This window comes from Macaca fascicularis, chromosome 9, assembly GCF_037993035.2.
Source record: "Macaca fascicularis isolate 582-1 chromosome 9, T2T-MFA8v1.1".
NCBI classification, from domain to species: domain Eukaryota; kingdom Metazoa; phylum Chordata; class Mammalia; order Primates; family Cercopithecidae; genus Macaca; species Macaca fascicularis.
In genome coordinates, this window is record NC_088383.1 from 354,088 (window position 1) to 415,793 (window position 61,706).

Below are 61,706 nucleotides of genomic sequence, written 5' to 3' on the forward strand. Positions count from 1 at the left end.
AGGCTCTGAAGAGACACAGATTCAGGTAACAGGCCAGACAGGACAAGGATGGGGAGGTGGAGGGCAAATTCCATGGACCACCAACCACCCCGCCATCCCCACTGAGACTCCGTGATTTACGGAGTGACAAAGCCAGGGAGAAAAGATGCCCGCACCACATGAGGGACTGAGATTTCACCTAAAGCACGCAGCATGTGGCTGAGGGCCAAGGTTGGGCAAGCCAGGAGCACAGAATGGGGTTCACAGGCCCAGAGGTGCCCCCCACACCCAGACCCCGTGCAGACCTCCTAAGCACTGCCTGTGTCTCCTGCCTGGTTTATTTCCTTCCCCCCATTCTACTGTGTTTCTCAGCCACCACCCACCACCACACACCCCTCTCTACAAGCTTGGTGGACTTAAAAGAGGGGGGGTAAGATCTGGGCTCTGGGGACAACGTCCTGCCTGAGACATTAGTTCCAACCCACCTAGCTGTGATGTGAGCCCCCGAGATTTCTCAAATGTGAGATGGGAAGGTAACTGAACCCACTCACCAGGACGGCTATGCAGACAGATTACACATAGCCACACTTCGGCGTCCAGCACACGTGGGACCCCAGTCGTGTTGCCCCTGATGGGAATCCCTCTATGCCCCCTCTACTACCAGAGCCAACTCCCAGCAGCAGCTTTGGAGGGTGCATCCTCTATTCCCACTCCACTCACCTCCCATCGCTCCACGCAGTGACCTGCCACGCAGCAGCCACCAGCAAATCCGGCCCCAATGGATAATGGACCACCACCACACCCCCCCCCCACTTTGGGGCGTCTTCCACTTGCAGTTCCGAAGCTGGCCAAGAAACCGCCCTCAAGGGCAGTCACCTGTTCCTTATTGCATGTAATGACCTGCCACGCAGGACCACCAGCAAACCTAGCTCCATCATCCAGGCTCCTGTGGATAACAAAACTCCCACCCCCCGACCGTGGGGCATCTTCCACTTGCGGTTCTGAAGGGGGCCGAGAAACCTCTCTCAAGGGCACTCACCTGTTTCTTATTGCACATAATGGCCTGCCAAGCAGGGCCACCAGCAAACACGGTCCGCCATCCAGGTTCTGGTGGGTAACTGCCTCCCACCCCGCTTCCTCCTGGGGTGTCTGGGAGGCTCAGAAACTGCCCTCCAAGGGCACTCATCTGTTCCTTATTGCACTAATACCTCATTTACAGAAATCCACTTTGACTTCCAGCACTGCAGGTGTGACAATTTAGGAATCCTGCTTGCAAGCTCCAAGAGCTTGAGGTCACGTCCACCTCACCAGCAACCCAGCACTGTCCCACTCTGTTTAAAATTCCAAACTACTCCTTCAAAATGCTACTGGCATTTGGTTTGCGCATAAAATGCTAAAAACCTTCAAGTGAAACAAATATCTTCAACAGTTTGATATAATGACATGAGTTACACATCTGCCAAATTGTAAAGCCTCATGCATTTATAACATTTTATTTATGGTCAAATGGTTCATTAATATAAATTACGAGAATCTCCAAGAAACAGGTTCTTTTCTGGCATTAGATGACCAAAGGAAAACTGGGTTCTGGCTGGCTTGCGGGCCTGTAGAGACAGACATATCTGCTGACACAATCAAGCTCCTTCCCACTGATGTGGCCTCATCCAAGGCCCCTCACCCGGATGCCCGCAGGCCCCTGGAGGAGCAAGCTGACCTGCCTACATTTCTCAAATGCACAGCTGTTGCTCACACTGCAGATAGAGTTCAAGGCACGAGCAGGCCACCACGCTAAAAATACGACGCAGCGTCCACGCCAGGTGATGGTGGTTTTCACTCCATCCCAAAGCCCCATGTATGAGTTTAAAGCCATGACTACTAAATAGATTTTTAGACCCTCAAGACAAACTTTACTTTTATGCAACAAAGTTAAAAGACTATCACTCAGATATAGGCTCTGAAACTGTGGAATAATTATTTGGGAACAGAGCCTCTGCCAGATCAGGATAAGCACTTGGGACAACACCCCGTGACCTCGGTCCACACAAACCCATCCAGACCAGAGGCCTCCCGCACTGTAATTTTTGTGGATTTCTGTAAATGAGGTATTAGTGCAATAAGGAACAGATGAGTGCCCTTGGAGGGCAGTTTCTGAGCCTCCCAACCACATGGCCACATTAAGGCTGAAGCCGCACCACCTCCAGAAACTGTCCCTCACCGAGGTGTGCCTGGCTTCTCCCTTTTTCCAGAACTTAACAAAACCTGAAAGTACAGGTCTGTGTAGAAAAAAACAAGCTACTTGCGATTCCTCTTCCCAGTTCAGGCTGTAGGAAGCTCATTTCAGCCCTCACTGTGTTCTGACTGTGGCTTGGTTCCCATAAGAAATAAAGTCAGAATTCCAGTCCCTGTCTCCTGGGCAGTGTGGCAGGCATACATACCTTCAGTTACATGAGGAAAGGCATGGCGAGCCCCTTCCTTCAGTAAAACTGCACAGTTCCCAGAACCCTGATGCCATCCCCCTCACACCACTGTAAACACCTGGACAGAGCACATTTCAATGCGTGCACCTTTGTGGGCTAGTTTTCTATTTTTCCACTAAATCACCCCAAATTTAGCGCCCTAAACACTGACTTATTTTCTCACATTTCTGGAAGCTGGAGTCCAAAACAGATCCCACCAGCTAACGTCGAGGTGTCGGCAGAGCTGGCTCTGGGGAAGCGACCGTCTCCTTGCCCCCACAGCCTCTAGAGGCTTCTGCATCCCCTGGTCCATATGGCACCTACTGTCTTCAGGACCCACAGCGGCCCTGACGGCCCCCCCAACAGGAAGATGCAGAATGTCAGGAGCCCAGGCTCTAGTGCTAGGGCCAAACCTCCCCACCCTCCCGATTCCTCACACACTCCCGTGCGAGTTAATATAGATTCCACTTTAACTAGTGTCACCTGTGTAAGGGGTAAGTGCCCAGCTGTGAACTGGTTAATCTCACCCACACAGACCCAGGGAATAAACTCACAGCCATGGACCACTCCACAAGCAATGAGTGACCACCTGCTCGAGGACCTCCACGGCCCAGCAGAGCACTCCGGTGCCTCCCCGTGGACTCAGAGTCTGCAGCGCCAGAGGGCCCTGGATAAAAAAGACAGCTCTCATGTCGGGAGGCACCCACCCGTGGTTGGGTTCCCGGTACTTCAAGTAGCCCAGGTGGACAAGCTGCACCCCGTGCAACTCCATCACAAGAATAATGGCTGCACGTGGCGAGTGCACGGGTGGCCACCCCTCAGTTCAGCTGGCCGTGTTAAGCACATCACCACCGTGACGTCAAATCAGACTCATCTGCTGACACAGTCCAGGCATCGACCCCCAAGAACATTCTGGATCGCAATTCACAGTAATATTGCGATCAGGGCCACACGTGGCTAAATGTATTTACAGGAGGACGCCACAGCCAATCTGGCTGGATTGAGAGCATTTCCCACTGTACATTCTGACAACACCATTTTATTTGCGCTTTATTAAACTTTTATGGCTTTCTTCTGCCTATCTACTTGATGGGAGTGTTTCTTGTTCTTATGACTGCAGTGATACTTCAGGCTACAACTATCAATGTGTAAAATTAGTTTGGAAGGCACCTTATCATTAAACATTTCACAAGCAAGCAGTCAGAGGCACCTAACCCAGAGGACTGTTTTCTTCTCTGAGCCAAACCTACCTTGGACTCAAAGAAAACGGCACACGGAGAGGGGCTGGATCTCCAGCACCCCTTCCTAGGGGGCCTCCTGGGGAGCAGATATGGAGGGAGAAGCCCTGGCCTATGGCACCGCCGTACTAAAGAAAAATCTATTTGGGTAAATGTAAGCGCCAGACATAAGAGATTAAGCAAGCCATGAAAAGAAACCAATAACCACAGCTTCTCCAAAACAGAACTAAACTCCCTTTAGTTTGAATTGGAAAAGCAGAAGTGATGATCAGGATACAAAAAAAAATGACAAAGTATCTGAACACAGGAGAATAATCAAGGGCCACTGTCTCTTCCTGTGTCAGTGGGAGCCTCGCATCTAAGCTGGATTTACAAGGTTACTACTTTGGACTGAAAGTTATTCCCAACCCTAGTTTGTAAGCAAGTGGAGCAGAACGCTTCAATTATTTCAAAGTTTAGCGGTAAAGCTCTGCAACTCTCACAACCATTTTAATTGGTGTGAATTTTAAAGTGACTCAATCTGTTGGCTGGAGTATCTAACGGCTTAACCACGGGGTCATGGTGGAAAATTATTCCAATTGCTTTTGTTTTCTCTACTGAAGATGCATTTGAATGTTCTTGTAGTTTGCAGTTGGCTGGTTCTGATGTTTGGTCCTGAGGAGGCCCAAGTACCCGGAGAGGAAGAATCTGAAACCTCAAGACACTCGAGTGCTGTCTGGGGAGATGGAAACCCCAACCCGAGGGCCACTGATGGACTCAGCACAGGCACAGGGCCGCCCAACGCAACAGGCCACGTATTTGCCGCTTACAAAACAACATAAGCACACATCCCCAGGTGTGCACACACGCTCTGTACACACTCATGTCTGTCCGTGCCAACACCAACCCACAACCCCAAGGTGTGCACACACGCTCTGTACACATCTGTCTCTGCCAATGCCAGCACACATTCTGTACACACTCACATCTGTCCCTGCCAATGCCAGCACATATCCCCAAGGTGTGCACACACGCTCTGTACACACTCACATCCCTCCCTGCCAATATGAGCAGACACCTCCAGGGGTGCACACACGCTCTGCACTTACTCACGTCTGTCCCTGCAGCCTGAGTCAAACAGTCACAGAGAGGCAGAGGAGGAGGAGGAAGGACGTGATGGGCACTGAGGTCCTGGGAAGGTTCCCCTCCCTACTTCGGGAGAGACCCCTCATGTGATCCTGCCGTCACTCACCCTTCCGCCTCCATCCTCCATCCTCCCACAGGGATCAGGAGGATGCCCACTGCACAGAGCTGTGATGAGCATGAACAGAGGATGGCAGGAGCTCATGCCAAGGTGCTGAGCACGGGGCCTACGGAGTGCTTCTTTCTGCTGTGGCTGACATCATCAAACAAGAGGCTGACATGGCTTCCGCAGAGAATGTCACTCGCTGAGAAACTGAAACGTGTGACCTAGGAGCCTGTGAAGGTCTAAGAACAAACCAACAAACCAAATGGTTTTGTTTGTTTTTCAAACACCATAGCCTGTTTTTTCTTTTTTTTCATGCTCTACCTTGGGTATCATTTAGTTTAATTTCAAAGTAAGTTCAATAAATACACAAAATCACAGGACTGAGCATGGAGCATTGTTTCACTTCATGTCCTCCAGCCTTTAGGACACATTAAGGAAAGACATGATTCCAGGATTCCCATTAGAAAGGCTGCCCTGAGGCACCTGCTGGGGCAGCCATATTGCAGCAGTTGATGCTGCCCCCAAGCTGCTTGGATGAAGCAGAAGATTCCGGAGGTCTTTTCTCTTCTGCCCCTCACCCAGGAGAGAAGGTGGGGGGAGAAAGGTGAGAGAAGATAGGAAGAAGGAGGGGGGAAGGGGGTAGAGAGGAGGGGAGAGGGAGGGAGAGAGGAGGGGGGAGAGAGGGAGAGAGGAGGGGGGAGGGAAGGAGAGAGGAGGGGGGAGGGAGGGAGAGGGGAGGGGGAGGGAGGGGGGAGGGAGGGAGGAGGGGCATGTTCCATCCACCAAGGCAGCTGCACTGCAGAGAGAATGGAGGGTGTGTTGTCTCTCAGGACAGCAAGTTCAAGCTGTTTATAATTGTTACCGTAAACAGTGACGAGCTGAGGACAGGGCTGCAATTGGAGATGACAACATTTTATTTTCATAGTTGATATTGGGGACCTGCACCTAAAGCACCGTGTCTTGCCCTTTCACCAGATGGGCCAATGCCTCTCTATACTTGACTCTATTTGACTAAATAGCTGATATTGACTAGGAATTATGACGTGTAGGATACCCCTTACCACAGTAACGTCAAACTCACGTTCTCAATGCAATTTGCTCAGGGACTGGCTTCTAACTCTGGGTAGGAATGTTAAGCTCAGTCCAGTTCAATTCAGTAAGCATTTATCAAGAAACTCCTAGACCAAGAGCTCTGTTAGACACTGGGTATGGGGTGATGGGGATACGAAGATGTGGAATTAGAACTCGAGAAGCTCAAATGCTTTCATTTAATTCCCTAATGCAATTACCTAGCTTCAACCTGATGGCTGTAATGTCTAAATTTGCTTTTTCTTTATTCCAGTTCTACATAACAAAGCATAAATAATCACAGAGGAATAATTCTGTGTTGGACTATTCAGTGGACAGAGAAGAGCATTCTGACCGGCGTGAGACACTGTCTCCATTCCCAGGGAGCCCGTGAGGTGGCTGCACGGAGCACATGCGTGAAGATTCAGGAGCACGAGGGTCAGGTGATGGGAGGGGCACGGAGACAGCACCAGAAAGATGCCTGCCGAGGGGCCGCTGCAGCCGGGCTGGCCGGGAAGGTCACGGGAGCGGGCACAGGCATGTCCCTCCAGCCGCACTTGGTTTTCATGAGGACACATGCAGGGAAGGGGATGACACAGAAATGCTGTGGCGCTGAGGGGAGGAGGGGAGGGACACAGGGCCGAGGGCTGGCCCCCACCCCTTCCGTCCCTGCCCCTATGAACGCTGCCAAAATCAGCCCCAACGGGGAGAAGTGAGGTGGGTGAAAGAGGTGGACAGACTTGGCTTCCATGGAATTCACAGATTCCAGTCATTAAAAATCCCTTCTGAGTTTTCATCTGGAAAACTTTGCAAATGTATTTAGCGACAAGAGGCAGAAGATGAAGCCAACACAGTTGGGCTCAAACGGCCGCCCTTCTCCTTCTCTCTGCATCCAGGATCCACCCTGAGCCCCTGAGTGCGAGGACCCGGAGGTGCCCAGCCCAAGGGAGCGGCCCCTGACCAGAGGAGGGAGCCGCACAGGGGGGCCCCCAGCACGTGGATGGCAGGATCTGTGCTCAGTCCCAGGGCCCCAAGCAGAGAAGGCCTGGGGCTCCCAGCTGAAGTTTTGCTGTCTCCTCTGTCTCGACCAAAGTCGAGAAGGACTGCGTGAGACCAACGTCGGACCTGCTGGCTCCTCGGTGGCTGCCGATGTGGCCCTCAGGCTACGGGTGAAACCCTCTAGGGAAGCTGAGACAGTGGCTAGAATCACAGCCACGAGTGTTCCAGGGGCCCTAAAACACAAGCGCAGCCTGAGGAAGGCAGCGCCCACTCAGATCCCTGTCCAGGCTTGTGTGCCACACTCGAGAGGCACACGGCACCAGAACATGGCGCTTTAAGTGACTTTGTGGGGTGTAGGAACACAAAGTGGGGCCTCGAGTGGCTCAGAAGTCACTCCCACCAGCCCACGGGGACCCGGGCGGCCCCTCTGGATGTGGCTGGCGTATCTCCAGGGCGGGCTACAAAGTCCTATGGAGGAGGTGAGTGTCGGTCTTGCTCTGAGGAAGGACCCTGACAAGTATCCTGAACATGTGGGCACACAGCTGGCTGACTCATCTGAAGGGACCTGTTGAGCCACTAGCCAGGGAAGGCTGGAGAGAACTCGACTAACACACGATCCCTGCCCAGGCGCCCACCTGGGCCGCCCACGAGAAAACTAGGGAAGCTGTGAAGACGGAGGTGTGCACGGGGCTGGGAGAATCCTGGGAGAAGCCGCACTGGGGACCGGGTGGGACAGAGGGCTGGGCCCCACAAGCAAACAAGGGAGGCGCTCAGTGCCATGAAGACCCCGCTGCACCCACAGCTGCAGGCCTGGCTGGCAGCACGACCTTGTCTGCAGGGGCCCAGGAGCACGTGTGTTTGGCAGGAGCTGCCTTCCTGGAGCCGGACTACGGGTACCATCATTTTAGAGGCAGGTACCTGATATCAAGGATGACAATCAACCATGCCACCCTGAATTACAGCCATGTCCTCAGCGGGTCACTATTTACGCTGACAATTACAAAGAGTTTGAACTCGCTGTCCCAAGAGGCAACAAGCCCTTCATTATCACGGCCGCAAGCCTCTGTGCGGCCCTCCTCCCCCTCCACTTCCCGCCAGGGCAACCTGAAGTCCCATGACAGTGACTCAGAGCCAGCCCAGTAGCTTCAGTGCAGGAAAAATCACAAAAACTCAAACACATCCTAAACACGGGCAGTTGGTAGGAGCTGATTCCTAAATTAAACCTGTTCGGAGGCTTTCTGGGCTAGCACAGCTCTGATAACAGGCTTGAGCTTTTTGCTCCCCCTGAAGGGCGGCCAGGAGGCCAGGCTCTGCCATTCTGCAGGCTCCGATACGTGGAGCCTGCCCTGTGGCATCGGTGGCCTGTGCCAGACAGTGTGACCGTCGCCCGCAGTGAACACGGCACAGCGCAGCAGGCTTGGGGAAGAACAGAAAGTGACCTCTAAGCCCACAGAAGATGCTAAGCCACGCACGGCCTCACGTGCACTGCGTGTCAATCACGGCCGAAGCAGGAACGAGCTCTTAATAGTTCCAGTAAATGCAAAGGTCGCCCTGGAAAACCGTGTGAACCTTTCTGACTACTCACAGGTAGGTAGCTACTGCCTGAGACACAAAGGTAGAGAATTAACCTGAAACTGCATATTATAAAACTTATTTTTAAATGATGGCGCTTAATTTGAAAGACTCCCAAAGAATACTGCATTAGAAAGTGACAGAGTGAAACCGTGAGGCTGACCACAGGAGTCCCTGGAAATTTCACCAAATGTTGTGTCAAAACTGGGAAACAGAAGAACCGCACCTGATGAAACATTCAATTAATCACTCGAGTCCTCCCCACATACGAAGCTATGTTAAAAAGTGTTCCAAAGGTGGAGAGGATGGTATTTCTTCCGATTTCGCAGGGGATGTACACCACCCCTGCAATATGGTTCCTAACATCCAGGGGGCGAGAGGATGATATTAGTCTCAATATTGCAGGAGGTGTACACTCCCTAGTGACATTGTTCCTAATATCCAGGGAAGTAGAGGAAGATATCACTCCCATTAGAGCAGGGAGTGTACACCCCTTCTGTGACATTGCTCCTAATAGCCAGCGGGGGAGAGGAAGATATTACTCCCAGTATTGCAGGGGATGTACACCCCCTTGTGATATTGTTCCCTATATCCTGGGAGGGAGACAATGATACTCGTGGCAATATCGCAGAGGGTGTACATATCCACTGTGATATTGTTCCGAATATCCAGAGGGAGAGAAAATGATGTGACTCCCAATATCACAGGATGTGTACATCCTCCTGTGATATTGTTTCTTATATTCAGGGAGAGAGGATGATATTACTCCCAATATCGCAGTGGTTATACACACCTCCTGCGATATTGTTCCTAATATCCCGAAAGGGAGAGCAACATATTTCTCTCAATATGGCAGGGTGTGTACACCTCCTTTGTAATATTGTTCTTAATATCCATGATGGGAGAGGATGATATGACTCCCAATATCGCAAGAAGTGTACAGCCGCCTGTGATATAGTTACTAACATCTAGGTGGGGAGAGGATGATATTACTGCTCATATCACATGACTTGTAAAACTCCTTTGATATTTTGCCTACAATCCTGAGGGGAGAGGGTGATATTGCTCCCAATATCGAAGAAGGTGTACACCCCCTGTGACACTACACCCAATATCCACGTTAGAAGACAAAGACATTACGCCCAATATCGCAGGGGATGTACACCCACCCTAGGATATTGTTCCTTATATTGAGAGGGGAAGAAGATGCTATTGCTCCCAATAATGCAGGGGCTGTGGAGGTACACCCCTCCTGTGATATTGTTCTTAATATCCTAGGGAAGCGAGGATGATACTACACCCAATATCGCAGGGGATGTACACCCACCCTGGGATATTGTTCCTTATATTGAGAGGGGGAGAAGATGCTATTGCTCCCAATAATGCAGGGGCTGAGGAGGTACAGCCCTCCTGTGATATTGTTCTTAATATCCTAGAGAAGCGAGGATGATACTACACCCAATATCGCAGGGGGTGTACACCCACCCAGTGATATTGTTCTTAATGTACTCCACCTCCCACCACCAGGGATATCAGTCCTAATATCCAGGGGAAGAGAGGATAACATTATGCCCTATATCACAGGGGAGTGTACACACCCTCTGTGATGTTGTTCCTAGTATCCAAAGGTAGAGACGATGATATTACTGGCCATATCGCAGGGGGTGTACACCCTTCTGTGATACTGTTTTTGACATTCAGTAGGGGAGAGGACAACATTAATCCTAATATCACAGAAGGTATACGGACCCCTGTGAGGTAGACCCTAATATACAGGGGAAAGAGAAGACTATTGCTCTCAATATCTCAGGAGCTGTAACCACCCTGCCCCCTGTATATTGTTCCTAATATGCAGCGGGGTGGAGGCTCATAGTACTCCCAATATCCGAGAAGGTGCACACACACCTGTGATAGAGTTCCTAATATCCAGCGGGAAAGAGGCTGACTTTACTTTCGATGTCGCAGTGGGTGTACACAGCCCCCAACCCTAGGATATCATTCCTAATATCCAGGCGGGAAGAAGATGACATGGCTGACAATATCGAAGTGGGTGGACACTTCTTCAGTGATATGGTTCCTCTTATTCAGGGGGTGAGTGGATGATACTACTCCCAATAAAGTACGAACCATACAGCCACCTTGGGATTTTGTCCTTAATAACCACAGGGGAGATGTGATATTACTACCAGTATTGCAAGGGGTGTACACCCCTCCTGTGATACTGTTTCTTATATCCAGGAAAGGAGAAGATGGTGTTAGTACCAATATTGAAGTGATGGACAGCCCCCATGGGATATTGTTCTAAAGATACAGGTTGAAAGAAAATGAGATTCCATCCAATATAACAAGGGGTGTACACCCCGCCTGTGATATGAATCCTAAAACCTAAAAGAAGAGAGAATGACATTGCTTCCAAAAACACACAGGGTGTACACCCACCCTGTGATATTGTTCCTGTCATCTAAAGGAAGAGATGATGTTTCTACTCCCACTATCGGAGAAGGTAGACACCCCCCTGTGATATTGTTCCTCGTAACTTGTGGGGGAGCATGATGTTACTTCCAATATGACAGTGGCTTGACACCCAATCTGTGATATTGCTCCTAATTTCCAGTAGGTAAAGTATGATGTTCCTGCCAAGAGAGTAGTGGGTGTACAGTCACCCTGTGATATGTCTCCGAATATTCAGGGAAACACAGGACATTACCCTAAATCTCTGAAAAAGTGTACACCCGTTATGTGATATGGTTCCTAATATCCGGAGGTGCAGAGGGTGGTATTCGTTCTCCGATCGCAGGCTGTGTACACACAACCTGTGAAATTGTTCCTAATATCCTGAACAAAAGAGACTGCTAATAATGGACACACATTGCAGGGGGGAGTAATTGGCTCTTAGATCCACATCGCGAGGGGGTGAGGCACCCCCCGCCATATGGGGAGTAATAGCAATCCCCTCTCCCCCCCCCCCCAGCTATTATGATCCACATCGCACGGCAGTTCAGGACACCAGCCCTGCCCCAACCTTAACCCAGACAGTGGGTGTCATGGGACCACTTCAGGGTGGGTGGCAGCTCAGCTCTAAGGCATCCCTGCTGCCTAAGACCAACTGTTCCTGCTAGTTTGAATATGGCCACAGGGTCTCTGTTGGTGAGACAGATGACCATGAGGCAGACACCCTGAAATCTAGCACGACAGAGCTCAAAGCCCCCATGAGAGGCACCATAGCACGCAGACTTTGCAGACATACTAGCGAAGGCCATGGCAGGCCCTGAGTGAGGAACAATCTGACCAAGATCCTGGGATCCTGCTGCACAGCCCTTAAACCAGGGACTGGAAACTGTTTCCCTAAAGAGCCAGGAATCAGTATTTTCAGCTTTGCCAACTGATCTTTGTCTCAAGGATGCAACTCTGCCATGGCTGCATGACAGTAGCCTTCTGCAGGTGGCCTGTGAAGAGATGGGCATAATTGCACCCCCATAAATCTTTACTTATGGACATGGAAACTTCTCAGTGTCATGAAGTGTTATTTGTTTATTTGTTCAACCATTTGGAAATGTAAAATCCATTCTTGATTCACGGGCCACAAGAGCAGGCAGGGACAGGTTGCCCCTTGCCGACCTCTGGAATGATTTTAGAGAAGGAAATGACAGGCTGGGCCAGTGCAGCCTCCTCACAGCAGATTCGCTGCAGGAGGGTCCTTCTTAGCAACCACTTCTCATCCTTCGTCGTGGCTTCAAGTGCAGTTCAGGTGGAGAAAGAGAGAACAGAACTGGCCTCAGCAACAAGAAGGAAGGAGATGCAGGGTCAAGCAGCTGTGTGGATCGATCACGCTCAACAGTCACACCAAGCGGAGCATAGGCAGGACCAGACGGGGGGGCCGAATTGGAGGCTCCCTGGGGTGGGGGACCTCTGGGTGAGCAAGATTCTCTACCTAAAACTCATATAGAGATTCTACACAGCAGTAGTTAGAGGAAACACACACTAAGAAAAAGGCCAAAATAAAAATAGGACACCAAGTTTGGCCAACTGGGTCTCACAAGCCAGTAGGTAAGAAAGCCCAAGTGGGCCCACCAGAGGAGCTGGGGGTGGGTTCCTGCCTGCAGGGGGACTGGGACACCCCATTCCCAAGGAGGAGGACCCAAGCTTTGGGGAGGAAGCTGTCAGAGTCACCCAGTGAGCTGATCAGAGCTGGAGCCACAGAGCAGGTGAGGAGCCCTGGCCACGTCCCCGTGCGGGCTGAGAAGCTGGGGTGGGGGCACACCCCCAGGGGCCGATGCAAACTGTGGACCGCGGGCCCTCCTCCTGCTCAGAGGATGCTCAGCTCCCAAGGGACCACCTAGGCCTGGAACCCAGGGACACACCACCTGACCATCATGCCCAGGCCTCCTGGACCAGGCAATGTCCAGTACAGGCAGGCAGTCTGGGCTTGGGGCCAGGACAGGGGTGGATATCCTGGCCTCCTTCTCCCTACCAGCTGGGCTGGTTGCACTGTAGTTTTGGTTCTGGCAACATATTGCTGCCCACGTTGGCCACACCAGTCCCTGGCTCCCTGGCTAGGCCCATTGCTGTCCAACTCACCTACACAGGCCCCACACACCCAGTGCCCACCAGACTCCTGTCAGCCAGGACGACCCATGCTCATCCCCTGAACTATCCGTGGGAGCCTGCATCCCACAGGGACCCACAGTTCAGGGCAAACCTCCATGGGGGCCTCTAGGTTGTGGTGGTAGGGGCGGGGAGGCGTTGACCTCCAGCCCTCCCATCCTGGCCACTGTGTTTTGTGGGGATCATTCAGTCCTGGGAGCTTCCTGGGGACCCCAGAAGGAAGATAACGGGGTGGTCATGGCATCCTCAGCCCCAGGCTCTTGGCCCAAGTGCAACAGTCTTTCGATTCTGGTTTGATCTGGGTGGCAACAAGAGGTCTTGTCATTCACACAAGGATTGGTTTCAATATAATTCATCAAGGGACTGTGGAGGACACAGATCAGCCTCCAGGCCAGTTACACCTGGTGACTTAGCCAGTGCAGGCTGGGGAGTGGAAAAGCTGACCCCTGACCTCCCCACCTACCCTGCCCACCGGATGCCAGGAGCGGCCAGGGATCCCTGACTTCAGGCAGAGGCAGGCAGCACAGTTGCTGCCTCCTTTGATCCCATCCCAGGGTCCACAGGGCCTGGAGAAACCTGGCAGGGGCTGAGTTGGGAGAATCAGGCAGGGGGATGCCAAGTGAAGAATGTGAGGGACTGAGTATGAGGGGCACTAAGGGCACAGGGTCTGCTTCCCCTGGGGAGATGGCAGTGAGACATGGAGTAGCCAAGCCTCCGCAGGCACCACCCTGCTGCCAGGCACACATGGTGCCCATATCCACCCCAACGGCTGCAGGAAGGTTCTTCATCAACAAAAGGGGAGGACGCACCCACACCCACATAGGCATTGATGCCCACACACATCAGAGAAGAAAATTACTGCTGCACTCAAGGTGTGGGGAAAGGGTCAATGTCCCCTTCCTCCCCGTGGTGGGTCCAAAATTACCTGCTCCTGCCAGCACCCCCACCCCCAACCTCACAAGCTGCTGACCTCCACCACAGTGCCATGCCACGTGCCAAGAACAGCTCAGGGGTATATCCCAAAGGGTGCTATCCTGGAGTGGCTGTGCTGGGCTAGGGACATGTTTCCTAGTCACAGAGGTTTTCTTTCTTTACCGCTCACCGGCCCTGTGCTTCGGTTTCTCCCACTGTGGCACAGTGTAAAAATCCCATCTTGAAAGCTAGGAACCCAGAAAGGTCACCACACCTGGTGAAATGGGGGGTGAAACTCCCTGCCTTGGACCTCTTGCTCCAGGACTGATATCCATTGGGACATAGCCAGGCCAGCATCCTAGGGACAGCTGCATTCCTTGCCTGGGGAACCTTGCTCCCAGTTAGGGATCACTGGAGTTGAGGCCCCTAATGGATTGGGGGAGGCACAGGGGTAGAATGCAGGATGGAGGTAGCCCCATCATACACGCTTGTGTAGACCCCAGAAAACAAGCATTGAGTTCAGACTCTTGTCTGAAGCTGGCCACCTGAAAGTATTTGGGCTTTGGGGTGTGACGAAGGCCTGCAGTCAGGGAACAAAGTATGCTGGTTTGGACACGCAGGAGGTTCTCTGCAGCTCTCTCAGGTACAGGGTATGTTGTTAAGTATATGCTTTTAAAAACCCTAGGAGGAGGGGGCACCCAGAAGGAGCCCTGAAGTCAAGGGCAAGGTCCAGCCTTTCCACCTCCCCAACTGAAGACATGCTGGAGGACAATTCTCCAGAGTTTCACAACAAAGAAGAGAAAAAAGAAATCAAAAAGACTGGAGGATGGGCAAGCTAATGAGGGCTTACTGGGATTACCCTGCCTAATCCTCAAAACAAGCCTTCCCTATCTGTCCTCTAGGCCCGGTGAGGAAACAGGTCACAGTAGGACATTCAGACCCTGGGCAGGCAGTTGGCAGCCTGGAGCCCAGGAGGTGCAAACACATTTTTACTAAGGCACATCCTGCACAGCCCTAAATCCATTCAACCTTGAGTCAATAGAGCACATGCTTCTGGGAGCACAGGGTTGGGGCTAGGGTTACAGATTAACAGCATCTCAAGGCAGAAGAATTTTTCTTAGTACAGATCAAAATGGACTTTCTTATGTCTTCGTCTTTCTACATAGACACAATAACAGTCTGATCTCTCTTTCTTCCCTACACACACAGTGTCACCACTGTGTGTCAGCCACTGGGGGACAGGCTTCTGCTTACATCCACCTTCCAAATTCCACCCTCTCACCTTGGCAGAAGCTGGCCAGGAATTGGGGCTAGTGGATGGGTGGGGTCTGCAGACGACACAGTGTTCAGGTCCCCACGACGGCCTCACACATGGGTGGTGGCCCTGCAGTTCCAGGTGTCACACACACGCCAGCCCCTGCTTGGGCCCTGATCTTTGAGAAGGGGGAGCAGCAGAACCCGGGCACTGGCCCCACAGTGCCACTCACACCCACAGATGATTCTCCACACAGGCATCTGGTCTCTGTCCTGGCCACCTACCTCCGCAGAGCCTCAGCCCTTTCCCGGGACTCACGTGGTCCTTCCTCACATGTAGCTCTGGAAGGATGCATTGTTCTGTACCCAGGGGCTCTGAGGTGACAATGGCCACGGTCATGCAGAGTGCAAGGGCACTGGCTGGGTGCCCATTGTGGAGACCCTGACTGCAGCACTCCCAGACAATCATCGGGCATGCTGGCCCCCAGGCTTAACTAGGGCACCAGCGGTAGGAGTGCACTGCTATGGACTCTGCAGGAGGAGGACAACTGTCACCGCATCTTTATGTTCTCCTACTGGTGTCACTCTGTGCTTCTCATCTCCTGGTTGTAGGATTCAGGGCAGAGTCTCTGAATACCTTGTGAGAAACAGCAGAGTCCAGCAGAGAAGAGGAGAAAAGCGCAGCTGCAACGATGAAAAAATGGAAGGTGTGACATGGGCCTCCATTCAGATTCTGTATTTAATGAGGTCTTCCAGAACACCTGCTCTCATTAGAAAACACTTCAAATATATGTGTGTGTGTGTGTGTGTGTGTGTACATTTTAATATATATACACACATATAGTATTTATTTATTTAGTTAGTTAGTTAGTTAGTTTTTTTGAGACAGAGTCTCGCTCTGTAGCCCACGCTGGAGTGCAGTGGCATGATCTCGGCTCACTGCAACCTTGCACCACCATACCTAGCTAATATGTTTTTTTTTTTTTTTTTCTTGAGACAGAGTCTTGCTCTGTCACCCATGCTGGAGTGCAGTGGCACAATCTCAACTCACTACAATTTCCACCTCCTGGGTGGAATGGTCATCCGGCATTTGAAACCAACTGGAAAGTTGAAAAATCTTGGTAAGTGGGTGCCTCATGAGTTGACCAAATATTTTTAAAAACATCCTTTTGAGGTGTCATCTTCTCTTATTCTATGAAACAACAATCAACCATTTCTTAATCAGACTGTGACATGCCACGAAAAGTGGATTCCATACAACAGCCAGCTCAGTGGTTGGACTGAGAAGAAGCTCCAAACCACTTCCCAACGTCAAACTTGCACCAATAAAAGGTCATGGTCACTGTTTGGTGGTCAGCTGCCTGTCTTCTGATCCACTACAGTTTTTGAATCCTGGTGAAATTATTACATCTGAGATGTATGCCAAGCTAATCGAAGAGATGCACGGAAAACTGCAGCACCTGGAGCCGGCACTGGTCAACAGGAAGGGCCCAGATCTCCGCAACGCCTGACCACATGTCATACAACCAGGGCTTCAAAAGTTGAATAAACTGGGCTATGAAGTTTTGCCTCATCTGCCATATTCATCTGACCTCTCACCAACCAACTACCACTTCTTTAAGCATCTTGACAACTTTTTGCAGGGAAAACAAGTACACAACCAGCAGGATGCAGAAAATACTTTTCAAGAGTTCATCCAACCCTGAAAGCACAGAATAAACACGTTTATTTCTCACTGGCAAAAATGTATTCATTGTAATGGTTTCTTTTCTTTTTCTTTTTCTTTTTCTTTTTTTTTTTTGACAGTCTCACTCTGTCACCCAGGCCAGAGTGCAAAGGTGCAATCTCGGCTCACCGCAACCTCTGCCTCCTGGGTTCAAGAGATTCTCCTGCCTCAGCCTCTTGAGTAGCTGGGATTACAGGCACATGTCACCACTCCCGGCTACTTTTTGTCTTTTTAGTAGAGACGGGATTTCACCATGTTGGTCAGGCTGGTCTCAAACTCCTGACCTCCTGATCCGCCTGCCTCAGCCTCCCAAAGTGCTGGGATTACAGGCGTGAGCCACTGTGCCCAGCCCATTGTAATGGGTTCTATTTTGATTAATAAAGATGTGTTGCAGCCTAGTTATACAAATTTAAAATTCATGGTCCAAAACCACAATTACTTTTGCACCAACCTAACACTTTAAGAATTAAAAGAAGCCTTTATATTAGAGAGCCCGTGGATGATAAAATCATAAAGAATATTACAATCTCCATAACCCACAAACTTGGTAACTTAGACCAACTGGATGAATTAAAAGACACATCTATTAATACTAAAACACAGGAGAAATAGGTAATCTAGGCCGGGCGCGGTGGCTCAAGCCTGTAATCCCAGCACTTTGGGAGGCCGAGACGGGCGGATCACGAGGTCAGGAGATCGAGACCATCCTGGCTAACACGGTGAAACCCCGTCTCTATTTAAAAAATACAAAAAAACTAGCCGGGCGAGGTGGCGGCGCCTGTAGTCCCAGCTACTCGGGAGGCTGAGGCAGGAGAATGGCGGGAACCCGGGAGGCGGAGCTTGCAGTGAGCTGAGATCCGGCCACTGCACTCCAGCACGGGCGGCAGAGCGAGACTCCGTCTCAAAAAAAAAAAAAATAGGTAATCTATATATATTGATATCTATTAATAAAATGGAATCAATACCTAATAACCTTACAGAAAACTTATATATTCCATAAATCTGACATTCTGTCATGTTATTCTAACTGGTAGGATTCAGGGATTTCCATTTTGATAAGAACATAGGTGAGTCTCACACACTTAATTTTAGTGCTCATTGGTCAGAAAAGCCATGTCCACTATAGGATACTGCGGAGCGATGCGTTATGGAGAATTTAGGCAAGATAATATGATTTTCAGAGTTAAAGGAAGACAACCTGATTTATGTACAGTAATTCCTCATAATATCATAGGGGATACCATATTTAAACTTTGGGGTATCCCCAGGTATAATTCTTATTTGAGCCACCTGTGAATTTCAGACACGGAGGCTTCCCAACTCTGGTGGCTTTCAATGAATGTGGAAGTTAACTCACAACCTATTTTGTGGAGGCATAAAATTCAATGAGCACTCATTTAACCTTTTATTTTAAATATTATTTTTGTAAACTTGCATTTCCAATTAGTTGAAATTTTAAACCTGTTTCAGTTCTTATCCACTTTTTTTTTTTCCCCCCTGAGACGGAGTTTTGCCCTGTCACCCAGGCTGGAGTGCAGTGGCATTGTCTCAACTCACTGTAACCTCCGCCTCCCAGGTTCAAGCGATTCTCCTGCCTCAGCCTCCCGAGTAGCTGGGATTACAGGTGCCTGCCACCACGCCCAGCTAATTTTTGTATTTTTAGTAGAGATGGGGCTTCCCCATGTTAGTCAGGCTGGTCTTGAACCCCTGACCTTGTGATCTGCCCACCTCGGCCTCCCAAAGTGCTCGGATTACAGGCCTGAGCCACCGCACCCGGCCTCTCCACTCTTTTTAGGTGGAGGGGAGTAAGGGTTTCTTGGAATTAGGAGGAACTCCCATGTACCCAACCCATTTGGGTAAATTTCTTCCTTCAGAGTTTTTCAAATCAGCCATCACCATTGTTAAAGGCCTCCCACATGGTAATAATTGTGCTACAGGGTTTTACAAACATGAAGTTTATGTTTGGCTGAATGAACCTCCTTGCTGTGGCACAAGGGGGCCATAGGTGTTTTCACCAATTATGAAGCGGGTTCACTGTGCAATGGCTACCAACTTTTCTGAGTACAATGAGGCCAAATACATTCATAGATAAATTCCATGAAGTGAATTTATTACTTACAAATAGCAAACAAAAGACAACAGAAGTCTAGGATTCAATGTGAACCACTACCACAAGATCAGGAAGGCTACCCAGAGCAGATGGATGGAGTTTTGACTATAAATGCTTCACTTGCACTACAACTGAGGGACCCCAGAAAGAAGCCCACATTGAGTTTTCTCCCAGGATGTGGTTTGCTGAACACAAGCGTTAAAGGCCATATTGTTCCGAGCAGGGACTATAACAGAGCCTGGGCTGTTCTGACCAATGTCACTTGATTATCAGGATATTGCCTTCTCAGCATATCATATAGTAATCTTGAGAACTACCAGTAAGAAAGGGAGGAAAATGGCCCTGCACCCTTAAAACTGAAGGATCAGGATATTTGCTGTGACAGAGGCACAGACAGTAGCGACAGAGTATTCTTGTGAGCCATCTACTAGTTCTCTTAACCGGAGCGTGGCACCAGACCACTTTTCTATTTCCTTTCAATGGAAACTATTTCAGAATTTTTGAATTTCTACATCTATAGAGTTGTGGCACATGATCACTGGCAGTGTAGACTCTCTGCATCGTTAAAGGAAAGAGTTCAGAAGCCCATCAACCCACATTGGAGGAGACCACCTAATCCTCCAGAGAGTGTCACTCCATCTTCCTGGGGTTAGCTCCACATGCAGTAAGGCCACTATAACTAAGGCCGTCAAGACTTGCAGTCCGAAGATGAGACTTTTGACATGCTGATAAGCAGCAGTGATAAGAAAAGCCCACACACTGGTCAGGAATTTTTCAATGAAAGCAGCTGAGACGCTTCTTCATATGCTTCAGTAGGGGCTAATATCAAACTATTTCTTCCCATTTTCTTTACTCAGCAGTGCCTGAACCATGAGGCACCATAGATGTACACCTCATCAGGAGGGTGTATGGTACAGCAGCAAGGGGAGCAGCAGCACAAGAAACAAACAAGGCCACTACTTCTGCTTACATAATAACTATTGTCTTGGAGTGTAAAATAATAATGTTCACATGGCTGCCCTAAGCACACAGAGATGGTGACCAGAGCAGATGCAGGGACTGCAGAGATACAGCCTGATTCTTGCTAATTAGGACTTAAGTGTTGGCTTATGTGCTGTGCTTTTGTGCATTCATAAGCCAGGGCCTCAAAACTGCCTGCTGAGCACAGGCCAAAGGTCATGCTGGGGTGCAGTTAAACATTGATGTCTAGGAGATGAGAGCATTTTAGTGTGGAAGAAGATGACAACACCTGAAGACCACAAAACACTGTGCAGACCAAAGGGAACGCCCATCGTCAGCTCACGGTTCTGACCAAGGTGACTGCTGATGTGTTACTGAACTGTCAGCCCACAGCAGGTAGGTCAAGTTGAGCTGGTGTCCTGCATGAGGACTGATCCATTCCATTCGTGTTGCCAATTGTTTCAATAGCGTCTCATGCACCCCACTGGTGAGGAAGGAATTAGCACCCTATGTTTACTGGCACCGTTAAACACATAACATCTATTACTAAACAGATAAGCCAGACATCAGTTATTAATTACATACAGGAGGATGGTGTAAGCTCCCACAGGCCCAAACAGGGATTAACTTGAGCGCAGAGAGTGGTATAACATTAAAAAAGTGAGGATATTCCTTTTTTTTTTTTTGGACACAGAATCTCGCTCTGTCACCCTTGCTGGAGTGCAGTGGTGTGATCTCGGCGCACTGCAAGCTCCGTCTCCTGGGTAAACTGTATGTACTTAGGAATTAATACCAACTCATTATTAGCAAAAAATAAGTATCTTTACATCAAGAGTAGTTTTTCATTTAATGAAAATAGGTGGGATGTGTATAATGGACAAGGGATAATCAAAATTTGCCAAATGAGGCTAGTAAGACAATCCCAAGAATTCACAATCATTATTCACTGGTCCATTAATCACAGGACAATACATACAAATGAAACTTACCTGACCGGGCGCAGTGGCTCATGCCTGTAATCCCAGCACTTTGGGAGGCCGAGGCGGGCAAATCATGAGGTCAGGAGTTCAAGACCAGCCTAGCCAACATGGTGAAACCCTGTCTCTACTAAAAACACAAAGAATTAGCTGGATGTAGTGGCGTTCACCTGTAGTCCCAGCTACTCGGAAGGCTGAGGCAGGAGAATCGCTTAAACCCAGGGGGCGGAGGTTGCAGTGAGCCGAGATCGCACCACTGCACTCCAGCCTGGGCAACAGAGTGAGACTCCATCTCAAAAAGAAATGATAATGAAATAAAAAAATTAAACTTACCTACATATTAGAAAAACATCCAAATTAAACCATGAATCCAGCACATTATCAAATGAATACACAAAAATTCTACCAACAGACTTAAGAAAATATCATTATCTATGAAATTCAAGTACTACTGCTTAAAGAACATTTACAGAACTCTCACCTCAAGGTTTCCCTGCAAAACAAGGTGAAATGCATACTCAAGACTCTTTAAGAATGGGCCACTGATAAAAACAATATACTTGTAACTTGTGTAACATTTCATAGATTTTTTTCAAGCACTGCACGATAATTAATTTGCATCAGGCTTTCCAAATTAGAAAAGCTTCACTTATAGAACTTCTTTCCAGTGGGAGTTTTCACACGGCTTTTCAAGTAAATGTTAAAACTGAAAATATTCTTGCAGTTTCTAAACTGTTAGAGTTTTAATCCTGTGTACGTTCTTGTATTTACAAGGTCCAGCCAGCTACAGCGTGCATTTTCATATGTCCTTGAGTGGGTATGAGAGAAATGAAACACTCAAACATTCTGGACATTCATAGGGTTTTTCTCAGGAATGAGCTGATGTCTTCAAATGGAACTAATACAACCGAAGGCCTTACCATAAATTTAAATTCAAAAGCCTTTTCTCCACTCCGAGCCCTCCCAAATCTTCAGGAAAATCTGAAGGCTTGACCACGTTTCCTACATTCTTAAGGTTTCTCTGCAGTGTGAGCTCTTTCATGTTTATGAGGGAATGGGAAAGAGTAAATGTTTTACCACATTTCTTACATTCAAGGGGATTTATTTATTTATTATTTTTGAGATGGAGTCTCACTCTGTCGCCAGGCTGGACTGCAGTGGCACAATCTCGGCTCCCTGCAACCTCCGCCTCCTGGGTTCAAGTGATTCTCCTGCCTCAGCCTCCTGAGTAGCTGGGATTACAAGCATATGCTACCACACCCAGCTCTTTTTGTATTTTTAGTAGAGACGAGGTTTCACCATGTTGGCCAGGATGGTCTCGATCTCCTGACCTCGTGATCCGCATGCACAGGGCTTCCCCCCAACCCCCCGTGGCCTTTTATGTCCTTGAAAAAGAACTAAGACAACTGAAATGTGCCACCATGCCCAGCTAATTATTTTCTTTGTTTTTGTTTTGAGACAGAGTCTGCCTCTGTCGCCCAAGCTGGAGCGCAGTGGTGCGATCTCAGCTCACTGCAAGCTCCGCCTCCTGGGTTCACGCCATTCTCCTGCCTCAGCCTCCCAAGTAGCTGGCGTGAGCCACCGGGCCTGGCATTATTTTATTTTTTGTAGAGACGGTTTCACCACGATGCCCAGGTTGTTTCACATTGTTTTAATCCAGGCTGGTTATGAACTCCTGGGCTCAAGCAATACACACACCTTGGCCTCCCAAAGTGCTGGGATTATAGGCTGAGTCACTACACCCAACCTCTATATCATGACTTCTTTAGAGGCGCATAAGGTAACTAGAATGAGAGTGTAGGCTTTACCGCATCTCTTACATTCATAGGGTTTTTCTCCAGTATGAATTCTTTCGTGGAGGTGAAGGGAACTGAGGCGACTGAAGGCTTGGTCACATTGTTTACATTCATAGGGTTTCTCTCCAGTATGAGTACTTCTATGGTTACAAAGGGAACTCAAACGACTAAAGGCTTTGCCACATTGTTTACATTCATAGGGTCTCTCTCCAGTATGAATGCTTCCATGGTCATGAAGGGAAGTGGAACAGCTGAAGGCTTTATCGCATTTGGTACATCTCTCTCCAGTGTGAGTCCTTTCATGCATCTTAAAACAAGAAAATCTGAGTGTTTTCCCACATTCCTTACATTCGTAGGGTTTCTCTCCAGTGTGAGTTCGTCCATGTATTAGACAAGAACTGGAAACAGTGAACGCTTTACCACATTGTTTACATTTATAGGGTTTTTCTCCTGTGTGAGTTCTCTGATGTCTTTCAACTGAATTGAGAAAATGAAAAGCTTTCCCACATATCGTACATTTATAAGCTGGATTTCCACTGTGCATTATCATGTGTCTTCTAACACCTGGAACAGAAACAAAGAGTTTCCCACACTGTTCACATTTATAGTGCTTCTCTCCATATGGTTTGTATCCTGAGTGAGCTAGGATGTGCCTATTAAGGAGGGAATGATGTACAAAGACTTTTCCACAAATACTGCATTCACATTGTTTTAATCCAGTAGAAACGTTCGCATTCAGATCAAGATTTGGAATGTGGCTGACAACTTGTCCATACTGACTACCTTCTTTGCTTTCACGCTGTCTCTGTACCATATGATTTCTGTAAAAAAAATGACAAGCACATTATTATTGGTTGGTTTAATAACTTTCTACTCATTCATAGGTTTTCGACTTACACTGCTACCAATACTAGGGAAAATGCATTTTTGTTTTGTTTTGTTTTTGTTTTTGTGCCATGACTGAATTATTTGAAAGTAAATGGGCTACTACTGAAAACACAGCTACCACCTGCATGGCTATGACCAAAATAGTAACATTCATATACACAATTTTGTAGTACTATTTTCAAGTAAACTGTTTTCCAAACACTGACTGCTACACTGATGTACGTTACATTTTGGGTGAAATTTTTCTAAAAGGAAATGAATTTCAAGTGACTCTTATTTGCTTTGATTGCTTGTTTTTAAATTCATGACATGCTAATATTCCTTCAGAGGACTTTATTTCCTCTCCTCAGTGCAAATTATCTTGTATCTTTCCCAAGTTTTTTGAAGTGATCTTCAATATTCTGGTCTTTCCGTTTTTTCCTAAAATGCAGATGCACAAAATTATCATGAATTATTTCAAACTATAGAAACATTACTAGATTTCATGTCCATTGTACACAGTGCCCATGCCTGATTTATTCACCAAATCATTCCCTTGCCCCATTCCAAATCACAAATAGCACTGATGATAGGGAAATACTTCTGTAATTAAGTGAAATGTGTTGTCATTCTTACCTACAGAAGCCAGGTTCCTGCAGGTTTCCTGCATCACTTCTCTGGAGAGATTCTTCTGAGAAGAATCTAGCAAAGCCCATTCCTGCTGGGTAAAGTTCACAGCCACATCCTCAAAAGCCACGGAGTCCTAGAACATTCCACACATGTGGACAGAAGGATGAGTGAGACTGAGAGCACTGGGAATGTATACTCAATTCATAAGCTGTTTACATGATTCTAAAATTTCCAAGCATTTATTCTATGACTTGATTGTCCCAACTCTTACTCTGTTCACACATACTCCCTCCCACACAGCAGTACTAATGCTAGAATTGAACTATTCAAAAAGGCAACAGCAAAGTAGAAACACCCATCTCATTTGAGAATCCAGGGAGTAAGATTACGATATGCTGCTAGGAGTTACCTTTTAACTTCACTTTGTACATTTCTAGTATCTGTCATATTAAAGTCCTACCTGATGTGCATAAGTGAGTTAATATTATCAGTCCTGAGACTACTTTTTCTTAAAAATACCTGTTCGCAAAGTTCAATCTTTGTTTGTATTAGGAACTTACATTTTGAAAGGGATTCCACCAACCCAAGTAATAAGAATGACTCACTGCATCTAAATGGCTTATGCAGTATATTTTCCAAAACTTATTCTGCTGAAAGTCTATTATTTTGTGTCACTGCAGTGGTGCTTAGGGAACCAGACACAGAAACACAGTCTGAACACTAAGTGTTCAATGAATTTCCCTGGTAGACAATATTTTACATGTGCTGTCACTTGTTAACTGTGGAAGTGAACCCATTCCACGTGATTACACCAAGAGAGAATAGGCTTATTAAATTTAATTGAGTAGTAAATAAAACCAATAATTGATATTTAATAATACTAATACAACAATTTTTCAAATTTCTGTTGCACAATATCAAGGCAGAAAGGAATAAGAGGAAATAGGACACATGCTTTTTAAAATGACATTAATGTCACCACTTCCAGATGCTATTCCTACGAAACCACATAAATTCCCAAATCAGGTGGTTTTAGGCAAGAAAAGCTACTCTTTCATATGTAGTAAAAATGACCAATGTCTAATCATTTTTAGTCACCTAAAAAAAGAGTGATGGCTTGTCTAACATACTTTTAAGATTTTCAAACAAAAATATTCAGGACAGCACAGTGTTAGCAGAGAGATGAGCAAGCAGACCAAAGGAAAAAAAAGTCTTAATGACCCAGCATCTATATGGAAAGTTGAGGAATGATAGAGTAGGCACTATAGAATAGAAAAAGAAATTACATGCACTTTAAAATATGAGGCAAACCAGGCTGGCATCTACTTGAGAAAACGTATTGCATTCTTCTCTATCCCATGAACAATAATCATCTTATTATATATTCAAATACAAAAGATAAAACCAGAATACTTTCAGAAGTCACAGGAAGATTTTTTTTTAACGAAGGATTAGGCACAATTTTTTTTATGTAAGAAAGAAGTGATAAAGGAACATACAAACTCAAACATATTAAAATTTAGGGAATAAAAAGAAAATAGAGTGGGCCAGGCGTCGTAGCTCACGCCTATAATCCCAGCACCTTGGGAGGCTGAGGCAGGGGATCACCTGAGGTCAAGAGGTTGAGACCAGCCTGGCCAACACGGCAAAAATCCCGTCTTTTTGTTGTTTGTTTATTTGTTTTTGAGACGGAGTCTCGCATTGTCCCTTGGGCTGGGCTGCAGTGGCAAGATCTTGGCTCACTGCAACCTCCACCTCCCGGGTTCAAGCAATTCTCTTGCCTCAGCCTCCCGAGTAGCTGGGATTACAGGTGCCTGCCACCACGCTCAGCTAATTTTTTCGTATTTTTAGTAGAGACAGGGTTTCACCATGTTGGCCAGGCTGCTCTGGAACTCCTGACCTCGTGATCCGACCACCTTGGCCTCCCAAAGGGCTGGGATTACAGGCATAAGCCACCGTGCCAGGCCTAAAACCCGGTGTTTACTAAAAATATGAAAATTAGCTGGGTGTGGTGGTGGGTGCCTATAATCCCAGTTACTCAGGAGGCTGACACAGGAGAATCACTTGAACTCGGGAGGCGGAGGTTGCAGTAAGCAGAGATGGCGCCACTGCACTCCAGCCGGGCTACAGAGCAAGACAGCATCTCCAAAAAACAAAAAACAACACTCAGACACCCAGATAAGAGGATACACATGTGTCCACTGTCATAAATTCTTCACCAAGCTACAAGAGGGGAACTGACATTTTGGTAAATCTTTATAAATCATCAATTTATCTATCACACTTTTATTTCACCAGTAGCATTTACAAAGCTAAGTCCTACAATTCCATTTGAAATTACCCTTAAAAAGAACAGACCTTTAAAACTTACTACACTCACTCTGGGGAAGAAATAAATACGAATTTTTAGCAAATGAAATACATCATTTTACCTTGCCTCTTTGGAAATAGTATTTTTATCTTTCAAGCTCTACTGACAAAATGTATCTTACAGTCAGTGAAAACCTGAAACTCAAATAAGCGGACAAGCCTTTTCAAGGTAACAAACTCAGGAACAGGCAGTGCTGACTCCAACACAGATCTTTCTAAGTGTCACGGCAGGCCATTCTATCCCTCGGGACACCCATCCTGTTCAGTAAAGTACTCAGTGACCACCTAGGAGGCACTGGCACTGCTCTTTGTCCTCCTGTGGGCCTTAAGTGCATTTTAATATTCAGGTTCTTGCACATCCTCTCTGGGGTGGGTTTTCTTTGTCCTTTGGGACGGTTTTTCTCTCTTCACAAGTCTGAGACAAGCTAGAGAGCAGAAATCATTTCTGCCTTTTCCTCTCAATATCAGCATCCAATTGGCAAACCATCAATGTGTCTTCGAGGAATAATAACTCGGGCTGGAGGAATAATTTTAATGACCTTTCATGACATTACATTGTATTGTCCATTAATTTTAATGTCCTAAAATTTTAATGACCCTAAGGAATCACCATTTTAGATGAAACTATACCAGGAGATTCCTCTAAGGCCAAGAGCATCCAGCTGCTCCCCTGAGAGACTCTACCCCCTACCTCAGGCTGTCCTTGGGGATGAGATGATCCCAGGGCTGATACTCACTAGACCCTCCAATAGACATGGCCACTGTGGATATCCTGGGTCATCCCCAGACAGTTCTAAAATGCCAGGACTAGGAAAAGACAGGAGAGTGGCTGAGGACACAACACCCTGTCAAGTTTTCACGGGGGACCTCAACCTAAAGACATTTTGGTAATATGTACACTTAGGAAAGATGAAAAGAAGAGAGGCACAAAGATTTTTTTTACAGTAGAGTGTCAGATGATTTATTCTCCGCTTTCCTCTCATGTAAAATGTTTGGAAACAGAAAAATATTTTGGCCAAGGTGCCTCACGCCTGTAATCCCGGCGCTTTAGGAGGCCGAGGAGGGTGATCAATTAAGGTCAGGAGTTCGAAACCAGCCTAGCCAACATGGCGAAACCCTGTCTCTACTAAACATACAAAAATTAGCTGGACGTGGTGGTGGCGCCTATAAGCCCAGCTACTTGGGAGGCTGAGGCAGGAGAATCGCTTGAACCCGGGAGTCAGAGGTTGCAGTGAGCTGAGACTGCATCATTGCACTCCAGCCTGGCGACAGGGTGAGACTCCGTCTCAAAAAAAAAAAAAGAAAAAAGAAAAAAAAAATATATATATATATGTGGGTATATGTGTATATATATGTATATATATGTGTGTGTATATATATGTATGGTTTGCTTCCTCATTCACCTTATCAAAGCCTCTCATTTACGCCCCTCCCGTGAACCCCACACCACAAACCATGACTGCCGTACCCGTTTATGAATCGCGTTTGCTCAAACACGCCGTTTAACGTTTTAACAAAGCCTCAGGTTAATTTTAGGGGGAGAAAGGTGGGACCGGAAGCTCCATGAACCACAGCTCCTCCCACGCTGGAACCACGCACACCGAGTCGGGGCTCTCCCGGATCACCCTCCCGTGGTCACCGCACTACCTGGGTGGGGGGGCGCGGGGTTCCCGAGAGGGCTCCGGCCGGCGGAAGTGGCGCCCGCAGGTACAGACAGGACGCAGGGGCCCCGCTGCCCGCCCCGCCCGGCCCTGCACAGAGGGGAACTGAGGCCCGGCTGCCCCCGGCGACTTGGCCCGCAGGGCAGGTTCCGCAGCCCATGGCTGGTTCCAGCAGGTTTCACCCAGCCCTCTTCCCCACTTCCGGAAGCCAGGCGCAGTCCACTCACGGTTCCTCGGCTTCCCGGGTGTCCCGGCGTCAGCTAGGGATGTCCCAACACCCGCAGGTCACAGGGTGGCCGAGGCTGCTGCAGAGCCACCGGGGCTCCCAGAGCCAGGAAGTAGCAGCGGAGACTCACAGAAAGAGCCTACGGTGGCGAAGGCGAGACAAAGCGCCCGCCAGCCGGATCCCGGAAGCCGCCCTCTCCTTTCCGGCGGCGCGCCTGATTGACAGGTCCCCACCCCAGCGCCCCTGATTGTATGGGGCTTCCGGCCCCGCCCCCTCAGGCCCTGAGTGACAGGAGATTGCGATCTCACGTGAGGCTGGATGTGGCCAGAATGACCGGTTTGGCCTAGCGGTTTATAGGGGGTGCGTCCTTCCTGCGCTGGGATCTGACCACTCAAGGAGCACATTCGCATTTAACCTTGTATACAAGATTATAGCTATTTTGCGTAATAAGATATAAAATTGCAAGCAATATAATGGCAATTCTGTAACTGCCCAGTGGGTTCACCTTGCCCGCTACCTAGACAGAGCCGATTTCTCAAGACCGGGGGAATAGCAATAGAGAAGGAGTAACTCACGCAGAGTCGGCTGTGCGGGAGACCGGAGATTTGATTTTTATTTTATTTTATTATTTCTGAAACAGAGTCTTGCTCTGTCGCCCAGGCTGGAGTGCAGCCTCGGAGTTTTATGATTATTCAAATCAGTCTCCCTGAGCATTTGGGGATAAGAGTATTTAGAAAGTTTATTTTGCCAAGGTTGGGGATGCTTGTGCATGACACAGCCTCAGGATGTCCTGTTGACAGTTGCCCAAGGTGGTCAGAGCACAGCTTGGTTTTGTTGGAGATAAATGCTCGGTGACGCAAAGTAAAACCAGAACTTAAGCAAAAGTTTTCTCAGCAACGCAATTTACCTCTGCGGAAGCGTGCTGCTCTCATCAATCACAATCGCAAGAGCACACGGAATAAAGGAAAGCAGGGGTTTTTATTCCTAATGCAATCCCTACCTCTGGCATGGGCTCGGGCCAGACCTCAAGATCTACACTGACCCCGTTGGCTATTTGTGAATATTTTCCCAAATAAGGGAGGGGGAAGGGGGATGTGAGTTACAATGGTGGGACGTGTGGTTTCGAAGGGAGAAATGGGTGCAGAGCAGGTAACCAAGGGAACAGATGTGAGCTATTGATTAGAACTGAGGGGAAGGTTGTTTACAGTAACTAAGGGCAAGGAGGCATGGAGAACAAGAAAGTTGAGTTCGAGAACAAAACACAAGAACGTTAACATGCCAAACCTTGGAAGAGAAACTGACCGTATCTGACAGTTTTACACATTTTAGGGAGACAGGAGACATCAATCAACATATGTAAGACGAACACTGGTTTGATCTGGTTCAATCTGAAGCAAAAGTGGGTCAACTCGAAGCCAGGAGGGGGCTTCCAGGTCACAGGTAGGTGAGAGAGGAACGGTTGCATTCTTCTGAGTTTCTGAGGAGCCTTTCCAAAGGAGGCAATAAGATATGCATTCTTCTCAGCGAGCAGCGGATGACTTTGAATAGAATGGGAGGCAGGTTTGCCCTAAGCAGTTCCCAGATTGATTTTTCCCTTTATCTTAGTGATTTGCGGGGCCCAAAATATTTTCCTTTCCAATTTCCCCCTTTTGTTTTAAAAATATTTTGGAGAAAGCATTTTAGAAGAAAATCAGTCTCTGGTGGCAGGTTTTGTCTGACTTCTCATGGAGTAGCTGAGATTACAGGCGAGCGACACCACACCTAGCTAATTTTTTTTTTTTTTTTGGTAGAAACGGGGGTCTCCCTCGGTTGCCAAGGCTGTCTCTGGTGCCCAACGCAGGGCTCCCCGTAATCTCTACAAATAATCCAGTGAAGGAACACCAGAGCGTGGAAAGCTGAGGACGACCGACAAAGGACTCCCGAGTAGGTTTTCACTTCAAGCTCTAGGGTAAGGAGGGCGCTCGGGGAATTCCAGGGAAACCTCGGGAAAATGTGGGTCGAGCTGACAGTAAGTTCGCTAATTACTTAAGCCTTGTGCAGCAGTTACTGCGCCGCGGAGGGGTAATTGTCAGCACCCAAAATCTCACATCTTTGATCCGTCTGGTAGACAAGTATTCTCCTTGGTTCCCGGAATATGGAATCATGAATGTAGAAGATTGGAACAAGGTCGGATCAGACTTAAAATGAGCACAAGAAGAGGGCCGCGATATTCCCGTCCCTGCTTGGTCTGTGTGGTCTGCAAGTAAAACAGCCCTGGAGCCCTTCCACACTGAGGAGGAGAAGGAGGATTTTCAGGATGACATAGGAAAGTTGAGTAATCAGGAGTCTAATTATCAGCTAAGTGAACCATGACAGTCTCGTTTAAAAAAGGGCGAGAAACGGGAAGGTATGTATGCTAATCTCCAGAGACTTATAAAAGAAACTGAGCCACCTACTGCGCCTTTCGGGGAAGGTCTGGAATGGCCACCCCCAGGCCAGCCTCCTGAATATTTGGAAGGGGAGCCTGAGACCCGCGCCTTGCTGCTCCCATCGTTGCAGGCCCCGCCAGTAACTATGGCGAAGGGAAGCTTCAGGCTTGTCCAACAGCCAATTAGGATGAGGGAATGATCCAGGCTTGCCCACCTGTTAGTTATGGTAGAGGAGTGCTGCGAGCGGGTCCAAATACAAATTATGGCACAGGGACAATCCAGGCATCCATTCGCCAGGCACAAGAAATGGGGGATTTGAATGCTTGGCAGTTTCTGGTAATTATTTCACCAGCTGAGGAGGCCAGAGAACTTACTCAAGCATGCTGGGAGCCATTTCCTTTTAAAATATTAGAAGACTTAAAGCAAGCAATTGGACAATATGGGCCAAATTCCCCTTATGTTCATTCCTTGTTACAATGTGTGGCTTATAACAGAAGCTGAATACCTATGGATTGGGAGGCACTAGCCCTTCCACTTTCCACCATGAGGTGAAAAAGACTGAGACTCCACCAGATGCAACTGCCCAATCTCAGACATTCCAGCCACCAATATTGTGAGCCAAAAGGACCTTTTTTACTTATAAATTACCCAGCCTCAGGTATTCTGTTACAGAAGCACAAAACAGACTAAGACATAAACGTATGAAAAAACTCACTGAAGGTGTAGGGAAAATGGTGTTGACCTAAGTCACTTTGAAAATGAATAGAATCCGTATGCTGAAGGCAAATGAACTATACTTCATCACTGGATTCCATTTTATAAAGTTCTTTCCAACAGAAGCAATTGTGAACAATTGTAAAACCACAGTATCTGTATCTGGAATAAAGCAATGACTTACATAAGTCACAGATGGTAGGAACCAAGTTTCTCACTGTTGAAGTGGGAGGTTACAAATTAGCAAGGGGAGAAGGCTGGAATGATTCATGTGATAGTAGATCAGAGGTGGAGACATGAATGTAAACTTATGTTTAGTTTAATATAGATACACACAGTTCTACATAGAAAACTTTATGATTAGGTGTGTATAGGTAGGTTAGACACACACATATACTTCCTAGCATTGCTAATGAAGAACAAGTGCTATTCAACAATGTGCTCATTCAGCAGCCAGATGTAAGTTTTCCTACCATTCTGAAAGGAATCATGCTCTTTGAAGAAATGTCTGATACTAGAACTGGGACAGTAAATATAGGAGTCAGGATAATCTTGAAGTATCAGAAAGTAAGTAAGTACTAAAAAAAATTAAAATATATCAAAGAAAAATAATAGCCAATAAAAACAGCTACTGATGGCCAACACAGGAATGAATTGTAGTGTTGAATAATAACTAAAGCTGAAAGTAATTATCTAGGTGTCTGTATTTGTATACACAGGTGAATAAGAAAATGGAGTTGCATAGAAATCTCCTTTGCAAAAGAATTCCAAATAATTGATGTAGACACTCAGCCATCAAGAATGTGGAGCCAACACCTCACTCCGTAAGTGTGGGCTCCGCACAGTGTCGTGCTCCAAAAGAACCAAAACACATGCAGTATGGGCAAGGAGGAAAAATAACTTCACACTGGAGAAACCTGACAAAGAGTAGCTCTGCCAAATGATCCAAGTGAACATCAAAGGTGACAGTTCACCTTGAGAACATGCAGTGACAATAGGGGACATTCTACAAAATTCCTGACCAATCCTCCTCAGTAATGTCAAGGTCATCATGACACGGAAAGCCTGACACATTGTCACAGCCAGGAAGAGCCCACAGGGACGTGATGACTACATGTCATGCGGGATCTTGGATGGGATCCTGGGTCAGAGTAAGACAGAACCAAGGGCATCCAAATGAAATATGAACTTTAGTTAATAATAAATAGTCTATCAGTATTGGTTCATAAACTATGACAAATTATGTAAGATATAATAAGCCATGTGAGATACACTGATTGAAGATGTTAATAAGAGATGAAACTAGGTTGCAGCTACATGGGAAATCTCTGCATTTTGGGGGGGGCAATTTCTGAGTAAGTAAAAAAATGATGTAAAATAAAACTTTATTTAAAACAGTTATATTTTTTAACACTTCCTTGTTTAATTATTTATACCATGAATTACTAGTAATTGACAATGTTAACTAGTCCTGTTTTTTAAAATAAGAGCATTTATGACACAAAAAATTAAACAGAGCAGATTGATATATAAATAAAAACAAATGCTCTTTACATGCTTTCCGTTAGAGTAGTCACACATACGAGTAAACTTAATTATCATATTTTTTTCTTGTGTTGTGGTGGTGTCCCAGGTTCATTCTCTAAAATGCTGTTCGCCTTAGACCAGGAAAAAAAAAATAACCTTATAGGCTCTGTTTCAATTCATGGCTAAATATTTTCAAAAGAGTGACTTTGTAAAAATATGTTCCAATGGAAAATTGATTCATTATGATGGGATCACTTATTCCAAAGACTTCTTGTCTTTATTTTGTGCCCATGCCTACCTTTTAGTCATAATACAACAGAATCAAATATTAGCCACTGGGAAAAAATATTCAAAGAAAGAAAGAATGTGGAGAGAACTTATGACATTGATGATTCAATGTTTTACCACAATGCTTTCTAAAACAGAAGAGTGTAAAAGGATATTCAAAGTCAATTTCCTCAGTGAGGCTTTGCAGAAAATGAGGAAACTAAGGAAAAAAAAAATGGCAGGACATTCTACAGGTGATTTTAGATGTTGCTATGTTTTACGGGAAAAAAATACTTTTACCTTTTAAAGAATCACAAAGAATTATTGGAAACCCAGACTCTGGAATGTTTGCAAATTTAGTTGAGCTTCTGTGTAATTATGTCTATATAGCTAGCCACAAAGTTGATGATTTTTTTAAAATCTGTGCCTTATTTGTGTAATAAAATACGCAATGAATAATTAATACTCATAGGAAAACATGTTAGACCTTGTGAAAGGAAAATCAATCTTGGGGACCCAAAATCACTAAACTATAGGGAGAAGTCAAGCTGGGAACTGCTGAGGGCAAATCTGCCTCCCATTCTATGCAAACTCACCCATCTGCTCACTGAGAGAAATGCATATCTGATTGCCTCATTTGAGGAGACTAATCAGCAACGCAAAAGGATGAAACCATTTCTCTCTTACTTACCTATGACCTGGAAGCCCCCGTCTGGGCCTTCTCAATTTTCTGGACTGAACCAATGTACATCTTACACATATTGATTGATGTCTCTTGTCTCCCTAAAATGTATACAACCAAGCTGAGCCCCTGCGACCTTGGGCCCGTGTTGTCAGGACCTCCTGAGGATGCATCACAGGCATACATCCTCAAGCTTGGCAAAATACACTTTCTAAAAATCTGAGAGCTGTCTCAGATTTTCAAGGTTCACACGTGTAATGTAGGATGTCAGTGTTTATAAAACAGACATTATTCTATCTACTATTAAAAATATGCTGCCAATTAACCTTGGACTTTCTCAACAAAATAAAAAATGTTGATGAGGTACAAATAATATATTTAAACTTAAATAATGTTGCAAGTTTTAATATGGATACTTTCCAATTTTTCAATACTATTTTTTACTACTTTAACACTGTAAGAAAAATTAGTAATTAAAACATGAATAAAAGTGTTTACAGCGGGGTGCACATGTTTCCTCCAGCCTCTGCCCATCCCCAGCTTTCATCCCAACTGTCCTGATGGTGGCTCTAAGCATTGCTCCTTTCTCTGTACCAAGACTTCTCCCCAGAAACAAGCCCAAATCTTACCATATGTTATGGCACGCTCTGATGATGAACAGCAGCAGCCAAAGCCTCAAGGCAGGGAGGCTTTTGTAAAACAAGACTTGTAGAATGTAGCATGTGAAAGTAAAGCCCATAGCAGAGCTCCCTCCTCAGCACGCGGGGAGCAGACAGGAAGCTTTTGCCTCACCTTCCTCAATGGCCTGCAGCCACATCTCCCCAGGTCAGTCTTAAGGACAACGAAACTCTGGTCTTCAAGGTGGACACGCCACTTGGTGCTCCAAAGCCATGGTGACCCACTCTCAGGTGGGTCCCGAAGAGAACAAAGTTCTGGTTCTAGTCCTAACCCTAACCCTCTCCCAAGACTATGACCCTGAACCTAAACCCTGATCCCTACCCTGGTCCCTAATTCTGATCCTTACTCTGACACTGACATCGATCTTGACCCTGACCATGACCCCACCTCAAACTATACTTTTGGCCCTGACTCTGAGCATAATCCCTGTTATTATATTTACGATCTATCTCTAGTCTTACCCTCTAGTGGTAAATATCTGTACCCAAACGCACTTTTAAATTATTTAACTTCTTTTCCTTGAATTCTCTAAGGACATCCTAAAGGAGATGTCATTACGTATTTTGCAGTCCCTCTGAGTGGTATGGCTTCAGATAATTTCTAATACTTTGCAAGACATAAAAAGTTTGGAGAGTGACAGCACTGGGTTGTTTGGGATGCATGTTGGCATTCATGATAGTCATTGGTGCTGTTCTCCAAATATTTTCAGTTCACTTTTTATGAATGTATTCTGACTGTTCCATCCCACCTACTTAAATTTTCACATGGCCACATGACTGTTTTTTTTTTTTTTCTTTGCCAATGTAGGTGAGAAGAAAATAACATGTGACTTTTTCAGGAGAAATTTCCAAGAAACAGAGTTCTATTCCGCATGCTTTTTTCTCTTTTCTATAGCAATGGGGATCTTATTGATGGTCCCTCCTTCCGTCTGGATTCCTGTGTTAGGATGATACAGCACAGAGCTACCTCTCACCTGACCCATGATGAGATGTATATAAATGAGGAAGAAGATTTTTGAGCCACTGTAATTTGAAGGTTGTCTGTCACCACAGTTTAACCTAGCTCCCATTGACTGATGCAAGGCTGAAGAATGAGTCCAAACTGGATCTGGACAAGACATGTGAAGAGCACTCCAGGTTGAATAAAATTCAAGTGTTGTCTCAAAGATAACAGCATGATATGTTATTGGGTGGGTGTACGATAAATAAGGTATATCAGGTCAGAATAATGAGAAACTCAACTTTAAAAGACGGTGCTGATTTGGACTGTGGAGAGATTCAAATGCCCTGCTTAGCATTTGAGATTGTGATGGTTGAACAAACTAATTAAAAGCCCTAAATGAAGACTTGGGATAAATATCTGAGGGTTTTTTTTTTTTTTTTTTTTTTGAGACGGAGTCTCGCTCTGTCGCCCAGGCTGGAGTGCAGTGGCCGCATCTCAGCTCACTGCAAGCTCCGCCTCCCGGGTCTACGCCATTCTCCTGCCTCAGCCTCCCGAGTAGCTGGGACTACAGGCGCCCGCCACCTCACCCGGCTAGTTTTTTGTATTTTTTAGTAGAGACGGGGTTTCACCGTATTAGCCAGGCTGGTCTCGATCTCCTGACCTTGTGATCCGCCCGTCTCGGCCTCCCAAAGTGCTGGGATTACAGGCTTGAGCCACCGCGCCCGGCCCTGAGGGTATCTAATATCCCAATTTTTCATCCTAGAATGGGCAGAGTCCTTGACCCCATTCTAGTGAGACTTCCAAAAGAAAAAAGACCTACATTTCTTCAACAACCCACATGGAGAGACTTTCCTGCACTTTTGACCTGTGGCTAACACTCCTCACCTTTCATTCTGTCATCAGCATTTTGGCGAAACACCTTTAACTCTCTATGATTTACAGGTTATTAAGTGGCCCTTATCATTCCCTCCAGAGGTGGAAAGGACTAATGATGATGGTGTCTGAGCTCACAGCAGCAAGCAGGCATGTGTGCTCAGCAGTCACGTGGCTCATCTGCTAGGAGCTTACTAAATACGATATTCTACAACGCTGCTTAACACAAGGGGAGACGCTCCTGACTCAGAGGGTTTAATTGCTCGCCTACTTCTTTTTCTGCCCTCTTGGGCTCCTAAAATGAAAAGAAGCCTGGGGTGATAAAGTGAGTCAAAGGGTTGCCAGCCATATCACAGCAAAATAGATTCCTAAAAAAATCCCTGGCCTAAGATGACATCCTTGGCTGGATAAGTTTGACTATGCTGATAGCGGACATGGGAGAGTGAAGGTGGTTGAAATGTTCATATTAAAGAATTTCCACCCAGATTACAAGAAAAGAAAGAGGAATGGAGATGGCAGCATGAGTCCCTACAATAAAAGCAGATGTTTTGAGATCACTTATATTTGTTCTGACAAAAATTAAAGACAGAAACCAAAGTTTAGCCTGAGGCTAAAATTAATTGGGCAATAAGCCAGAGGCACATATGGCCTAGACAGATTTAAACATTTCTCCCTTATATTAATACAAATACTAAACTTACAAATAAATTGATTCCAAATAACACAAATATTCAAAAAATTTTATGAATAAACACTGGGGTCTACAGTAGTATTTGAAGGAGATCTCACAAACAGGTTTTGTTTTTGAAGGTTAGAACTGATGGTCTAGAGAATTCATTTCATTCCAGAGAGAGAAAGGAGGAATTTCTTGGGTTCCTTCAGGAATGAGTCTAGCTTTGCCGCATCTTTGTTTGAACTGTGGATACGGCAGAAGAAAACATGATGATTTCACCGATTGAAGGTGCAAAAAGTCACTGGGTTCTCTAAGAAGCCTGGGATTCTTCTGCTGGAAAAATAAGTTTGTTGAGAAAAAATGAGTTGAGGAAGCTGTTACTGAAGTGAAGCTGAATTGCTTTTACATAATCTGCTCATTACCCACTCTGTAGTGTGGATAAAAATTATTCAAGCAAAAGGTCCTCTTACTGTTCCTGGAATACAGTGGAAAGAGAACAGATTAGTTTTTTTCCCTCAGAACACAACCACTAGAAACATTCTACCTCAGATGAGATATTGCCTAATTATTTTCAAAAGACAGTGAAAAATGATGCATGTAAATGTTTACTACAAAATAAATACATGCTAGAAACAGAAGCATCTGGGTCACAGTTATATTAGAGCTACCTGTGTTCCCCTGTCACTGAGATTAAAACAAAAATGTCCAATAAAATCATTCACAGCATGGGAGAGGAGAAGGTGAAAGATGGAAAGGCCGGTCATAAAATGATCAGAATTTCAGTCCATAAGGAAGTGGCTTTGTGCATTGTCTGTTGCTGTGTGCAAGGTGAAGCCTGGGGCAAGAAAACGTGCAGTAACAAGGGCTCCTTTGTCCATCTCACCTCTCTAGATACCAGGTTGCAGACATGTTGCATTTTAATTGAAAGGTTGATATAATTTTTTTAAAAGAACACTTGCAGTGTTTCAAGTGACAAAGGCTTCTGTGACAAAAAAGCAGAGAAAGGGATTTTTAAAAAAAAAAAAAAGCAAACAACAACAAAAACCCCACAAAAAAGCAAACAACAAACAAACAAAAAACAGAGGAGGAAGTCGGCTGTGACTACTTCCAGGAAGGGACTCAAAGAGGCAATTGGAAATTTTTTTCGCTTTGCAACTGTGGGTTTTCTAGCCTGCTTCCTTTCTAAAGTATATTACTTTGTTTTTGGTTCATGAATTTATTATTTTTACCCATCAGTCCATTTGAAAAAAGAAAAAAAAAAAAGCCTCTTGTTAGAATTAAATCCCCTCTGGAAATAATGGGTGTTTTTTAAATCGTTCATTGTTTTATGGTCACATTTGCTCCCAGTTCCTGCCAGGATCCACTAGAGGGCAGACACACCCGGTTGTATTTATGTGACGCTTGCTGAGTAGTAATAAGAACAGTGCCTGCCAGCATCCACTAGAGGGCAGGCACACCCGTGTGTATTTGTGTGGCACTTGCTGAGTGGTAATAAGAACAGTGCCTGCCAGGATCCACTAGAGGGCAGACACACCCGTGTGTATTTGTGCGGCACTTGCTGAGTGGTAATAAGAACAGTGCCTGCCAGCATCCACTAGAGGGCAGGCACACCCGTGTGTATTTGTGTGGCACTTGCTGAGTGGTAATAAGAACAGTGCCTGCCAGCACCCACTAGAGGGCAGAGACACCCCTGTGTATTTGTGCGGCACATGCTGAGTGGTAATAAGAACAGTGCCTGCCAGCACCCACTAGAGGGCAGACACACCCGTGTGTATTTGTGTGGCACTTGCTGAGTGGTAATAACAGTGCCTGCCAGCATCCACTAGAGGGCAGACACACCCGTGTGTATTTGTGTGGCACTTGCTGAGTGGTAATAAGAACAGTGCCTGCCAGCATCCACTAGAGGGCAGACACACCCGTGTGTATTTGTGTGGCACTTGCTGAGTGGTAATAAGAACAGTGCCTGCCAGCATCCACTAGAGGGCAGACACACCTGTGTGTATTTGTGTGACACTGCTGAGTGGTAATAAAAACAGACACCCTGCCCTCCTGGAGTCAACTTCCAGTGCCCAGGCCAGCGGCAGGAAGTAAGAAAACCTCGGTTTCCATATCTGCATCAGCTACACAGTGCTCTCACACAGAAGGCATCAGCCAGTTTTCTCAGTTAAAGAGACAGAAACAAAATGTGTCCTCACTACTTTTTGGATGTACCATGTTATCTAATGTTGTAACTTAATTGAATGAATAAACTCCTTATACATCTGGACACATGAACAGAAAGTTCACAAACACAAAAACACAAAATAGAATATTTTGCCAAAAGAAAATGTCTTTGATACGTAAATTTCACTTTTTTCTATCTTTTAGTGATTTTAAAGTAATGAAATTGAGAAGTCTGTGCCTGTAAAAGACTTTTTAAAGAGCATGGTGTTTCTCCATTTTGAAAAATAATGGTAAAATATCTTCTACTATAGATAGAAGTTAATTGGCTGAGAGTAATAAACAGAAGATTAAGAAATGACTTTTATCTCCTGCTATTTTGTCAAGGGCTACAGTGAATTACACACCCTGGCTTGGGTTTGCACACTACGTGCTGGAAGCCAGCAGTCATGCAGGCCATGCTCTCCCACACTTAGAAAAAAAGCCCATGAGAAAGAGCTCCATCAAGTTCACACAGAATGACCTCCAGCAAGACCTGGAAAATGCTCAGTTTCACAAAATACCTGTGTCCAAATCCTTTCAGCGCACAGCTCTGGCATCAGGTTCCTGTGAGGACAGACCCCGAGATGAATTTCTGGTTGGAGGCTGCTGCCAGAGGAGACTATGTGACCACAGATGGCTCATACTGCTCCCACGCTGCAGGGACCAGTGACTTGGGGGTCCTGCTCACTGTCCTGTTGGGGAACTGCAGAGATTCACCCCAGCTGGGTGGACTCTGCTGTGTCTCCTGTGAAGAAGCTCCTCAGTTTACCTTGGTTTTTCCATTTTAAAACTCTCTGGTGTTTTCCTCTCCAGTGGGGGTTGCATCTCACCTTAGAAGAAAAGATTTTCCATCCAGGCGCGGTGGCTCAGGCCTGGAATCCCAGCACTTTGGGAGGCCGAGGTGGGTGGATCATGAGGTCAGGAGATTGAGACCATCCTGGCTAACATGGTGAAACCCTGTTTCTACTAAAAATATAAAAAATTAGCCTGGCGTGGTGGCGGACACCTGTAGTCCCAGTTACTTGGAAAGCTGAGGCAGGATGTTGCCTCCCTACAAGCTCTATCTCCCAGGTTCATGCCATTCTCCTGCCTCAGCCTCCCAAGTACCTGGGACTACAGGTGCCTGCCACCACACCCAGCTAATTTTTGATATTTTTAGTAGAGACGGGGTTTCACTGTGTTAGCCAGGATGGTCTCGATCTCCTGCCCTCTTGATCCTCCCACCTTGGCCTCCCAAAGTGCTGGGATTACTTTGAGATTGTGTACCTTAGAGCTGGTGGGGGACCAGCCTCTTGATCCACCACGCCTGGCCCACATGTTTGTCTTCTTTTGAGAAATTCCTCTTCATGTCCTTGGCCCACTTTTTAATGGGGTTGTTTTTCTCTTATAAATTTAAGTTCCTTATAGATGCTGTATTGGACCTTTGTCAGATGCATAGTTTGTAAATATTTTCTCCTATTCTGTAAGTTGCCTGTTTACTTTGTTGGTAGTTTCTTTTGCTGTACAGAAGCTCTTTAGTTTAATTAGATCCCACTTGTCAATTTTTGCTTTCCTTGCGATTGCTTTTGGTGTCTTTGTAACGAAATCTTTGCCTGTTCTTATGTCCAGGATGGTATTGCCTAGGTTGTCTTCCAGGGTTTTTATATTTTTGGGTTTTACACTTAAGTCTTCAATCCATCCTGAGTTAATTTTTGTGTATGGTGTAAGAAAGGGGTCCAGCCTCAATCTTCAGCACATGGCTAGCCCGTTATCCCAGGACCATTAATTGAATAGGGAGTCTTATCCCCACTGCTTGTTTTTGTCAGAAAAACTGTGTTTCTAAGGCTTTGCCCAACATATTTTTAACTTTTGACACATCTTTTCCCCAGTCAATAGGCTCCAGGAAATGGGACAGGATTCTTGGAAATAAAGAGCTGACCCGGCCAGGCATGGTGGCTCATGCCTGTAATCCCAGCACTTTGGGAGGCCGAGGCGGGCGGGTGACGAGGTCAGGAGATTGAGACCATCCTGTGAACGGTGAAACCCCGTCTCTACTAAAAATACAAAAAATTAGCCAGACGTGGTGGTGGACGCCTGTAGTCCCAGCTACTCGGGAGGCTGAGGCGGGAGAATGGTATGAACCCGGGAGGTGGAGCTTGCAGTGAGCGGAGATTGTGCCACTGCACTCCAGCCTGGGCCACAGGCGACACTCCATCTCAAAAAAAAAAAAAAAAAAAAAAGAGCTGACCCTGAGACAACACAGGTGAACACAGCCAACCTGCTGCATAAGAAGTAAACAAAATGTGTGTCTTTCATTCAATATTAAACAATGATAGACTGAGTATGTAAGCATGTTACCATCACAGGTATGGAAGTGCCTAACTATGACTTAAATTGTAAAGCCTCAAATTTTAGATCTGGAAGAGCCATGGGTTTTAATCCATGCTGGGAGAGGCTCAAGGTTACTCTGGAGAAACACACAGTTTGGGGAGGCTGGAGACTGAGGGGTGGGCTACCATTCCCCAGCTCCTTCAATGAGTCTGATCTGTTTTATAAATCAGGTTTTGGAAAATGATTCAAACAAGTCAACCCAATTCCCTATTATTTGGTCAAAGCCATCAGCCCTCAGGCTTCTTGCCACTGCAACTGTGGGCTCCCACTCTCCTCCTGCTCTCCTGCTCAGGTTGGGGCGGCTAAAGACCTTCTCTTGCTGGGGAGAGAGGTTAGGGAGGGACCATTTTTTTATTATTTGAGGGTGTGGTTCAGTTGTAAACAGTGTAAGTTTTAGAATTCCTGTTATTGTGATGGCGATGACCAACTGCAAAATATTTCCCATTTGCCTTGCAATAACAAGAGCATGTATTTTACGCAATTGAAGTTTTTGGATCCTACTTATTTACTTTATTAAGAATAGTGACATTTAAGCAGAGAAGAGTTTTAATTTTGCATCAGAGTCAAAAGGGAAAATGAAAGGAACTGACCCATGAAGGAATAGGTATGAGCTGTTTACTTCATTCCTGCCCGTCCTGGTTGATGTTCAGCTCTGGCCCTGTATCCCACTTTCAAATGTGGTGGATGCCTCACCTACGAAAGGCCCTCCCCACGCTGGCTCCCTCTGCTCACCCGACTGTAGTTACTTCTCTTAATCCCCCAGAAACGCTGTTTTCTAAGTTGGGTGTGTTTCCTGTAATAAAAAGGTATTGTTGCACCACTTATTGAGGACTTTTTGGATGCCAAGCTAAGCATGTCATAGTCACGAGCTCATTGTACAAACTACCCTTTATAACACTCCTATGAATTTATATTCCCATACGAACTGATCTGAGGAAGTGGCATGCTGGAGAGATTAAGTAATTAAATGACAGCATACAGTTAATTGCTGAGAGGATTTGGGTTTGGACCTGGATCTGTGATTCAAACACTCATGTCTATAATCACAAGTGTTGCCATATCATTTGCATCAGGATTTAGAATCTCTGCTGGCAGGCCTGGGAAGGCACATTGTACCCAATAAGAGGTAAATGCCACATTTAGTTCTGCACACAGTGCAGAACCACTGCACTGCCTCTCAGAGAATGCCAGGCGCTCCTGTGTTTGTCTCAGTGTCTCCAGCTTGAATTGCTTCACCCCTGGCTCTCGGCAATGCTGCTCCTCTCTCCTGCATGGATCACCTGTTCCTGGAATTCCTTTCTCCCATTTCTTAGGTTGCCACTTTACTGTAGCTTCCTGATCTAAGGTAAAGCTTTGATGCTGTGCATGTCGCAAAATGCCTGTGCACTATTCTCACACTGGGTTGACGGTTTAGTTGGGTTTAAAATATATATATTTCTCTCAGAATGTGAAGGCCAAATTTCATTTTCTTATTATATCTAGAATTTCAGTGAAAAACTTCAGTGCTATTTTCGTTCTTGATTCTTTGCAGGTGATCTTTTTCTTTCACCTCTCTGGAAGCTTTTCAGATCTTTATCGCTGACGTTATCAAATTTCACAATAATGTGTTTAGTGTAGAAGAACTTTGAAATTCATTTTGAGGGGAACTCAATAGATCTTTTAAATCTGAAAATCATAAACTTTATTTCTGGAAAATGTTCTTGATTTTTAAGTTGAGATATAATTCACATACTACATTTTACTCATGTAAAGTGTTCAATTTAGCACTTTCTGGAAGTAGCACAGACTTCACCACTATTTAATTCTAACATATTTTCAGCACCTAAGAAAGAAACTGCATTTTCCATTTTTTCCTCCTCCAACCTCTGGCAATCATTCCTTTTTGAGGCTGAGTAATATTCCATTCTGTGGAAATACTTCATGTTATTTATTCGCTCATCAGTTGGTGGATGTTTGGGTTGTTTCTACTTTTTGGCTATTATGGATAATGCTGCTCTACAAGTTTTTGTGTGGACATATGTTTTTAATTCTCTTCAGTATGAAGATTTGAATAGAATTGATGGATCAAAGAGTAATTCTATGTCTTACTTTTTGAGGAACTGCCAGATTGTTTTCCAAAGCAGCTGTACCATTTAAATCCCATTGATTTCTTTTCTGACATTTTTATTCTTTCCGTCTGCTTTTATTTTTTTCTTTTTGTGAAATTCTATTTTAAACTCTGAAGATGAATCAGGAAAATCAACGCAGCTTCTTCAACAAATTACAAGAAAATGATATACAGGAGATACAAGGGAAATGTATAAATTATATAGACTTAAAAACACATCAACTAATCACAATGTATGAATTTTATTTGGGAATATAGACAGAACAGAATTGCCCATGTATTTCTTGTTGCTCTGAAGGGTTATTGATATACAGGGGTTTGTTATATTCATGTTTATTTACATATATGTTTACAATTCTCCATATAAGGGTTTTAAAAATTCCGTTGGAAGCCTTATGTTTTCAAATGTACTCAGAATTTGTTTTAATCAGGGATGTTAAGACCTGCAGACATGGAAGTGACTGTCCCATTCATACTCACAGATCCCTAGAAATAGGAGGCACAGGGACGCCCCAGGCAGAGGCAGGAGAGGGAAAGGCATGGGCAGGATCCTCTGCTGTGGTCTCTGTGGGACAGCAAGGGCAGGCAGGGCAGGCAGGCTTAGGCTGTCCAGCATGAATAGCTTCAGCAGGCTCTAGGGCATAGGGGCCATTTCTAGTTGCGTAGTACCTCACCCTGTGGTGATGAAGGAAGGGCGGTATTGTCTCCTACAGTATCAGAGCCAGATAAAGTAGGTGGTTAGGAGTATGGGTTCTGAATTGGTAGTTTAATTGGCTGGCCCTGGGAAAGGCAATCTTTTCCCAGTAAACACCAGATGCTAGAGCGTCAAGAAAACGGAAAACAAGAAAATATAATTAACGCATTCTGTGTGTACAGATGGAGTCTTCTTTTGCTTCCCCAAAGGAAGAGTCCACAGGAGCCTGGCACTCCTGGACCTGAGGAAACCCTGAAAATGTTGGTATCTGCAGATCCTCTCCAAAAAGAGGTCGCCAGTCTCCTAAGACTGCAAGCTGATCCCAGCATTCTGGGAGCCAAGAGGGAGAAAGAGTCTGCAGATCTCCCTGCTCAGTAAATTGGCTTTCACTAAATACTGTTTTGCATAAGCAGCATTATCCAGTATCCTGGAGCTTAGAAAAGTTCTGTTTCAATATCTGAAGAAAATAAATTGTTTCTTTTCCTGATGTCAGGGAGGAGCATTTGACTGCCAGTGTGGACTGAGGGGTCTTGGGATCACAGTCTTCCCAATGTGCTTTGAACCGACCCTCTGTGTCTCCCTCACCATCTCCTCAGCTTACCTAGACACTTGGGAACCCTAACACAAGCCCTTCTAGGAGTCTGTGGTGTGGCTTAGCTGCCTCTGTAGGCATCTCTTGGGGTTAAACATTTTCCACTCTGCTAAGTCAGTGCCATCTGTTCTTTGGCTTAATCTTCAGAAGACCGTGAGCCCTTCGCCACCCTCCTTGCCCCACCCTCCACACCAAATGCGTGGCGCCCTTGAGGCCATAGGGTTGCTGCCATAAGATTTTTGTATTGAGTGCTCTCATTCCAAGCAACTGTGAGAGATTTCTATGGCAGGGCCTCCGGGTTCCTGTCAAATTAAATTGTAGTTGAGTGTTGGGTGCTATTTAAGAAGCATCCCCCTTTCTCCTTCCTAACAGAGCCCTGAATTATTCAGTCACGTGGTTTGAAACATGGGGTGGGTCCTGGTTGACTTAACCAGCACTGTCTCACCCTGTGTCACAGTTATTGGTTCCAAAGTGGGTGCATAACTGAGGCTCATGCCAGGTGCCACACAGCACTCCCTTGGTCCCCCTAATGGACTTGGGGATGGGCAAGGGTCTGAGTTTTTCCAATTAGAGTCAAATACAAGTTGTGGTAGGTTGTTAGGAACAAGGCTTTGCTTGTTCATGCTCCCTCTTTGGTGAAGAATGCAGCCTCAGAAATTGTTCCTGGAGATTTTGCCTCACGCAGAATGATTCTGACTTCACTGAAGGCAGAGCAGAAAATTGGGAAGAGACTGAGTTCTGGTAGCATCCATGAGCTTCTGTACTCAGATTCACCCAGAAGCCTGGCCTGCTTCTGAACTATGCACCTGAGTCAATAAATTCCCTTGTATTTAAAGTCAAATTGAGCTGGATTTTTAGTTACTTGCACCTGCAGGTGTTCTGTGACGCTGGTACTGTGAGTTTGCATCTGAGAATATTTACAGTGTTTCTTTCATGGTTGAGTCAATCATTTCAAGGATGCTCTGAGGGTAAAAAGAACGATCAATTGTGAAGCAGTGAATTGTGCTGCCAGGCACAATTCATTGGACAATAGAAAGCCTCATTTCCTGGGCAGTAGAAAGTTTCATTGTACATAAATTACATATCTTGTTTCTGTCTCAACCTCTTATTTTTTCATATGCAAAGGAGGTAAGGAAATCCAAATAAGTCCAGCAGCTAATATGCCTCTCAGACATGATCCAAAACAGAATTGAATTATGTAAGCCTTGTTAAAATTCATCATCATCATTCATATTTCTGAATATTTAAATTAGAAATTCTGAAAAAGTAGTTTGTTTCAGAGGTAGTTTGTATGTATGTAGGTATTTTTTCAGGATCAAAAGTTTATTTTTTATTATCTAATTGAGTTTAATTTACATATAATAAAATTTAGTAATCTTAAGTGTACAAATCAATGCATTTTGACAAATATACATATTGTCATGTACACAACACTACCATTAAAATACATTTCATTACCCCTAAAATTCCCTTGCATGCTGCTGTAGTCAGGGACCCCTGCCCCACACCCACAGCTCCCGGCAGTTGCTTTCTTTCACTCTAGTTTTGTCTGTCTTAGAATATGATACAGGCCACGTGCAATGACTCAAGTCTGTAATCCTAGCACTAGATTGAGAAGCGGGGATCACTTGAGCCCAGGAACTTGAGACCAGCCTAGGCAACATGGCAAAATCCCATCTCTAAAAAAAAAAAAAAAAAAAAAAAAAAATACACACACACACAAATTAGCCAGGTGTGGTGGCACACCCCTTTGGTCCCAACCCCTTTGGTCCCAGATGCTCAGGAGGCTGAAGAATCACCTGAGCCTGGGAGGTCAAGGCTGCGGTGATCTGTGATCACATCACTGCACTCCAGCCTTGGTGATAGAGTGAGATGTTATCTCAAAAAAGAAGTATTTGATATAAATGGAATCATATAGAATATTCTCTTATACCTAGTTTCTTTCATGTGTTCTAATGCCTTTGAGATATGTCCATGTGGTTTCCAGTGTGTATGTCATTCTTATGTTGGGCAGTAACCATTGTAGGGATATATTACTGCTTATCTATTCTTCAGTGATAGGCTATTTTAAAAATATTTGGCTATTAAGAAGAAAGTTGTTACGAATACTTATATTCAGGCCTTTGTATCAACAGATTTTCACTTCTCTTGGTTGAAAACTTAGGAGGAATTATTATTTTTTTAAGTTATGGATTTTTAAATGATTGTCAGTTGTCAGTTACTTTAAAAAAATGTAAATTCTTAAATTTAAAAGTTTAAGATGTCTGACTACCCAGACAAAAACAAGCAATGGGGAAAGGATTTCCTATTTAATAAATGGTGTTGGGAAAACTGGCTAGCCATATGCAGAAAACTGAAACTAGACCCCTTCCTCACACCTTATACAAAAATTAACTCAAGATGGATTAAAGACTTAAACATAAGACCTAAAACCATAAAAACCCTAGAAGAAAATCTAGGCAATATCATTCAGGACATAGGCATGGCCAAAGATTTCATGACTAAAATGCCAAAAGCAACGACAACAAAAGCCAGAATTTACAAATGGGATCTAGTTAAACTGAAGAGCTTCTGCACAGCAAAAGAAACTCTCATCAGAGTGAACAGGCAACCTACAGAATGGGAGAAAATGTTTGCAATCTATCCATCGGACAAAGGGCTAATATCCAGAATCTACAAGGAACTTAAACAAATTTACAAGGAGAAGAAAAAACCATCAAGAAGTGGGTGAAGGATATGAACAGACACTTCTCAAAAGAAGACATTTATGTGGCCAACAAACATATGAACAAAAGCTCATCATTATTGGTCATTAGAGAAATGCAAATCAAAACCACAATGAGATAACAACTCATGCTAGTTAGAATGGCGATCATTAAAAAGTCAGGAAACAACAGATGCTGGAGTGGATGTGGAGAAATAGGAACGCTTTTATACTGTCGGTGAGAGTGTAAATTAGTTCAACCATTGTGGAAGACAGTGTGGCAATTCCTCAAGGATCTAGAACCAGAAATACCATTTGATCCAGCAATCTCATTACTGGGTATACACCCAAAGGATTATAAATCATTCTACTATAAAGACACATGCACACGTATGTTTACTGCAGCACTATTCACAATAGCAAAGACTGGGAACCAACCCAAATGCCCATCAATGATAGACTGAATAAAGAAAATGTGGCACATATACATCATGGAACACTATGCAGTCATAAAAAAGGATGAGTTCATGTCCTTTGCAGGGACATGATGAAGCTGGAAACCATCATTCTTGGCAAACTAACACAGGAACAGAAAAGCAAACATCGCATGTTCTCACTCATAAGTGGGAGTTGAACAATGAGAACACATGGACACAGGGAGGGGAACATCAAACACAGGGGCCTGTTGCAGGGTCGGGGCCTAGGAGAAGGACGGCATTTGGAGAAATACCTAACATAGATGACGGGTTGACAGGTGCAGTAAACCACCATGGCACGTGTATACCTGTGTAACAAACCTGCACGTTCTGCTCATGTATCACAGAACTTAAAGTATAAAAAAAAAATAAAAGTCACAGGATGTTTGTGAGAGTATCTATTACACTGATGTTGACATCACACATGGCTGACTATTTGGAGACTCCAAGTGAAATTTCTTGCAGTTCTCAGTGCCAGGAAAATATGTATTTCTGGATAAAGACTCAAAAATTTTAGAAAAACATCCAAGTTTCATAGTCTAGAGCTCTAACACTGGAATCTTCCAAATTTAAGGATTAATGATTTACCTAAATCTAAAAATAGTAGGTTGCAGATGTATTTAAACAGTGTGTCTAGGTAGTATTCTTATATATTAAGATTAAAATGGTCTTCTAAAGTTTATTAATTCTAATATAACCTTTATTGTTTCATGTAGACATATCTTTCTGGTTCCCAGGATAATTTAAACAATTAATTCTAAGCAACTATTAGTTCTAGATTGGGATATCTATTTATGCATTTGAAGCTTTAGATATGTATTTCAAATCAGAAATGTGTGCTGGTCATGGAAAGTTGTGACTTAGAGCCTCAGGTAAGTTTTTTTTCATGTGAACATACTGCTTCCAATTGTTGTTATGCCCAGAGCAGACAATTAATAAATACCCTTGGAACTGAATGAGTGATTAACTGCAAATATTACAATACATCTTCTTAGCGGGCATGATAATTAGACATATTTAGTCCTTGCTGTGACCTAAGAAAGGAATTCTTTTCATTAAATGTTTAGTGTCTCACCCTGTTCATACAGCCGGAGTTACTGATTCAGTTTGATGTGAATTCAGTCATATAAAAGACCCATCATTATAACCTGCACTTATGCTTCCTATAGTATTGGAACTTCCAACTTGTATACAAAATAGATATGCTTCATATTCTTAACAACCACAAGAAATCTCCCTTTATTCATAATAAACACAGAATTAGGTATTCTATTAAACTGAACAATAGAACTCACTGGGAGTGACTGCATAAACTATATCACGAATTGTCCAAGTGTCTGGAAAGGTCAGTGGGCCATTTCGCTCCACGCTGTGTCATGAGCCAACCACGAGGGCTGTCAGTGACTCACTGCGTGGGTCACCCAGAGCATGTGGTGCTGAGGCTGTCAAAGAGCAAGACGGGGCTGCATCTAAACTCAGGCCTCTGCTAGGTGTCCGAATTCGAGCAAGATGCTAAAGACTTTAGAGACGTTTCCTTTTCTATGATTGGGGTTATAACACTCACCCTGTCAGGTTCTCGTGTGCGTTGACAAGGCCGGCACGTGACACACCAGGGGCAGAGCTGGACGGGAACCTTCTTCCTCAGACATCAGGGTCCTCATGAGCATCAACAAAATAAAGAGAGCAGGAGAGCAGGAGAGCGGAAGAGCAAGAGGGCAGGAGAACAGGAGAGCAGGAGAGCAGGAGAGCAGGAGAGCAGGAGAGCAGGAGAGCAGGAGAGCAGGAGAGCAGGAGAGCAGGGGAGCAGGGGAGCAGGAGAGCAGGGGAGCAGGGGAGCAGGGGAACAGGGCATCTCCAGCTGTGTCGGGACTGCAGCAGGGACTCAGCAACAGTCTCTTTCTCTTGTTTCATTCAAATCATATATTTAAAAAATAGGTGGGGTTATCATGGATGTTTATATTGATTTCTGGGATCTGACAAATATACCTTTCCTTGTCATACTGTTTTCTCTTCCCAGATGGTTTGAAGAGCTTCGTTTTGGACTTGATATTCCTGGAGTGCATTTTTTTTTCTAGTTAGTTCAGTCTTGACCCTGAGCCATCACCCCTCCAGAGTGGCAGGACATTCCACTCCACCATTGTTGGGGTTCCACAATTTCACTACTAATCAAAGGCTCCTTGGTTGCTGAAAAATGAGAGACGTACCTCTAATAATCAGTCTAGATTGTCACTGCTCACTTCCTCATTTTCCAATTCCACAGGGGCCCCCCCAAAGCCCGGAAGGTCTCATTTCGGACGTCTTATAGACCATGGGAACCAGGAAACACTGGGAACCCTAGGGCCAGCACCCACCTCATTTGCACCCTGTCTCTGTTTCCATCACCCTCTAGATATTGCCACAGAGCAGTGTTGGGACCCACTGGAGATCTGACTGCTCCCAGTCTGGGAAACTGCCTTCTCTCCCTCCACTGATATCATATTTCTACTTTCCACCCCACAGAAATCCTTGAACGAATCACAAAAGGGATTGGTAATTACCTAGTGTGAAGCAGAGCTGAGCCAAAGGATGAAGCAATATTGCAATGGACTCTGTCATTGATATCACTAGTTCGCAAATCTGTTACCACTATGGTCAAATTTTTATATTCACTTTAAAATTATAACTCATTCTGCTCACTGTATTCAAGGCAACATCTACCCTAAAATATACTCAGGCATTAATTTATGCTTTTCTATTTACAAATGAGAATTCATAAGCAAATTGAGGTAGCAATTACATTTTTTTAAACTAAAGGCAAAACAGAAGACATATACACATACATCGGTGAAACAAAACAGAGAGCCCAGAAACAGACTGAAATACAGCCAGCTGATCTCTGACAAAGGAGCAAAGGCAATTCAATGGAGAGAGGAGAGTCTTTTTAACAAATGGTGCTAGAACAAATGGATATCCATGTGCAAAAAAAAAAAAAAAAAGAAAAGAATTTATAAACAGACCTTACACCTTTTACAAAAGTTAATGCAAAGTAGATATCAGATCAATATATGAAATGCAAAATTTTCAAACTCCTAGAAGATAATATAAGGAAAAACTCTAGATAACCTCGGATTTGGTGATTCTTTTAGATACAACACGAAAAACATTATCCACGAAGAAAAATATTGGGAAGTTGAACTTTAACATAAAAAAACTGTTGGTTTTGTGAAAGATACTGTTAAGAGAATAAAAAGACAAACCAGAGACTGTGAGAAAATATTTGCAAAATATATCTAAGGATTCATATCTGAAATATGCAAAGAACTCTTAAAACTCAATAAGAAAACAAACAACCCAATTAAAAATAGGCAAAAGCTGAACAGATATGCAGATGGAAATTAAGTATATGAAAAGATGTTCTGTATAATGTGTTATTAGGAATTGCCAATTAAGACAACAGTAAGATACCACTACATACCTATTAGAATGGCCAAAATCCACAAGACCAAAAACAGCAAATGCTGGTGAGGATGTGGAGCAAAAGAAACTCGCATTCATTGCTGTGGGCATTATGTGACATTTTGGAAAAGGGAAAATTACATAGATAGCAAAATAATCAGTGGTTGACAGGGGTTGGGGAGAGGAAAGGATGGATGGACAGAGAGCCTTGGCTGTTTAGGGCAGTGAGACCACTGTGTGCGATTTCACAATGGTGGACCCACGACAGTGTGCAGATGCCCACACCCATTGAATGCAGACCACAAAAAGGTATTAATTACATAAGCCATAAACTTTCATAATGAAATAAATGTTTTTTAAAAGAAGATAGTGTTGTTCAGTTACTGTCTACTTCCTGAAATGGAGATGGTGGAGCGCTTCCATGGTTGTGAGGATAAAAATAGATTAGAGAATGTAATAACTAAAATAGGTGTATAAACATTGTTAAACTATATTATTCTCATTTTTAAAAACATGCCTTAAATATATTTGTTATGCTTTACAATTGAGCAAGTAGTGCAAACACATTAATATAATTCTCCTCTAGCTCCACTGAGAAGCCAGGACTGCAGGGCTTCAGTGCAGGACCGCACAGCTCCACCTGCACCTGCCAAATGCAACAACCTCTTTCAGTGTCATTAAAATATTTCAATAGGAAGATTGAGTTTAGATCCAACCTGTGTTTTCTCCCCTGGAAAATAAAGGTTTTTATGAAACAAAGAAGGTCTTTACCGTCTTCATCCGAAATGCTGAGGCATCTGCAATGTCTGCTGTAAGTGACACCAGGCTCTCCTCTGAAATCTAGCAATGGGAAAATAGACTGTAGATTCTGCTTTCAGAAAGGTGGGAATCAGAACTAAGGCGAAATACCATGTCCTCATTCATAAACATCTTATTTTACAAATTCCACAGGTTTAGTTATTTTTGGATTAATATGGGCCTATTTTAAAGTACATTTATTAATTTAGCATGAATTGTTCAAATGCATTCTGGATCCTGAGCTGACATCCAGCAATGCTGAGTGTGTGCCTGTGTGAGTCACCAGCACTAATGAGCCTCAGGTTATTGTATTTATAAAATGAAGGGGCTTAGGCTTGCTCTGATTTTTTAAAAACCATTTTTAACAGTAAAAACTGTTTTTCTTGCTACATAAAAATGTACAAGAAAAACTCAAACATTACCAATGGTAAATTATAATTTTATTAATATAAATATTTTTGTTAGCTCAATTTATATGACTTAGTTATTATAAAAGAAATAAGCAAGGCCAGGCACGGTGGCTCAAGCCTATAATCCCAGCATTTTGGGAGGCTGAGACGGGCGGATCATGAGGTCAGGAGATCGAGACCATCCTGGCTAACACGGTGAAACCCCGTCTCTACTAAAAAAACTACAAAAAAACTAGCCGAACGAGGTGGCAGGCGCCTGTAGTCCCAGCTACTTGGGAGGCTGAGGTAGGAGAATAGTGTGAACCCGGGAGGTGGAGCTTGCCGTGAGCAGAGATGGGGCCACTGCACTCCAGCCTGGGCAACAGAGCGAGGCTCTGTCTCAAAAAAAAAAAAAAAAGAAAAAGAAATAAGCAATATGAGATGGCCATTACCATCCTTTCCCATTTTATTTTGTTGCTATTGATTTATTTTATATGCTATTGATAAATCTTGATGTATACAGAAAAGTAGTTTCAAAGAATAATAATTTTTTAAAAATCTTGACTTATAATTTCAAGAAGCTTTCAAAAAATTCTTGCAATTACTTTTTAAAGATTCTAGAAGAGTTTTCTATGTCTTAAAGCTAAATAACTACAAAGAGCTACCTCTTCTCACATTCTGTATTATAAATATGTAAGTCAGAAAAGGAACAGACAAAATCATAAAAACACATGCATGAACAAATGGGCCTTGGCTCACATTTACTTGGATCTGGCAATGCACCTGGGTTACAGTACTATTTTTGTGTGTAATTTTACATGAGTGGACTGTCATCAAAATAAAAATTGTCTACAATCTCTATTCAGTGGTATATTTGCACAAATGGTAAACATATACATAGAGATAATGGGAGAAATTTATTTCATGGCTTACAAGAAGACAGGTTGAGACATTTAATTGTTTCATTAATGCTACCTTTTATGATGCACTTGTATGGGCAAGGTATTTAAATGCTCAATGTTACAGATGGAATTATTAGAGAAAGTACTAAATTATATCCTCTTTGTGTGTGCTTTGGAGGCACCAGGAAATAATAAAGCAGCCCTTTTCCCATCTATTTTCTGAAGGCCAAGCTGTGCTTTTGCAGATTAGGTCTTTCTGTAACACATACACATACACACACACACACACACACACACACACACACACACAAAATATAGCCTTTAGGGGTTTAAAGGAGGAAAAGAGAATTTGCCTGGATAACTCTCACCTAGGTATTTTCTAGGGAAATCTAGAATCATCTAAGGGTTAAGTTAAGCTGGACTAGCCAATGGGAAAACAAAATGAGGATGCCAGGGAGATGTTCCCAGAACAGTAGCATTCCTAATGGGCTAGGCCCTAGTTATGTGCAGTTCCCCAGATGTGGTTGGTGTGGCCAAGGTTCCGGCATGTGACGGCTGCCTTCCTGGCACTTCTTGTGCTGTGAGGAACATCCCCTCCCCAGTGCCAGGGCAGTGGTCCTCTCACCCCCTTCAGAGTAAAGGGCCAGCAGTCAGCAGTCACAGGAAAAGTAGTGAGACAGGAAGGCGAGGAGCATGAAGTGCCACCATCCCAGCCTCCAGTGTCTGGCACAGAATATGAGGAGAAACTTCCGTGAATTGGAATCTTCCACATCTCGACACATGGGAGTTTCTGCTAGATATAATTTGGCTTATAAAAAGAAAGAAATATTGCCTTCTTGCATGTAAATATTGTAGAAGAGTTAATGATTGTAACCTGGATGTTTTACATTCTGAGATGCTATTAAATCAATATGCATCACAAAACTATTGATAATTTTTTAGAAGAACAGAAGAGATCTCATCATATGAAACGCAGTGGATCAATTGTAAGATGCAGGCTAACTCCAGAGTAAGTAAAGCATGGAAAAAAATCTGTCTTAGAATGGAAAAATACAGTGGTGAAACTATTTTTAACTAGAATTTAAATGCAACATTTGAGGATATGAAGCCCGCAACTCATTTTGAAAACTACTGGCTCAGATGACCTCAGAGATAGGAAACCACTGAAAGATCATTAATCTAATCATAATTTTCTGTGCCTTTGCTTGAGAGTCTATCTGAAAGTGGTGCAGTTTTTACAGAAGAGGAATAACGTGTCCCAAACTGGGAACCCTTCACAGGTCACCATTCGGGTGGTGCTTCACTGTGGAGTTTTGGTTAGCAGAGGGCTCCAGGGACTGCTGGGGAAGGCCAGGACATGGAAAAGGGCCTAGAGCCAGGCTTACCTAGGAGAGAGCAGACCCATTTTGCCAAGCACCTGAGGACCATGCCATCCAGGACCCTCTCAAAATCACTCTTACACTATGTGGGAATAAAGGATAAGAAATTAATGTGTACTTAGCATGTGAGAGCCAAAATTCACAGTCAGCCTCAGCAAAGAAATCCATACAGAAGGATGAAGTGCACGTTGTGAGACAAAGAACACCCAATTATAAGATAGAAAACCTCAGTTCTGGAAAATTCCTGAACCTGTTTGCCCATCCATGAAAGAGGAATAGTGATACTACCTTCTCCACCTTTTTTCTAACAGAACTGCACGTTTCTTTCAGGCCCACAGCTAAGTGTTTAATAGGAATATTGTGGAAATATAAGGTCATTGCTCTTGCACAAAAGGTTCAAGAAAACTGAGAAAGATCTAAAAATGCTGAAAGGAATGATTTTTCAAAGTACAACATCTTCATTTACATAGAGAGAAATAATTTTATCTCAAAGATTTGGCCACATCGTAAATGCAGCACTGAAGAGTAGTTAAGCTATTTCTTCAAAGAAAATATATCAAAATTAAATCTGTACTTTTTGAGTGTGAATTATAATACACAAACCTGGTGCAATATATTTAAAGCAGAGATTAATTAATTAATTAATGGTTCCCCCATCACCCTTTTCAGAAAACTCAGTTACTTAGTGCCTTAAGATATTCAAATTGTCCCCAAAAGTTGAGATACTAGATATTTTAAAAACGCTTTCTCAAGCTTTGTTATTCTAGCTTCAGTTGGAAGAAGAAGCTTCCAACTTAAAGATGGTAGACCAAATACTGACCCAGTTGTTTCCTTGCCCTCCCAAGAAACCATGATGGTTATCCATCACGTAGAGAGAGCAGCAGAGACAAAAAAGTGATTTGATGGCCTCGCAGCCTTGAGAAGGAGCATCATCTGTGGACCTTCCTGGGGGTGAGGGGCAGAGAAGTGAGGCAGGCTTCAGAAAACAGGAAGGTTGATTAAAATCTGTACATTAACAGTCAACCCTTGTTATCCTACCTCACCGATGCCTGCACCCCACCCCTCAGGTAACCAGTGAGTAGAACACCAACAACCAACAGCAAGCACCTGCCTTCCAGAGAGGAGAGGAGAAGTTTTTCTCCAGAGAAAGGAAACCGTCTAGACCAAAGACATCACTTACTAACATGTGGAAACCCTATCGACTCCCGGAAAAAAAAACCTCTAGACGAGCCTTTTACTAATGATAACAGACTCCTTTCTTCTTCTTCCTGTGTCACTATTAAATGTGTACAATGAAGAATCACCAGACATTTAAGGGAAACCAATCCCAATGGGAAAAAAGACCAAACCGGCAGGTGGAGTGATTGTTGAGAAACTAACGTCATAGCAAAATAAGAAATAAGAGTATTATATCATCATTCACTTAGTGGCACTGTCTGGGGTTTCACTATACAAATATATCACTTTGATATAGTTTTTTCTTTCTGTTTTTGTTTTTGTTTTTTGTCAGAGTCTCACTCTGTTGCCCAGACTGGAGTACAGTGATGCAATCTCAGCTCACTGCAACCTTCCTCTCCCGGGTTCAAATGGTTCTCCTGCCAATTTTTGTATTTTAAGTAGACACAGGATTTCACCATGTTGGTCAGGCTGGTCTCAAATTCCTGACCTCAGGTGATCTGCCCACCTTGGCCTCCCAAAGTGCTGGCACTATAGGCATGAGCCACCATGCCTGGCCTGATAGTTTTAACTACTAGAAGAAACCATAGGAAGCTACCATTCAAATAGATCAAACATCAGCAACATATTAAAATATCAGCAATTTCACACGTTCAAGATTATTTTTTTAAAAAAAGAGAGAACAGAATTGATTCAATTTCTAGGCCAGCAACCAAGGAAAAAGCAAAGAATGAAAGACTTTATCATCGCATAATAATAGCAAGATCTTACATTTCTATTGAGCTTTAAAGATTACAGTCCAGGCGCGGTGGCTCACATCTATAATTCCAGCACTTTGGGAGGCCGAGTTGGGTGAATCACAAGGTCAGGAGTTCAAGACCAGCCTGGTCAATATGGTGAAACCCCATCTCTACTAAAAATACAAAAATTAGCCAAGTGTGGTGGCAGGCACCTGTAGTCCCAGCTACTCAGGAGGTTGAGACGGGAAAATCGCTTGAACCCAGGAGGCGGAGGTTGCAGTGAGCCAAGGTTCACTCATGCCACTGAACCCCAGCCTGGGTGACAGAGTGAGACTCAGTCTCAAACAAACAAACAACAACAAATATTACAAAACACATCAATATACATTGTCTTGTTTGATCTTTAAACGATCCTATAATTGTAATTAATGTATCAAAAAATTGTAACTCTTGAGAAATCCAGGATGACATAAATGAAGCCTAATTTATGACAGCTTTAATTTGTCAAGTAATGGGTTGAAGGGGTGGCCTGCCCCTCCACACCTGTGGGTGTTTCTTGTTAGGTGGAACAAGAGACTTGAGAAAAGAAATAAGACACAGAGACAAAGTATAGAGAAAGAAAAGCGGGGCCCACGGGACCGGCGCTCAGCTTACAGAGGACCCACGCCGGCACCGGTCTCTGAGTTCCCTTAGTATTTATAGATAATTATCTTTACCATCTTAAAGATAAGGGAGTGGCAGGACAATAGGATCGTTTTTAGGGAGGAAATCAGCAGTAAGACATAAGAACAAGGATCTCTGTGACATGAATAAGTTTAAAGGAAAATGCTGTGCCTTGAGATACATATGCAAACATCTCCATAAACCTTTTAGCAGCATTGTTTCATCCTATCACATGGGGATAAACCTTGGACAATATCTAGCTTTTCTAGGCAGAGGTCCCTGCAATCTTTGGCAGTGTAGGTGTCCCTGGGTAGTTGAAATTAAGAGAATGGTGATGACTTTTAACCAGCAAGCTGCCTTCAGGCGCTTGTTTAACAAAGACACATCCTGCACGCCCAAAATCCATTAAATCTTGAGTCACCACAGCACATGTCTCTTGCAAGGACAAGGTTGGGGGTAGGGTCACAGATTAACAGCATCTCAAATACAGAACAAAATGGAGCCTCTTATGTCTACTTCTTTCTATATAGACACAGTAACAGGCTGATCTCTTTCTTTTCCCCACAATGGGTGGAGAAGGGATTGGAAGTCAGGCTGACTGACCCCACGTCCTCTCCTTCCATTACTTAAAAGAAGTCAGCCAGGATGAAAGCTTGGAAAGGACCTGAGATAAAGACAGTGGGAAAAGAGCAGTGTCAAGGATGAACGATAAACAGAAGTAAAAGAAGGAACACCTTAAATACAAAAATATATGTCCACAGAGCTGGGAGTTGTATGAAGCCGTGTAATTAGAGAACATCATGTTGAGAGCAGACTCTTGACCTAGGGGAAAACGTTCACGACACTGACTCCAAGAAGGATAAACTTGAAGGATTGCAGATGTAAGGCAGTCAAACCCTCACTTGGAAGCACTGTACAAATGTTCATGTTAAGAACTGAAATGAATTTATACCCACATAAAACTACATGTAGGGATAGGCTTACTCTGTAAGATGTTTCTGGACCCTACATTAGCAGCTGTACACACTTACACAACACAAACACAGGCCAGCCTGTCACCTGGGCAGCTGGAGTGTTAGCCTGGACAGGGCGGTGACAGTCTCCCCCGAACCCTTCCTTCTCGTCTGTGACTGACTCCTATTCACATGCTACAAGGACCATACGCTTGTGGAATCCAACTCAGCTCCCTTTAGAACCAAAGGATGCCTCTGTGACACATGCAGAAATGACTTCCTTTTCATTTTCGTTCAGTTTGTAGGAAGAGAACAGCTGCAAGAGAGAGAAAGAAAATGTACACAGTGGCTCGGTGGAGACGGCACCTGAAGAGCAACTTTCGTATTTAGCCCCAACAGTTTACAAACATTCATGCAGTAATTAAAGATATTCCCCAAAACCTGGAAACACAATTGAATCAGTTTCTGTTAGTGAGCATCACACTGCGACCCTGGGTCCAGATGTCCTTGGAAAAGATCAGAGACATAACACAATTGAGTCAGTTTCTGTTAGTGAGCATCACGCTGCAACCCTGGGGTCAGATCTCCCTGGAAAAGGTCGGAGAAAAAACACATCACGGCCTCTGTTTATGCACCTTACTGAAGTTTACACGGAATCCCCATGCCCTCCCTGCGTTTAAGCCTTCTATGAAATGACAGAGACTCTCACTGGAGAAGGGCTAGTAGATTCTCGTCCAGTTCCGTGAGTCAACACCTGCATTGTCTCACTCTCCATGTTGACGGCTGCAGAGGATTTTCCATTCTCGGCCCCCACTGCCTCCAGAAACACCGTTTTTACATTGCCACAGCTAATGTTAACACCTCCAGAATAAAGGGGGAGTCACCACTGAGGGTCAGTTCTGGTTCAGACTCTGGAGTGAGGGCACTATTCTTTTTGCATATAATGCAGTGACTCCACATTGCACGAGTGGCTTGGTCAAAAAAGACAAAATTTCTGGGGAATTACTGTTGATTATTTTTAGATATCATAACCTTGGCTTTATGGACATCTTATATTAAACAGATCTCACTTGCCAAATGACACAGGATGCAGGCCAACAGACAGGCTCCAAGGGCTCTTGTGAGCTGGAACTGCCATATAAGCAAAACCACGAGAGAGAGAACACTGCCCACGTTCAACACAGCATAGCCACCCTGAAAGCCTCACCCTTTCTTTTAGAAATGTGTTTAGATTTTATACACTTTTGCTAGATTTTGTTATGTAAGCTTTATGTACTGAAAGGTCTTAAAGATTTTTAAACGTTGAGTAAAATGTTCACGAGTATAGTTTTTATATATATATATATATGTATATGAAACAAATCTGTCATATAATTTATTTTCTTTAAAAACAAGGCCCTGGCTGGGTGCGGTGGCTCACGCCCGTAATCCCAGCACTTTGGGAGGCTGGGGCGGGCAAATCACGAGGTCAGGAGTTCGAGACCAGCCTGGCCAACATGGTGAAACCCCATCTCTACTAAAAATACAAAAAATTAGCTGGGCATAGTGGCAGGCACCTGTAATTTCAGCTACTTTGGAGGGTAAGGCAGGAGAATCACTTGAACTCGGGAGGTGGAGGTGGCAGTGAGCCAAGATCATGCCACAGCAGTTCAGCCTGGGTGACAGAGTGAGACTCCATCTCAAAACAAAAAACAAAAAACAAGACCCTTATACAAATTACCCTTGGAACTTTTATTTAGAATTTAAGGTTATTTGGGGCTTAGTGTCATGTAAACATAATTCTCCCAATTGCTAGGGTCCTCTTGGGGTGCTGCATTCCTGTAAGCCATTATCATGCCTGAAAACACACCCTTCTCCACCTAGGAACTCAAATGCCAAGGGTGATGCCAGATCAACTTTCATTACTGAGTCATACATTCCTAAATTGAGTGTATCATAGAAAAACAGACATACCCTTAACAGTTTAACCTGACAAAGTTCTGAAATACTTCCGTTGCAATAAAAGTTCTGAAAAGGTATCTTGCTAGAGATCTCTGACACAGAGAAGAAAGTGAAGGCTGGGTACAGTGGCTCATGCCTGTAATCCCAGCACTTTGGAAGGCAGAGGCAGGTGGATTACTTGATGTCAGGAGTTCCAGAGAAACCTGGGAAACATGGTGAAACACTGTCACTACGAAAAATAAAAAAATTAGCTGGGCATGGTGGTGTGTGCCTATAATGCCAGCTACTCGGGAGGCTGAGGCAGGAGAACGGCTTCAAACCTAACCTGAAACCAAACACGAACGCTAACCCGAACCCAAACCCTAACCTTAAACCTAACCCAAAACAGAACACGAATCCTAACTTGAATCTTAACCCTAACATGGAACCAAACCCTCACCCTAAACCAACCCTAACCCTAACCCCTAACCCTAGTCCTAGTCCTAGCCCTAGCCCTAACACTAACCCTAACCCAACCCTAACCCTAACCCCTAACCCTAGTCCTAGCCCTAACACTAACCCTAACCCAACCCTAACCCTAACCCTACCGCTAACCCAACCCTAACCCTACCCCTAACGCTAAACCTTAACCCCTAACCCTAACCTTGACCCCGACACTGAACCCGACCCTGACCCCTAACCCTGACCCTAACCTCTAACCCTGACCCTAACCCTCACCCTCACCTCTAACCCCAACCCCAACCCTTAACCCCTAACCCGAACCTTAACCCCAACCCTAAGCCCTAAA

General features: G+C 44.6%; 1 protein-coding gene, 2 long non-coding RNA genes and 1 pseudogene across 3 annotated transcripts; 1 reads left to right on the forward strand and 3 right to left on the reverse strand.

Annotated features, from left to right (window-relative positions):
- Positions 1-7,180: 7,180 nt before the first annotated feature.
- On the reverse strand, positions 7,181-7,871 carry LOC135964921 (uncharacterized; annotated as a pseudogene).
- Positions 7,872-22,165: 14,294 nt separating this feature from the next.
- LOC135964987 (uncharacterized) lies at positions 22,166-28,830 on the reverse strand. Its single transcript, XM_065520195.2, has 3 exons — positions 28,636-28,830; positions 24,384-24,510; positions 22,166-23,701 (listed from the first exon to the last, which is right to left on the reverse strand). Exons 2-3 carry the CDS (start codon positions 24,461-24,463, stop codon positions 22,834-22,836), a joined length of 948 nt encoding a protein of 315 aa, XP_065376267.1. The 5' UTR covers positions 24,464-24,510; positions 28,636-28,830; the 3' UTR covers positions 22,166-22,833.
- Positions 28,831-28,910: 80 nt separating this feature from the next.
- Positions 28,911-33,151, forward strand: LOC135964988 (uncharacterized). The gene is made up of 4 exons (XR_010577734.2): positions 28,911-30,074; positions 30,425-30,557; positions 30,742-31,020; positions 32,476-33,151. It is a non-coding gene; the product is annotated as an uncharacterized lncRNA (long non-coding RNA).
- An 11,152-nt stretch (positions 33,152-44,303) lies between these two features.
- Positions 44,304-51,523, reverse strand: LOC135964989 (uncharacterized). Its single transcript, XR_010577735.2, has 2 exons — positions 50,108-51,523; positions 44,304-46,325 (listed from the first exon to the last, which is right to left on the reverse strand). It is a non-coding gene; the product is annotated as an uncharacterized lncRNA (long non-coding RNA).
- Between the last annotated feature and the right edge of the window lie 10,183 nt (positions 51,524-61,706).

Coding starts and splice junctions, on each gene's coding strand:
- LOC135964987 (XM_065520195.2), bottom strand. CDS start 24,463: ATGGGCTTTGCTAGATTCTTCTCAGAAGAATCTCTCCAGAGAAGTGAT. Junction 23,702..24,383: donor CAGGAACCTGGCTTCTGTAG/GTAAGAATGACA, acceptor TTTTTTTTACAG/AAATCATATGGTACAGAGAC.